This window comes from Vigna unguiculata, chromosome 11 (genome assembly GCF_004118075.2).
Source record: "Vigna unguiculata cultivar IT97K-499-35 chromosome 11, ASM411807v1, whole genome shotgun sequence".
NCBI lineage: Eukaryota > Viridiplantae > Streptophyta > Magnoliopsida > Fabales > Fabaceae > Vigna > Vigna unguiculata.
In genome coordinates, this window is record NC_040289.1 from 35,507,684 (window position 1) to 35,568,631 (window position 60,948).

Sequence of the window (60,948 nt, forward strand, 5' to 3'; positions counted from 1 at the left end):
TTAAACTATAAATCAGAATAATTAGAGAATAATTCAAAAATGGAATCTCCAACGATTAAAAATATATATATCAAGGATTATCTCTTACCATTTATTCAAGTACAAAATCAAGTCCAAATCTTAGGCCCAATCCAATTATGAAAGTATATCAATTGAGGGTCTGACATAGACAAAAGAAACACACTTGGAGAGAAAGAAATTTGATATCTTTACACTTAAAGGAAGAAGGGCATTATGACAGGAGGAGACATTCAATTTCAACATCAAACATCAGTCTAGTATTCAGTAAGCTTAGGAGTAGCTAACTCCCTCCTTCACAAGGATTGAGTGTAATGTATTCTTAATTCTATGTGAATTATTCCTTCAATCTAATTCTTTTTCATAATCTTTTATGTTTTATTCTTGTTTTAATTACATAATCTATGAATTTTCCTGAATTTTGCACATACAGATGTCTATAATGATCCGAAAGATAGTTTGAAAACTCAATTTATGATCTTTGATTGCATGTTCTAGATATGGTGCACATGTGAGATTTAAACCGAGATTCCAAACTATCTTTAATATCAATATGGACACTCGTATATGTAAAATTCAACAAAATTCATAGATTATGCAGTTAAAACAAGAATAAAACATAAGAGATTATAAAAAAAAATATATTGAAAGAAGAATTCACATAGAATTAAGAATACAATACACCCAACCCTCATGAATAAGGGAGTTAGCTACTCCTATGCATACTAAATACTAGATTGATGTTGAAATTGAATGTCTCCTTCCGTCATAATGCACTTCTACCTTCAACTTCAGTTAGAATGTCCTTCTATCTTCAAGTATAAAGATATCATATCAAGTTTCTTTTTCTCCAAGTGTGTATTTTTTTATCTATTAGTGACCCCAATTTATAGACTTTCATAATTGGATTGGGCATAAGATTTAGACTTGATTTTGTGCTTAATTATAAAAAATAATCATTTATATATATATATATATATATATATATATATATATATATATATATATATATATATATATATATATTAATCTTTGGTTCATATTTTTGAATTATTTTGATTTATAATTTGAGTAACCAACTTTGTAGATATCAGATATTGTTGATGATTTTTGACTACTCAATATTTTACTTATCGATAATCATCCAAAATCTTTAAAATTTTTATCTATTTGCAAAATACCATTCACACATTTATCTTTTCCAATTTAAATAAAACTTAAAATATCAAATAAAATCCAAAAATAAGATATAAAAATAAATAAAATAAAAACATGATAATGTAAATTATAATCACCCAAATCCTTTACTATTGCTATTAAACATTAAAAACATATTATATTTTTTAATTAGATTTTTAGTGTTTAATTTGTTGTCAATACGATGACATGGTCATTATCTTGATTTGTCTGTATTTATGTATTTGCAGATAAAGAAGAATAAGCATAATTAAATTTTAATTCTCGTCCAAATTTAAATATTTTTGATTAATTCTTTGTAAGAAAGTTTCATTATGTTGGGATTTTTAGGGCTTTTGAAAATATGAGAGATATGAGATATATGAGAGATATATGTGATATGTTATACGGAGGAACATGTTTTTGTATTTTATTGATATACTCTATATATAGAGCAAAATATAACAAATATCAAGTATAAAATATTTAGAATATCTCACTCCTAATAATAACAAATTTCTAAAACTGACACATATCTCTAAAACTGAAATATTTTCTAAAAACTAATTTAAATAAAAAAGATATTAAGTAATATTCTCAACATTCCTCCTTGCTTAATATCTGTTTATTTTATATCTTCAGATTTGATTCTCCATCTTTTGATGCTTGATTTTCTCCTCTTTTTGTGTTTGCAATATTTGTTTTTCTCCTTCTTCCATGGCATCACATCTTTCTTCAATTTGGCATCATCCTTCATATTTCTTCTTATATCAGCATCATCTTCTTTTTCTTTGTTCGGTGTGGATTTCATTGGAGTGGCATTGGACCTTTTGTGAATATTAAAATGTGAACCTCCATCTACTTTCTTCACTTGGACATCTACTTTCTTCCAAGGATATTTATTTTCTAATTTTGATCCTTCTTTCATACTCACTATATTTGTAGCAAATTCCTCCTTCATAAAATCCAGCGCAAATCTTTTGTCTTTCATGTGGACTTTAAATACCTCTATGTTGTTTGCATTTTTGATCACACATACTTTATTTTCAAAGGAGACCTTATAACCTTTCTCTAACAATTGAGCAACACTTAACAAATTCTGGGTAATCTCAGGAACATATAAGACATCAAAAATTAATTTGATACCTGAATGAGTTTTAATTGAAACTGTTCCTGTACCTTTCACAGCAAGTTGTTCTCCATTCCCAATTCTTACCTTGGAAATATTTGATTTATTCAGCTCCTTGAAAATTTCTCTATCATGAGTCATATGGTTTGTGCAACCACTATCTATAATCCAATCTTTTGAAGATTGGTTGGTTGTGACACATGATGTTGTAAAAAGTAGATCTTCCTCTGATTTATCCTCATCTGATTTATTCTCCACAATTTGAACATCTTCTTCAGAATCTTTAGATTTGCATACCTTTTCCACATGTCCCAATTGACCGCATTTGTGACATTTGACATCTGGCCTCCACCAACACCAATTGGGTTGATGACCTTTTCTCTTGCAATAGGGACAAGATGGAAAAACCTGTGTGTTGTTGTATTTGCTCCTTATATTTTTCTTGACTATGAGAGCATTATCTTCCGTGTAATTTAAATTACCTTCAACCGCCTCATGATCTTCTCTCATCAATCTTCGTTGTTCTTGTGCTTGCAAGGCATGTATCACCTCTGTAAAAGTGATTGTAGACAAATCTTTTGTGTTTTCTAAGGAAGCAATAGATGCCTCATATCTTTCCGGCACCGTCACCAGAATTTTCTCAACGAGTCTGGAATCTGAAAACTCCTTTCCCAACAATTTTATCTTGTTGGCAATACCCAACAATTTGTTTGAGTATTCTTTAATCGTCTCTGACTCTTTCATTCTTTGCATCTCAAACTCCCTTATCAAGTTCAAAACTTTCATGCCTCGAATCTTCTCGTTCCCTTCATATTCTGCTTTCAAGTATTCCCATATTTCTTTGGGAGACTTTAAAGTCATGATCCTGGTCATAATCATTTGTGAAACACCTGCGAACAAGCATGATTTTGCCTTTGCCTTTCTCGTTTTCTTTTCTTTATGCGCTTTCATTTGAGCCATGGTGGGATTTTCAGACAAGGGAACATCATCTTCCTCCACAACTTCCCATAGATCTAGCCCCTCTAGATATGTTTGCATCCTTACCGCCCATAGATCATAGCTTTCACCATCAAAGAGTGGAATAGCGACGTGCGACATATTTCCTTCCATTCTATCGGCAGTAAGAACAATGGCTCTGATACCAGTTGTTGGGATTTTTAGGGCTTTTGAAAATATGAGAGATATGAGATATATGAGAGATATATGTGATATGTTATACGGAGGAACATGTTTTTGTATTTTATTGATATACTCTATATATAGAGCAAAATATAACAAATATCAAGTATAAAATATTTAGAATATCTCACTCCTAATAATAACAAATTTCTAAAACTGACACATATCTCTAAAACTGAAATATTTTCTAAAAACTAATTTAAATAAAAAAGATATTAAGTAATATTCTCAACACATTATATATATTAAAAATCTTTATAATTCTAAGTGAGTATGTCATTTCATTTTGTTGTCAAGTAAAGTGATAAAATTGTTTGATTTTATAGTTTAAAAGAAAAAATACCACGAATCTGGATAACAATAAAAATAATATTTTTAGAACGCTATTTATCTTTATAAAAATGATATCGCTTTACTCGTGTAATATTAAAATTAAAACAGTGGTCAAATAAATAGTGTAGAAATATAAAACAATATCGATTGTTAAATATTATTACTATTTTAAAACTTCATTGTTTTTATTGTCCAAGTTTGTGATGTTACGTTTCATTTATTGTAGGAATTCAATTGACATATATAAATATTTAGATGCTCAATATAACTAAATTTTTTTATAGCAACGCGATTAAAATAATTTAAATTTATGAGAAACTTAAACTTTAATTATGTCATTTCTGATTTTCCAGTAGAAAGATATGTAAACAATGACAGTAGCCACCAGATCACTGAAGGTGTTATTGTGATAAAATTATAGCACTGACAAATAACAATTTATAAAACAATGAAAACTTATTAAACTTTGTTTATATTGCTATAACTTTATAATAATTAATTTCTTAATTGTATTAACTGGTTTTTAATGGCAAAAGAAAATCATATAATACGTATAATGTTTATATTGATATAGATATAAAATGTTTTGATTTATTTTTTTAGAATGAATGTGTAAAGAAAGAATGAGGTTGATTAATAGTGAAATAATTGAGATTGGTGGAAAAGATTCAGAAAAGAGTGGTGATGCATGTGTGGGTGCATTTTTGATGGTTGAGGTGAGATTCCAGAAAGGAAATTGATTAAGGAGCATGTTTGGGCCATTAAGGATAGCAGCTTGATGTCTAGGTCGTGTTTGTTTACCTTCGACAAAGTACTTTCCGACAACCTCGACCCATCACTTGTGGGTTAGGTTGAGATGCAACTCAGCAACCTTACTTCCTGTTCCAAACAATAACTTGCCAAGAAATGACACATTACCAACTCTGTTTTTTTTTTTTTTTCATTCATATCACTGGTCTATCTCCTTTAATATTTATGTCATCTTAAATTGCTCTTAAAAATAATTAAGTAAAAAAATTAAGTATTACAATAGATTCAATAGTCTTGTATCGTTTAGGAGTTAAGGTCAATAATAATTTAAATATCTCTTCTACTAAATATTTCTCCTATTTCAACCAAACAAATTGTTTTTTAAAAACAAAATCGTGATAGAACTTTAGTGGCTTAGATATGATAAATGAGATGTTATCTCAAAAAACTTAAAATAGAAATATTAAACATTTTTAAGAAAAAATTAATTAGTTTTTCTACTTATGATGTTTTCATTCTTTTTCAAACAACACTTATCCGATAGTCTCCTTACAAATTTCCAAAATAAAACGAAAGTAGTAGGAATATTAAGCATTTTTAAGAAAAAAAATAACAGTTTCTCCATTTATAATATTTTCATTATCTTTCAAACAATACTTATTCAATAAACTCATTACAAATGATCAAATAAAACATAAACAGGAATAAGGAGAATCTTTGAAGTGCTTCTTAAAGACAGACGGTGAAGAAGTTTTAGACTTCAAAATTGACAATATATTAAATATAATGAATGACTTTAATAATTTAATCTCAACATACTTGAAGTTGGATATTAAGCGCAGTTAAGAAAAAATTAAACACTTTCTCTGTTTATCATGTTTTCATTCTTTTTCAAACAACACTTATCCAATAGTCATATTATAAATAACTAAAATATTGCATAGATGTTAAGAATTTCTTACTTTATATATATATATATATATATATATATATATATATATATATATATATATATATATATATATATATATATATTAGAGTTGTCATGGGTTAAAACTCATGGATCAACTTGTCCCACCATGGATTCAGACTGGATTGAAATTTTTTACAAATTTTAGTATGAGTAATTTTTTAGCCGGCTCACCAAAAACCTAGTTCACCTAGATTGAACCTGTGGTGAGCTAGGTTCGCTCACAAACCCACAAACAAAGGATCACACAAGTGTTTTAATTATGTTGGATTTTGCATTTGGGTCAGGTTGGGTTGTTATTGATTTGTTTGTATTTGGAGTTTAACATCATTTTGGATTATATTGAAGTTTATTTAGATTTTAATCAAAAATTATAATTTAGTTTTTTTTTTTTTTTAACTAAATGATCCAATGAGCCAACCCGTGGTGGACTAGATCATATTCAAATTTTTTTTGGCACAATAATAAGTGAGTCGGATTGATTAAGTTTATTTACTAAGTGACCAACCAGTGGTGGATCGTACCATGTGACCAATTTTGGTAGCTCTATAATATATATATATATATATATATATATATATATATATATATATATATATATATATATATATATATATATAGTTATGTATGTATGTATATTCTTATCATATATATGACAAGTCCAACACTAATATGGTGTGCAAGTTGTATGAATTGAAAAAAATCACCTAATCCATTTAATGTGAAAAAATTACAGATGTTGTGAAAATTTATGAATGATACGATGGATGTAATAAATAAATAAAAATATTTGAATGGTTTAACTACTCATTTAGTCCATTTATTTTGTATAAAAATGTTAAGTTGGTCATTCTGTTTTTTTTTTGTCTCAATTTGAGCTTGATTTGTGAAAATTGATGTAATTTAGTCTTGATTTTTTTAAATTTACCAAGAATTTTTTCATCAAATTTGACACTAGAATTATGTGAATTACACAAACAAAACAAATCATTATTATTAAAAACTTCAATTTTGACGAAAAATCCGTAATCTGTCTAAAAAAATTTAACAGAAATGACCAAATTGCATCAATTTTTCACAAAGCAAAATCAAATTGCATCCATTTTTCACAAATAAGGACCAAATTACATTAATTTTCACAAAATCGAGATCAAATTGAGACTAAAAATATTGGAGAACCAACTTGACACATTTGGACGAAAATAGGAATCAAATGATTAATTAAACCTATTTTAATAGATAAAGTTGTTAAAATACAATTTTAGGTTAAAATTAATATAAAATGAATTTTAATTATAAGTATTACTATAATAAATTATTATTATTATTATTAGTGGCATTAATATTATTATTATTATTATAATTATCATTAATGTTATTATTATTATTATTAATTTTTTTCAATAGTTTTAATTTCACAATTAATATTATTACTATTGGAATTTAAGAAAAAGTGAAGGGTATTTAGGTAGCGAAAGTATTGAACCGTCTTTCTTTTCTCATCTCTTCATCTATGTAAGGATGGGAATATTCCATTCCCCCTCAAATTCATCCGCAAAAAATTCCTGGAAGCAAACGCGTTTCGCCCATCCTCATCCATTATCTCTAATCCTTTCTAACAGTAAATACTCATAAGCGAACATAACACTAGAGAATGATTTGTTTACATTTGGTAATGAAATAATTTGGCTTTCAACAAATTAATGTAGATTGCACACTATTCTTAAAGTATCAACAAGACAAAATAATCACATTAATTGTATATTTAGATGATATGATCACACTAAAAATAACTCATTAGAGACAATTGAGAACTAAATTTGAGATAGAAATTAAGAGAACTAAAAAATTGCTTAAGGGTTTATTACCAAATCAAAATGAGACATCATCCTTTTCTAAAAAAAAAATATACATATATCATATATTTCCCATAAAAGGTTGAACTACTAGATGGTAAGCTTACCGATGGTAAGCTTATATATACTCCAAATATTTAATAATTTTAATCAGGTGTCAACGTAAAAGGAAAATATTGCATGGTAGTTGACAAACTTATTTATTTATTTTATACATTATCCAACATAACTTATGTAGTAAAAATATACTAAATCAGATTATGTATAATTTGAGTACAAATCACATAAAAGTTATAACATAAATATTTTAATATTTGAAGTCTTCACCTAGAAAAGGCTTGATGTTAACAAAAATCACCACCTGCATATATGGTTATACGAATATCGAAATACTATTGACAAAAGCCCAACCTTGGGTTATTTCACTTCGTTGGAAATAATTTAGCCACATTAAAAAAAACAGTATTGTCATTCATTACAAAAATCGTGTATTACTGACGAACACCATTCATCGATAATAGAAACAATTTGTTAATAATTCAAGTTTATTAACAAATTATCGAAGACCAAAAACTTGTTGGTTAAATGACAGTCAATAAATTTTATCGACGAATCATGAAATCTGTCAGCTATTACCGACAATCTCAAATTCGTCGATAAATATTTATCAGTAATTACCAACGAATTCCAACCATTGATAAATATCGCAATTGCGTCTTCTTCTTCTTTCTCATCTCTCTATTCTTTTTCCTTTTTTTCTTCTTCTTCGTCATCCTCCTCCTCCTCCTCCTTCTCTTTCAACTTTGGTCGTGATAAGTTGCCTCTTCCTCCTCCTTCACTTCCTAATTCTCCTTCTTCTCCTTCTCTATTTCTTTTATTTTTTTCATTCTCACTCATTTTCTATTAATATACATATTAATTTCATTAGACTTGGCAAAAAATATATCTTTCAAACAATTCATCGATAATAGGAATCACAACTTACTAACAAAATTTATTGACGAAATGGATCGTCGAATACATTTCCAATGAAAATATTCATTGGTGATACAAATTCTAATTTACTGACGAGTCTTATCGATAGATTAATTATGTAAAAAAATATTTGTTGATAATTTAAATTTTAAAATTCATGTATGTACCAATGATTTTATTTCTATCGACAGTGGCGGATCTTGATCAAAATTTATGGGGGAGCCAAAATAATATACTTAAAATTTATATATTTAATATTACTGCTACTAATTCAATAAAATGAATATATAATTTAGTATAACTATAACTATAAAAGAAATTTCACATATCTAAAGATTATCCATCATTTTTTCATATTCTAGAACTTATCAAATAATCCAATTATAAGTACATTTTTCAGCTATTTTTTTTCCAATATAAATAACTATATTATCTACAAAATATTCATTTTTCCTTTTACTAATATGCACGTATCGATTCAAAAGTCATCACAAGCATTCCATTTCATTGTTATGCAATGAGTAACGATATTGTCCTGTTTTGATCTTCACTTTTCTTTTATCAATTTAAAAAAATGAATTTATTCTTTTATTTTTCATCAATATACCTATTTAAAAAACAAATTTAATATTAACTTTCTCTTTATCATAATCTAATCAAACATTAAGAGACATAACTACTATAAAAAATTATGATAATCAAATTTACTTAAAAATTGTCTATAAAAAATCACATAATACATTACTTACTTTTCTATATTCATAAAAAATAAATAATATACAAAATGTCATAAGATAAAAATTAGTACTAAATATTAAACAGGTATTTCATTACCAAGTTAGACAAGATAAAGTTATCTTTTTTTTTTTTTTTAAAATGGAAGAAAAGATTAAAAATGAGGATAAAAATAATGAGTTTCTGTTTAACTTGTTTTTTTTTTCTTCAGTAACAAAAAGTTAGATAAAAATAAGAGATAAGTACAACATATAAAAAACTTAGTAAACAATAAAAAGAGAAAATGAAAATTATCTTAATAATTTTTTTTATTATATTTAATTTTATATTTTACTATTTATTAACATTAAATATTATACTTTAAAAAAAATATCTAACTTAACTTTTATTAATTTTTTAATATATTATTACCTAATTTAAAAAGATAGACATAATTTAAAAATTTTAATAATATACATAATTTAAAAAAATTTAAACAAATAATTTAAAAAAATTGAAAAAAAATTCGGGGGTCGTGGCCGCCAGCTCCTAAAGAGCTCCGTCACTGGCTATCGATAAACTTCATTAATAATTATAATGGTTATCAATGTTAAAACTGAGTTTCAAAGAACAAAAGTTCATATTAAAACTGAGTTTCAAAGAACAAAAGTTCACATAACACGATAGTTTAGAGTCCAATTCAATATAATATGACTAGACATATAAAAATAAATCAACACTTTATCAAACATATTTTATAAACAAAATTCATTTAATTTTTCATTTGTTAAATCTCAAAAACCTTTGTCAAAATATTCTCACGAAATATATATGTAACAAAAACTTCTACAACTTCCTTAACAAATTAAACACTTGAAATTTTTATTCACCAAATTAAAAAATAAATTATTAACCCAAGTTATGATAAAAAAAATTATGAGATAAGATTTTCAATTAAACTAATTAAATAATAACAACAACTATATAATTATTATAATCATTATAGTTACATAATTGTTTAATTAAAGTGGTTATCATAATTTTTTGTATAAAAATAGTTATTTTTTCTCTCTCTCTATATATATATATATATATAGATCATAAGTATTATTATTTAATATCTCTGTGGAGGTTTTTTTTGTTAGACAATACACTTTTTTTAGCATATTTTGTTATATTGTGCTTTTATTTTATAAGTGCCTTTCCATCCAGTATTTTCAATGAATAATTTCTTTTGAAAAAAATAAATAGATAAATCAGAGACATATCAATGTTAAACCTTTATTTTTTCTGTGTGCAACTTTAAAAACATGTATTTACTTTTTTAACATTTATTTTTACTCTATTAATTTATTTACTAGTATATAATTTGTACATAAATTCTCTAGATGTAATTAGACAAGTGCATGTGGTTAGACTTTTAGGCATAATAGTGGTGGATATTATAGGTCTCATGATTAATTTATCATCAACCTTTCAGAATCACCCATTTATATTGAAAACCAAATTAGATATAATGAAGGATCAGCCTACAATATACAATATTTATAAGTATTATCATAAGAAGGTTATTTGATTCTTATTCTCAACTATAAGTACACTTTACATTTTAGTCCTAATTTCAATTCTACTTATTCTCAGATCCCAAAAATATTCTTTTGTCTTCTTGTTGGGGTGTTTTTGTGTTTAATCATCATTGGCCAAAAAGTTTCATGCTGCAATATAATCTCACAAACCAAAAATTTGTTCCAACTCTGATTTGTTCCAGAACATGGAAGAAGGAGAGAAAGAGATGGAGAAAAGTCATTAAATCTGATGAAATATATGAAAAATGCAATTAGTAGAAGAGAAAAATATTGACACAAAATCTCAAAATATAAAATTTATTTATGAAACTTTTTATATAATATTTAACTTTATTATTTTTATTCATTTTAATTTTTTTTAAAAGACAAGTCTATAAATCTATTTTATACTGATAATGTACAATTACTTAGTATTAACAAATGTACTTAGGGTTAATTCGAGAATCTGATAGAAGGATTTAGGAGTATTTTAATGCAAGAGGTGAGATTAGAAAGAGAAGATTAGTAGGTCCGGTTGGTCTGATTAAGATAACCTTATCAGGATTCAGTGATAATGAAAGATCTGAAAACAAATCTAAAGCTCAACTAAAATCTTTGATCTATAATTATGCCTCCTGAAACCAGTATTTAATATCGAAAAAAAAAAGATAATGAATGACTAGGAAGACTTTTTATTTATTTTTTAATTTATGTTTAATAAATATTTTTTATTTTCAAAAGCACTTGGTTGTAGGTGTAGGTGATGCCCCAATCGCAGGTCAGTGATCATGGGATACCCTTTGTCCCCTGTTAAGGACCCACAAAAAAACCTTTGCTTTTTGGAACTAAGCAACCCTAGGTCACCTTTTCATACCATACCATCCTTATAGACACACACTAATGCACCATCTACTCACCATTGTCCACCCTTCATTTTTTTTTTTTTTAAAAAGACTCATATTTATTAATATATTCTTGATGTTTGAAAGTGGATTATAAATATATTTGTTAAAAAATAAAAATAAAAATTGAATTGTTGAATTAAATTGGGAATAAGAAGAGAGAGTGTGAGAATTGAAGTAACAGTGGTCCTTTGAGACATAAACATAAAAAAGAGTGTGGGAAGACATGGACATATGATGAGGGGTACGATGAATGCGGGCGGTTAATAAGACTAAAAAAGAAAGATGGAAAAAGCTGCTCATTGAGAAGCAAAAGACAAAATCAATGGAGGAGACATTGTCCATTCATTACAGAGAAAGAGAAACAAGATAATTTATTATTAATTATTAATTATTTATCATTATTATTATGGTTGTTCCTTGTGTGTGTATTGCAGTGCAGTGAGTGACTGGAAAAAAGTGACCATCATTAGCCTCTCCAACATCCTATCCAATCCATCAATATATCTTTTTTTTTTTCTGTTACCTCATTTTTTTAGCTATATTAGATAAATAAAATAGATAATGGTATTCAAGCAATATATTACAATTTGTTAAAATTTTAAAATTTTAAAATATATTTTAAATTTGATTTCAACCTAAGATGTGAGTGAGGTTTGTGTTGTGTGCATGAAGATAAGGGACAGAGAGACAAAGGATGGATGATGGATGGCATGACATGGCATGGCATGAAAGCATGACTTTAATAAAGTGATGGAGTATTATATTATATGAGGATAGGAACAGTGATGGTACTGTGGAAAACAAAGATGTCAGTGTCTGTAGCACAATCTTAGGTTAGGTTAGGTTAGGTTATTGTGGTTTGGTTTCTTTCTTTCTTTCTTTATAAAAACCAAAAAGAGTTGAGAGAAAACCACGGGGGATTTTACTGCTTCACTTCCTCTCTGTTCCCACGTGCACCACCCCATCTTTACAAATCCTTAATTTTCGTGAAACCAACAACAATCATTACCATCACTTTCTAATTATGCATCTTCTCATTTTATTTATTTTACTACCATCACTTTTTTCTTTATTCTTCAAACAAGTTTTTAGCTTTTTACCCTTTAATTCCATTCACTTCATTTTCTTAAATACTAACCTTTTTCTTTTCTTCTTTAAAATGATAATTCCACCTGATCAATACGTTATTTTTTGAAATTATAATTTTAAAGTGTTTTGCATAAAATCAAATAAAACCATTGGGATATAATATCAAATAATTATGTCATTATAAAAAAATCTGGATTAGTAACCAATTTTAGTGACTAAAAAATGTTAGTTACTATAGTGACCAATTTAAATATTAATTTATAAAGTAAAAAATTATAATTAGTCACTAAAAAATTACTGATTATTACCATGATTTTGGCTACCAACAAAAATTGATCACTAAAAATTAGCTACCAAAATGACTTAATTTCTAAATCAGTTTCTAATTAATTAATGACCAATTTAATGACCAATTATAATTTTTTTATTTATAATAGTAACTATTTTAATAACCAATAATTTTTTATTTTTTAAATTGATATCTAAATCGGTCACTATAGTGACTAACAACTTTTGGTCATTATAATTGGTTACTAATCAAGTATTTTCTTGTAGCGTATTATTATCATTCGAGATATAAGTGCAAATTATGTTTTATAGAGATAGACTTAAAATATACTTTCTTAAAAAAAAAAGTGCAATAACATTTTAACATTAATGATGTATGTGACAAATTTAATATATATGATTAAGAATATCCAAAGTGGTTTGAGTTTTGATATACATAATATACTATTTTTCGAGAGATTTGTTATAATAATTCTATGCTTGAAATATAAACAATAATGTTCCTGATAAACATTACTTGTTAGGAATGAATGACACCGAATTGTTGAAGTGACAAACATGATGAATTTGTATAATTTGTGTGTAAATCTCTAAATGGTTTGTAATGTGAGAGATATGTTGGTAAAGATATGATTTTTTTTTATTGAAAATGAGATTATAATAAGGCTTGAACTATAATAAAATGCATTACTTGGATGCTTTAAATTGTATTCATTTAACTAGACTTGAGTGAAGTAAATTGCATGGTTTAGATATATGTAAAAGATCACAAGTGAGTCAAATTGGTTGAGGATGGTTTTATTAAAAACCTTAGTGTGTGTTTGGACGAGGCAATTCAAGAGGGTGATTCATTTATTTGAAGAATTTAAAATTCTTTGTAATGAAATGTTTTGTTTGGTTAGAGAAATTAAAAAGCATTTAAAATGCATGCATTTTTTTGAAGTATTTCAATTAGCTAAATTAGAAGAAATTCAAATACCCTAAAAAAAGTTGGAATTTGAAATTTTTCTCACTCAACCTCACAACCATGACAGGTTGGGCTGCCCATACGATCTAAACGGATCGAACCGACTTGACGACACAAACGGGTCGAGTAGGCCCAACAACCCAGACGGGTCGGGCGGGCCCAATGACCTAGACAGACCGGGTGACCCGATGACACATATGGGTCGGGCAATCTTGACAACTCAATTAGGTCCGTCAAGCTTGACAACCCACACCGTCTGGGTGGGCGGGCCTGACAACTAAGATGTGTCGAGCTGGCCCAACGACCCAGACGAACCAAAAGGTTGATGAACTTGACAGGCATGACCGGCAGGTATGGGCCGTCAGGCTTGTCTGGGTTTTCTGGCCAGCCCGACCCATTTGGGGCGTCGGGTCAGACCAATTCGGTTGGGTAGTCGGGTGGGTCATCTTGGTCCATCTGGGTCGTCGAACCCGTTTCCAAATTTATCATGAACTAAAACATAATTAAGCCTAAAATAAATATTGTAAAAATTAAATTTTATCTCACATGAAATTCAATTGTTTTTTCCAAACAAGAAATTGAAATGTAAGGTATTTTAATTTCTTTATCCAAACAAGTTATTTAAAAAGTGAAGGAAATTTAATTGCAAGCAATTCAAATGTAAAATATTTCAATTTCTAAGCATTGTTGAAATGCTCCATCCAAACACAAGGTTAGTTAAACATGTTGTCAAAGTGAATATTTTGAAAGAAAATAAATTTTTATTAGGTTAGTTGAGGTACCCTTACAAAATTAAAATATTATATAACGTAAAAAATTGTAATTTTTAATTATATAAACAATTTTTTTTGAGATATTTAAGACTAAAATAATTATTTTAAAAATTTATAAAATCAATTTATTTTAATACAAGAAAAAAATATTTATTTTTTAAACAAAAGTTATCAGTATCGATTTCACAGAATAAGAGGGAAGACAACTTAAAAAGGGGGTTTATACACATAATTTTTTTCTGAAAAAAGAAAATACCATTCTTATAGCATATATAGACAAATAAAGTACAACTAAATAATGAATTAAGCATTGTATTTAATTTTTTTATTTTCTAGAAGGCACACTAGCAAGGAACTGTGAAAACTCTTTTCTGTTTTTTTTTTTTTTAAGAAAACAACAATATAATTGGAAGTTATAATGATAGATATTATAACTGTTTTTTCTTTAGTAAAGAAATTACAAAGTGGATTTGAATACAAAAGAGGGTTTTTAAAGTAAAAGAATGTTACTTAAATGCTCAACATATCCACATGCAAAAGATTCCTTAAACTTGAACATTTCACACCACTTTTAATAATTAAAAGTCTGACTTTGACTTGAAATATAATATGTCGTGCTATCATGCATTGACACATTTAAAAAAAATATTGTGCGTGCGCTTTAATTAATGTGTAAAGCTATCATATTGTTCCAAATAAAAACTTAAATAGTTTAAAGATAAATGTTAAACATGTAATCATTTTCCAAATATAATTCTCAAAATCATCGAAAATTTCATCTTTTTAAGTAATGTTGACTTAGATTTCAAAGATTATAACAATGACACGCAAATGTACACATTAATGATAAAAAGTCATTGAAAGTTAACATATATACTGTTTCAGTACAAATATTAAATTTCACATTACTTAGAAATCGATGTCAAATATATTTTAAATATTTTTTTTCACTCTCTACCCTTCAAAATATCTTTTAAGAACAAAATTATAATGATTTAATTAATCGGATGGTACCCACTTTCATCTAAATGTGTCAGTTTGGTATCCGCTTTTAACAAAATGTCAATTAAGTCCCAACTTCTGAATAATATCGTTAAATGTATTGATATTTAAAATGATTTACAAATTGATATTTATATTAAAATTTAGTGGTAAAAGTTATGAATTAAGTTAACGACTTTAGTAATTTTTGTCTAAAAGGGACCTGATTAAAATACTTTTTCAAAAGTTGAACTAGATTGACAAATATTTAAAAACGGGTACCAAACTGACACATCTGAATGAAAGTGGACATCATCCAACTAATTAAACCAAACTATAATTTAAACTGTACTACATTTCAAAGTGAACAATACCGATAACTCACATTTTTAAACAAAGAGTGAGATATATACTTGTTGTCGGGTGGAGTTTGAAAAGCAAGAAAACAAAATGGTTTTTTTTTTTAGGTTTCATATTTGCACACCAAAAGAGAAAAATGATTTCCACTCCCTGAGTTTTCGTTCAATCTGCATGCATATCCCCACTTTTGATGTGGACCAAACCAGCTTCTTCTGAAAATTGCATGATTCTTTTTTTTTGGGAAGTAAAAACTTGTGTGGCTTTAGACAAAACTTTAGGTTATGTCAATGTCCATTTGTTTTCTATCCATTTGTACACATATATCATCAATGTATATGCGTATCTTTTCTTTAACCATGTTTCACTCAACATTAACAATGCAATAATTTCCTCAATAGCCATTGCAAATGGATCAATCTCGAATTTTATGTGGTAAAAAGAAAAGAAAAAAAAACTTCTCTTGGTTTCTTAATATATTAAGAAGAGAGTTTCTTTTTAAACGTATCCACAACATAGTAGTATGCTTATTTGTGCGATAAAGATGGAAATTATATATGTTCATCTTTTCATAGTTGTAAATTATCAAATTTTTAAATTTTTTTTGATAAAATGGATGTTAAATATTTTATAAAAACCGACTAAATATATCTTATAAATTAATTGGAAATGAAGAAGAAGAAAAAAAAAGGAGAGGAGGTAAAGAAAAAAAGAAAAAAGAAAAAAAAATCACAAGATTTATCGATATTCAAAATCTATCGAAAGTTACTAATAGATCACTACAAATGGATACTGATAAACATCAATAATTATTAATATTTACTAAAAGTCTTTTATCGACAAACTTCTGGTCATCATTGTCAATAATTTTGATTTATGAATAAAAGTTTAGATAGGTTTTATCTATCGTTAATTTTATTATATTATTTTTAAGCAAGAAAGCACGATGGAATAAAAGGGAATATTGTATACTTGTAAATGTAGATTGATACAATGAAGTCAATGATTAACACACGAAAGAATATTAATTTAAGGTTATGGTTCATGTGATCAATCATTTGAAGGTAGACAATGATACACAAAGGGTGTTAAAACCTAGTAATAAAAAATTTAGATAGTTTATACCTACACTTTTTAAATTCAAACTTTATTGTTCTCTGTGTAAAACAAAAGTGCTGGGAGCCAAACTGCAACATTTACGGAACAATTATTCCATAATATTCATATATACTATCAGTTTGATTATGAATACATTGTGGCGTAAATGAACTTTTAATGTTCCACGTATTATTATTATTATTATTATTATTATTATTATTATTATTATATAAAATTAGGGTAAACACAGACGTTATGTATTTTTTAAATATATATGATATTATATTAGTAGATGATGATATTATAATGTTATTAAGTTAATATATAAAATAAAATTATATTTATTAAAAATAAAGTGAAATATATAAGAAAATATGAGAGAATAACAGTTGATAAATGAAGAAGAAGAGAAGAAGCAGAGATAGACAATTTTATAAAAAACTTGTAAAATTGAAAATAAAATGAAATATATCAAAAAAGATGAAAGAATAACCGTTGATAAATAAAGAAGAAGAGAAGAAACACAGATAAACAGTTTTATAAAAAACTTATAAAAGTCAATTTTCAAAAATTTAATAAATAATTATATTTTAAAAAATAAAATTAATATTTTGAAATGCGAACACGAAAGAAAAAATATTTTTTATATATTGTTGTAGATATCACATACAAATCCACACTGATAAAAATATTTTCATAAAACCTCATAATTAAAGATAAACTTAGTTTTTTTAAATGATATAACATTATAAGATTTTATTCTTATAATATTATTAAATTTACTTTTATTTTCTTAAAATGATTAATTTTGATATATATATATATATATAATTTATTTTTTTCTTTTCGAAATAGTGTTATGACGGTTAGCAATAGTATTTAGAACTGTCCTAGGTAACATGGTACCGAAGAAGTATAACACATTTAGTAAATTAATAGTAATAGTACGGTTTCTCCAAAAAATTAAAACTACCAAAAATATTTAAACACTAAATTGTTTATTTTAAAAAAGTTGTAGAAATTGATTATATGAACCAATTGAAGTATGCTAAATTATTTTACCTCCTCTAGACTTAAATATAAACAAAATTAACTAATTTTACATATATTACTCTTAATTATATTTATTCCATATAATTCTAAAAGTATAAAAGATTATTTTTAAATGGAAACATTAAATAATATTTTGGAAATTGGAATTTATTTATATATTTATCCTATGAACATGGTTTAATTATACAAGTGGGGAGCAAACATTCAATAAAGGGTGAGATCGAGATAAAGCCATGGTCAAAGTAGTTTAACTCATGGTCAAACTTGAAAAAAAAATAGTTTGACAATAGAATTAAATTTTAATTTTGTATTTTTGAAATCTAATCAATGTTTTTGGACAAGACCAGATAAAGAAACCTAAAAAATATTTTTTTTAATCATAAATTTATGGCATAAAGCATGTAAATAATTTCTTAAAGGAGCCAAATTATTTCGAGCCTTTGTAATTTCACTGAAATTTAAATCTTTTTAAGTTAACTGATTATGTTGAATACTTTTCTTTAAATTCCTTTATACTACTCGTCAATAGCGGTTCATTTTTCTCAGATCATAAGTTATATTTAATTACATAAAAAAATATTTAGTTGTTATAGTACCCAAGAAAGAATTTAAGTATAAAATATAAAATTTGAGATTTGATTTTTTAAAAAAATGCATCTTTTCTTAAAAAGACTGTCCTTTTCTGTATTTTAGATTAGTAGAAAATAGACATGTTTGAAAACAATGTGAGAAAGCAAAAACCAGAGGAAACAATCGACAGAAAAAAAGGGTTCATTTCATAATCAGTTGAAGAGAAAACATACAACTAAACTAAAACTAAAAGTAATCTCATATTTTTAGGTTTGCTTGAAACAAATAGATTACAGAGGTGGTTGTGAAATTATGAAGAGGCAGTGATGAGTTAAGGTTTTTGTCTGAGTTTGTGAGAAGGAAAGAGTGAAGAATTGAGATGGGTTGTAAAGTAGTGGAAAGAAAAGTTGCGAGTACTTTGACAACTAATTTAAGAAAAACTGCATTTTTTACAGTTCCAAAGAGAGACACAACATAACCCTCTCACTTTCCTTTTATTAATGAAACCCTGTAGCTATATCTCTATTTGTCGGATATTCGTGTTACACGCCTCCAAATCATATCAAATCAACTGAAAAACCATTATTATATAGACCTAATGGTAAGTATATATATTTATTTACCTTGGTATTTCTGTTACTGTTAATCATGATATATACCTTGAAACTCAGAAACTCATTAACCCATATTGTGTGTTGAGTTGTCAGATTGTGTTTTTCTTGGAATTGTCTCTTTTTGGAGATAAAAAGAGAGTGAGAGAGAGAAAGAAACCTTGTTAATGATTGTTTGTTTATTTATCTTGTACATTAACTTATGTTGTCTAGGGGGAGGGCCTCAATCAATGATCCCCACAAGCACAGTGAAAGAAATTATGAATAAAGAAGATAAAAAATGAAGAAAAGCTAAGGCAAAGCAAAGAGGAGTGAGTGTGGGGGAGTGTGGGTTCTGTACTGTCTTAAGCCTGTCCCCCCACCCAACACACACATACACAATCTCTCTCTCTATCCCTCTCTTTCTCTCTTTTCTCTCTTTATCTCTCTATCTCTATGACTCTTAACAGTCTAAATCCAAAAGCCACTACCACATTGGCTTTTCTTGCCTTTTGTTTATGTGCTTCCTATGCAATTGTCTATGTCTGCTCCTTCTGCTCCCTCTTCTGAGTACCTGCAAATGGGGGTGGAATCATACGTTGAATTTCTTGTTATTATTTAATATTCTTCTCTCTTCCTTCTTTTCTTATCTTTAAATCCTGTCTGGGTACACCCTTCTCAACATGACTTTCTTGTTCTTTTCTGTTCATCCACTTCCACTCTCCCCTTCTTTTGCCCCCTCCTAAATATGAATTCTTTCTCATAAATTAACCTCCTTTCCCTGCTATTTATGCTATCCACTTTCTGGGGTTTCCTTTTTTCAATTCCACTTGCTCACACACTCTTTCCCTCCCTTCAAGCTCTGAATTTTTCTGCTGGGGTGTTTTGCTTGTTGCTTCTTTCTACTTTTGGCTTCCATTTTAGTCTCTCAAGAGCCTACACCACCAGGTGTTCATGGAATTTGATCTGAACCATGAAGTCACTGAGGTTGAGAAGAATGCATTCTGTGACAGGGAATGTGAGAAAGATGCTGGTGTTACTTGCTGGTCCTCTTCCACTTCTTCATCTTCTAGTTCCTCTTCAGCTCGTGTGTCCTCTTCTTACCTTGAGCTTTGGCATGCTTGTGCTGGCCCTCTCACTTCTCTTCCCAAGAAAGGAAATGTGGTGGTCTATTTTCCACAAGGTCACTTAGAACAGGTTGCCTCTTTCTCTCCTTTCACACCAATGGAGATTCCCTCTTATGATCTTCAGCCACAGATCTTTTGCAGGGTTGTCAATGTCCAGCTACTTGTGAGTGCTGAATTCTCCTCTTAGATTCACTTTGGTTGTTTACTCAATTTCATTTTCACATGTTGCCATTTACTTGCCCCTTGCATTGCCTCTATTGTTCATTTTGTTTTGCTAAATTGTTACTTCGCGGAACAGGCCAACAAGGAGAATGATGAGGTTTATACACAGGTTACTTTGCTTCCTCAGCCCGAGGTTGGTTTTCATTTGTAGTTGTTTATGTTTTGGTGTGTTTCTAACTTGTAAGGGTTGAAATTTGGTGCTTCTTCAGGGGGAACTAGTAAATTTTTTAGCTTCTTTCATTGCTTAATTAGAACAAGGAACATTTGTCTCTGAGCTTAAAATGTTAGAAATTCACATCAAGTAGTTCTGAATACACTGGATTCTTTTCAGTTGGAAGGAATGAATTCAGAGGGCAAAGAACTTGAGGAATTTGGAGCAGAAGAAGAGGGAGATGAAAGATCACCAACTAAATCAACCCCTCACATGTTCTGCAAAACACTAACTGCCTCGGATACCAGCACACATGGGGGCTTCTCTGTTCCTCGTAGAGCTGCTGAAGACTGTTTTCCTCCTTTGGTGTGGCATCTTTCACAGCACAATATTAAGCATTAACACTTACAAAAAATAAATGAAAAGTAAAATTAATCAAACTTCTTACATAAGTTAAAATACACTTTTTATGCATCTGAACTCTTGCAAAATTTAGATAACAAAGATTCTATTAGAGTGCATAAATTTGATTGTATATCCTTGATTAAGTTGGTGAACTATTCTTTTGCAGGATTATAAGCAGCAGAGGCCTTCACAAGAGCTTGTTGCCAAAGACCTGCATGGTGTGGAGTGGAAGTTTCGTCACATTTACCGAGGTAATGTAATTTGAAAAACTAGGGGTGGAGTGTGAATATGTGACTTCGTATATTGACTAATGAGGCCACATTTGATTTACTTTGAGAATCAATTTATGACACTGTAGAACACTTCCATATAAAATTTGTGGCTAAAATTAACTTGGACATACATTTAAATCATGCTCAACTGTTCAAAATACTTAGATCTAAACCAAACAGACACTAATTGGTACAAAAATTCGATGTGGTAATATGTCAGGTCAGCCAAGGCGGCATCTACTCACTACTGGCTGGAGTATTTTTGTAAGCCAAAAGAATCTTGTTTCTGGTGATGCAGTGCTCTTTCTAAGGTAATATATCTATCAATGTATCATGTGTACTGAGAAAGTTAGCTATTCCTAAAACAGTATGTGTGATGTTGTGGCTTAAAATCTCTTGCTGCACCTAAAAGTCTCACCTTCAATTATTAATTATTAATAATGGTCCTCCAATAATTTAGTAGAAGGTAATCATCAAATGCCAAAAAAAGTATGGATTTTATTAATTTTCCCTTTTTTAATTGGATAACTAATAGGTAGTTTTTTAATGTGCATTACTAATATTGTGGACCTCCATGGTACTGTGTAGTGCCAAAACTGATGGCCTTTGTTCATGAGAATCATGAATCTAAAGTTTACCAAACTTTGAAAACATGAAAAATCAATGATAATAATAATAATCTTTGAAAGCCAGATAACTCTTACTAAATGTTCTAAGTTCTAACTATCCAGTTTATGAGAAAGAAAAGTCTACCTGTCGTTTTCCTCACTGGCAAGTGCTTATGAATGATTTTGTAGGGGTGAAAATGGTGAACTTAGGTTGGGAATCAGAAGAGCTGTTCGACCTAGAAATGATCTTCCTGAATCAGTTATTGGTAGCCAGAACTGCTACCCCAATGTCCTTTCTTCCGTGGCAAATGCAGTATCCACCAAAAGCAAGTTTCATGTTTTCTACAGTCCAAGGTACTAATACTGATCGTTCATGTATTTGCTTTGTAAGATGTATGAATTTTTCACTGCAAATATTTTTTCCTTAGATTTTGATTATGAGACACTCTAATAATGCTAACTCTTGATTGCTCTGTGGCTCTTGCAATAAATTGTGTGTTTGAATTTGATATAATACAGGGCAAGTCATGCAGACTTTGTTGTTCCATATCAAAGATATGTCAAAAGCATCAAGAATCCAGTGAGCATTGGGGCAAGATTCAAAATGAGACTCGAAATGGATGAATCTCAAGAAAGAAGGTGAGCTACAACAACATAATTATAAATATTTAGTCTCATGTCTTCCTTCAAAATGGTTTTTGCGTGTGACAGTATCAACTTCCAATCTTTCAGGTGTAATAGTGGCACATTGATTGCAACTAGTGATTTGGATCCTTACAGATGGCCAAAATCAAAATGGAGGTGCTTGATGGTACATTTCGATTTTGCTTCACTGGACCCTTTTGTTTCCCTATGTTTTCCCAACTTTGCAATGAGCATATGTTCTAGTAACCTTTTTTTTTTTTTCATTAACAAGGCACTTGAAAATCCATGTTTTATCTCTTCAGATTGCAGTTTGCAGTTTTTCAAAAATACATGAAGAATCAAGGATAAGAAATATTAAGTACATATTTGTGATGGATGATTTTAATAAAATAGAATTATTTATACTATCATTGAGCTTTTAAGTATTCTTAGCATCAAACTTAATTATTGTGAAGCCACTTGGTGAATCTCAGAGAAATCTGATCCTATTTTCCCAACATTTCTACATACTGTTTGCTTGCACAGTTTTGGCGTCTAACTCTTAAATTGTTTTACATATCATCACATCGAACTATTATGAAGGTTGTATTAACAAACCACAGACAAAGCTAAGATACATTAATTGAGTGAATGAACATATGAAAATCTCTTCATTAATGTAAGCTTGTTGTGACATTCAACAGGTCAGATGGGATGAAGATATTGAGACTAATCATCAAGACCGAATATCTCCATGGGAGATTGATCCTTCTGCTCCTCTGCCCCCCTTGAGCATTCAGTCTTCCCCAAGACTGAAGAAACTGCGGACAGGTCTACAGGTTGCCTCACCTAGTCAACTCATCACTGGTATTAGTCCTTAACACTAAATTATAATGTGATTTTGTTTGGATAAACTTCCCTATAAGTATTCATAGGAAAAGAACATAAATAAAATGTATTGAGTTTTTTTCATTAGCTCTTAGAGAAGAAGTTAAATGAAAAAGAACTTTTACAAAAGTTAAGCACATAAGTTATTGGTTTTAGCTTATGAAGATATTTGGTTCATTTTACCTTCTTATTTCCTGATTCCACAAGTATTTATAGAAAAACTTATCTGAACAAGACTAAGTCTGAAATGCTTGTTATATGTTAACTTGATATATCCTATTCTAATCATCCTCTTCTTTGTTTCATTCTGCAGCACGAGGCAGTGGGTTGGTGGGATTTGAGGAGTCTGTAAGATCACCTAAGGTCTTGCAAGGTCAAGAAAATGCTGGTTTTATGTCACTCTACTACGGATGTGACACGGTAACCAAGCCGCTAGGTTTTGAGATGAGTTCTCCGAGTCATCCAAATCTTGGATCAGCTGAAGTAAGAAAGGTTACCTCTTCTGAGCTTAGTGGTGTTCACCCTTTCAGTTATGCAGGCTTTGTGGAAACTAACAGGTTTCCGAGGGTCTTGCAAGGTCAAGAAATATGTCCATTGAAATCCCTGACAGGAAAGGTTGATTTGAATCTTGGTGCTTGGGGAATGCCCAATCTGGGTTTCAATCTCCACCAAGCAACCAAACCCAATTTTCAACCTACATTGTTCCCTTATGGGGACATTCACCAAGCTGGTCAAGCTAGTTTCTTTGGCTCAAAATCCACCACTTTCCAAAGAGAGAGTGTCCCATTTAATAAACCACCATCCACTCAGGCAGGAATCATTGTAAATGAAGTTAGAAGACCAGAACTCCCAAATGAGCATAAGCTGCAGGACAATCTTTCTGCTGCTGCTGCATTAGGGGCTGCAAATATGGGGGTTCCTAATGAGAATAACGTCCAGGGAAAAGTAAATGCCTGCAAACTATTCGGGTTTTCTTTGTCTGGGGAAACCACTGCACAAAATTTACAGAACTCTGCTAAAAGGAGCTGCACAAAGGTGAGGGATGATGATAACAAAATTGTGTTATGATATACCTTTTTCTGTCAAGTTTTACCCACGTATATAACATACACTAAATGAAGGTTCACAAGCAAGGCAGCTTAGTTGGAAGAGCTATTGATCTTTCAAGACTGAGCAGCTACAATGATCTGCTGAGTGAACTAGAGAGACTATTTGGCATGGAAGGCCTTCTAAAAGATCCTGATAATGGATGGAGGATCCTCTACACTGATAGTGAGAATGACATAATGGTTGTGGGGGATGATCCATGGCAGTGAGTATTCTTTTCCAGGACTCAAATCAACACTTTAAAAAAAGCTGCTTTTTTCCACCTTTTAATCAGTTATCAATGATCACATCACCTGTTTCAATATGTGTCTCTTGTATTCTATTCTATGTAAGCTATCTATTGTCAAATCATAAAATAGTTCTCATGTTTCCTATGGCTGCAGTGAGTTTTGTGATGTGGTGACCAAGATCCATATATATACCCAAGAAGAGGTGGAAAAGATGACAATTGGGATGATCAGCGATGACACTCATAGCTGTTTGGAAGAGGCACCAATCATTACGGAGGCTTCAAAGTCTTCCTCTGTGGGTCAGCCAGATTATTCTCCAACAGCAGTTAGAGTCTAAGTTTCAGGGTTTTCTTAGACATTTATTGTGCTGGTCCTGTCTCTGTACAAGATTAATCTACATATGTTTTTATGATGTGTTTGGTTACTACCATTTGAGCTTGTAGGCCCAGCAAAAATTGCATGGTCAGCGCTAGAAAGACTGACAATTAAGTGCACTGAAAGTAGCTAAATAAGGGCCAGTCTTGCATCATAAAATAAGCCATTATGGCTTGAGTTACGTACTCTGGAATAATGGTGATGGTGATGGTTTCCAAATCTTCCACCATGGTTGCGTACACTGTTGGGAACCTCTTTGAGGTGTGATTCGGTTTGAAGATCCTAAACGTGGCCGTAGAACATTGCAAAACATAATTTGGTAAAAGCTTGAAAAGACACTCTAGATATGCATCAATTAATATAATTTTTCATGTGAAGCACATGAAGAAATTACGCAATAAAAACCACGTTATTCAATATCAAACACATTACTGTAGGCATCAAATTAAGAATGTTAGACCTGTTGTTTATTTTTTTTATCCCACCATTGTTTTAGCATTATTTTCCAAGGAACGTTAGAATTCTGATTTTAAATTTAGTTTAGTCATATAAGTAGTAAGTGCGAGACAAAAAAAGCAACGCATCTTTCTACTTTTGGAACATGGTAGGCAACACGACCAAATATTTCAATTTTTTATAACAATATATCTAATTATTATTAAGATAACCAAATCAAGTTGTAAAGCGTGAATTGTTGGTTCTCTTGTCTGAATATTTTAGTTTGACATCACATGAAATAGTTGGTAACATCGTTGTGAAGAACTTCAAAGCACACAAAAATATAACATGGAAAAATTTATTCCTTGGACCAATGATCATTTCTCGTTATTATAAATAATTCTTGTTTGATGAATGAAACATTCATATAGTTTCATCCACATCCCAAGGGATCAGCACTATTCAAGACTATTCAAGATCCAAAAGATTAGAATCGTGTAAGGTGCAAGGAACTGTAGCATGCTATTGCTCCTTGAAAAGCTCACGTCCAATAATCATTCTTCTGATCTCACTAGTTCCTGCTCCAATCTCGTAGAGTTTGGCATCTCTCAGAAGACGACCAGTAGGATACTCATTCACGTAGCCATTCCCACCTAAACACTGTATAGCCTGCACATTTGGTGGGGTAAACACTGAAAAATGATAAAAGAATAACAACAGCAACTATAACTGATGCAAGCAACTTATTTACCTGCAAAGCAACCTGGGTTGCTCTTTCAGCAGCACAAAGTATGGCTCCAGCACAATCCTGATGATAGCATAATGAACAAGAAAACAACCATGGTGAGAAACTGTTAAATGATTTGGATATTATGGAGTAATATGAAATGTTTAGAGAAATATTTAATTGTTTGGTTCTCCCTCTCCCCATTAGTAGTTAGCTTTCAAACTATGTTAATCCTTTCTTGAAATATGGAAAATATGGATGTAGTTCCATAAACAAAAAATAAATAAAATAATGAAGCTTAATAGAACTAATTTAACCAGATAAGATATGTGGATGCACCTTTGGGTCAACCTTTCCATTGTCACAGTCTCGAGCTACAGAATACACATAAGACCTGAAATGAAGAATGTTATTATCTACGGCTATGCAAACTTAGTTAGTGAAAAGAACACCATGACATTGGAATTTTCTACCTTGAGGACTGTAATGCAGTATACATGTCAGCAATTTTCCCCTGTAACCAAGGTTCAATCGATAAAGTGATTAGCTAAGATTCATGTATTCAAAAAATCCATATGCAGGATAATTACAAAATATATGTTGTTCATAAGAAACCTGTATAAACTGAAACTCCCCGATGGGACGACCAAACTGCTCTCTCTGTCGAACATAAGGAAGAACAACATCAAGACATGACTGCATAATACCCAGAGGACCAGCTGCCAAAACAAGTCTCTCCAGATCCAGCCCAGACATCATGACATATACTCCTGAAACACAGAATAAGTGGTAATGGCTGACACTTGACAATCAAAAAATAACACAATGTTTTTCTTTCTAACATCTTTTTCTACCCAAACAAGCCTGCTTGAGCAACATAAAAGTTATTTCACTTTAAAGATAATGAAGATTACAATAGCAATACCTTTTCCCTCTTTCCCAAGAACATTTTCTTCTGGAACAAAGCAATTCTCAAAGACAAGCTCACATCTGCCCCCAGAATCTCATTTTGTCAGTAAAAGTAAGGGAAAAGGATTAGGAATGGAATATACAGATGAAATTTCCCACAAGACATGCATACATACGTATCACTTCCTCGCATCCCAAGTTTGTCCAATTTCTGGGCAGTACTGAATCTGTAGTCAAACAGAAACAATGTTAGATTTTTCCCATTCATCTTGACTTTCCACACTAATCAAAGGATCTATCACTAAAGGGAGGCCTGATCCCTTCAACCATGTGAGAATTTCTGTCTTCTCATACATTGTTTGCACGTTATTTATGAGTGATCATGAGATTCATGACACTTTCTTTCTGCATCATTTTCAGAAAAGGAATTTTGCAAGCTGTAGACACACTTGGGGATCAAATTTGAACTATCTGATGCTAAAAGGATCCGGTACTTTTTATTCGCATTACTTCTAAACCCATGGCAAGTCACCGTAAATGAGTCTACTGATGAATGTACATGAGAGAAACTTGGTTTAAGGTATAATTTAAAAACCATTACTCTGAGAAGCATAACTTGTCAAAAGGTGAAATCATAGCTTAAAATCACGACGTCACATTATCTTTTTTCTGGCCACAACATGCAGTCATATTATTGCCTATGAATTAACGAAAACACAGAGGTCTGTCCACTTAATATTTTATAACTTGTTGTCAAGGTTTAGAGCAATTACCCAGACATTCCCTTCTCGATAATGAATGCAGTAATGCCTTTTGACCCAGCAGTTATGTCTGTTTTAGCATAGACAACCTGATTCAATTAAACACAATCAAATATGTGCTATACATTTTCAGCATGTGTCTGAATTATATTAAGATCTAGTTTTATGTTAACACAATCAATGTTTCTTCATATATAGGTAAAGAAACTAATCGAAAACACAAAAATTGATTTTCTTAGATCCAGTGGATAAATAGAAAATATGCCACCCACATTAAATATAAGTTCCGAAGGTGTACTTGGAATCCAGGCCTTATGATAACATACTTAGCTTAGCATTTTCTTCCTTACTTTTTTATACATTCATAGTGTAATAAGGTCATCAGAACATTTTTGCAGTAACGGAAGAAGTGATTGAGTATGGATTAAGAAAATAGAATGGGATTCAAGAGAATCAATCTGCAGAAGATTATAATAGAATCTATTTATCTTCTGTGGGGTTGATAGAAAGCAACCAAAGCAAAGAACAAGAATTTTCAATGATTTTTATCAAATTACTAGAAGCATATTATCTAGTGCAAAAAGAAAGTGTTGTCAATCGCCTTCGGAAAAAAAGTGTTTGGATTATATCCAGGCTAGACAAGACAACTGTGATGGTGTTAGGAATCAACACTATTTTCAGAGAAAACAAAGAAAAGTAACTTCTCTAATTTAACCAATCATACAACAAAATATACAAAACTCAATTGTCTGAAAAACTGCTCCCCTTCCCCTCTAAACTTCCAATTGGGGGTAATTAGCAGCAATATGAGAATATTTGGACACAATGAAATTAAGGATGGATTTACATTAGGGTTCAGCTTTGAACTATTACTTGTTTAATCTAGTCGCAAATGTACTCACCAAAAATAGAAAAAAATTATGTGTTACAAATATACGAGAGATATATGCATTACAAATATGACAGAAATGATTTTCTAGTAAAATATATAGAAAAATGTAACACAAGATTTTTGAAGTTTATGGGATTAATACTACTAACATGATGGGAAAATTAATCAATATGTCACACATGATTCATGTTCGAAAGTTAAAATAAAAGAGTACCAAGGATTATTTGTGATCACAACTCACAATACTTGCCAAGCTCAGAAGGAAGTTTTATCAAACCATCATACAACCGACTATACTCTATGGTACTGAAAGAAAGATTTTAAAAGGACAACATTAGAGAAAACGAGGAGGGGCAGAAATTATAATGTTAAGGTGGACGTGTGGCCACACAAGAAAGGACATAATATAGTATTGCATAAAAGGAGATATTGAAATGGCACATATTGAGGAGAAGATGATAGAAAATCAGTTTATGTGGTTTGATTATGTCCAGAGAAGGTCATTGGTGGCACAGGTGAGGTGTAGATTGCATTGCTTTTATCCCTATGAAAAAGAGTAGAGGGAGACTAAGAAAGACATTGAAAGAAATTATTAAAAAGAAACACATGATGAATAGTATACTAGAGAATTTGGTTTTTGACCATGCCCCATGACATTGTGTGTTTCATGTGGCTGACATTACCTAATGGTGCAATGAAAACTTAAGGCATATTGGGTGTTTGACTATTATTTTGCAATCAGGTCCTCAAATCATGATAATGTTATGCTGTCACATGGAAAAATAGTCCATTGAAAATGACAAATTAAAGAAACACTGACGTATTACTTTTCCCAAGTCAAAATTTAACACAAACAAGGTCACAATTCAAAGAGCATAGGAAAATGAAATGAATTTTAAAGAATCATACTAATGTTTCAGCAACTGGCCCATTAGTACACCACATCTTGTTCCCATTAAGTACATAGCCTCCATCTACACGATCAGCCTTGCATTTCATGCTGACAACATCAGACCCAGCTGCAGAAAAAATCATTCACTTTGCAAAGTCCTTGGAGTATCTAAAATTGAAAGAGTAGTTCAAGTTCGCATATCTTACAATTGGGCTCACTCATTGCCAAAGCTCCCACGTGATCCCCAGAAATAAGCTTCAAATTTGAAGAGAGAAAAACAGATTAGTCTTTAAATAGATAGAAAAATAGATGCAGAAAAGTTGAGGAACACTATTATTTAGCACAAGATGTGGGAGGAAAGTTAGAGCATTTTGGCTGACAAAGTCAATCCTTCACACATCATCAGCAAGAGGGCAAGGCAGCAAACGTTCCACTGAAAATAAATAAGATTAAATTGAAAAGAACTAGAACCTTTGGTAAATATTTCTCTTTCTGAGCAGGACTTCCATTTCTCACCTGAACAAAACAGAAGGTGTCAATCCTGAAGACGCATTGGAAGATCATAAAGCATATAACGAAAAAGACTTAAGTTCTCTTCAATCACCAGCTGATTCACACACAAGTTTGAATGAGCACCATAAGAAAGACCAACTGATGCCGAAGCACGGCTAATCTCTTCCATTGCTATACAGTGGTACAAGTAACCTAGACCAAGCCCTCCATATTCCTCTGCAAATAAGCAGAAATAGAACAGAAAATGAGGCCCCGTCCATGTGACTATGTTCATAGAATAATACAGAAGTTATGCGCATCAGAATGAATTGTTCTTTGTTAGAATTTATTATCTTCACAATTGTATCACACAGTATATATACAGGGAAAATAACAACTGTCAAATGATAGCAGATCACACCAACAGCTTGCAAAACTGAAAAGGGAGATTTTCACATGGAAAATGAAAGCAATGGAGCTAGAAAAAGAAATACCTGGAGCAGTAATCCCAAGGAGATTGAATTCCCCCATGCTTTTCCATAAGTTCACCTCCTAAAATTACATCAAAATGCAATCAAAACATGCAAAATATTATGGTGTTCACTGACATGATAAAAATAGATTCTCATACAAACCTTAGGGAAATAATTTGTGTGGTCTATTTTTGAAGCATGAGGGGCAATATTTTCCGTTGCAAACTGAGAAACACTTTCTTTAAACTGCATCATTCGATAAAACCTTCCAATCATTACAAACAGGCATACTTTAAGTTTTAAGAAGCTACTACACAGAATCATCTTAATCAATTCAAACATTGTTTAAAATGTTTTGAAACAGAAAGCAACTTTTAGAAAAACTCTCAAGATTTTCCACCCACTTTGCAAAACCAAATGAATAATGCCGTGTTTGGTTACCCGTTGGGAAGCTGTCGCACCATTACAAAGGAAAAAACTCTTTGCATTGGATCCAACATATGATAAGCTTTCTTCCAGTGGAAAACCAAAACACATAATTTGTTGTTAGTACAAACCAAACAATTTGATGAAACTAGGGGTTTTGGGGGTAAGACTCCTCAACGAATCCTTTCCCAGATAATAGCACATGCCAGGGCCAGGCCAGAGCCATCCACATTCAGTTCTCAAACATGTGTCCACCACAACTGTCTCTCCTACGCAAGATACATAGATGCTCCCTCCCCCAAAATAGTTTCCACTAAAAACTAGTTTATTCTTCTTAAGCAATTGATCATACAATCATTTACATCAAGAGTCCAATTTTCTTGGAACGAGTAATAAAAAACCCAACCCAGATTTAAAGTAACCCAGATGAAAAGGTCAAACATTTTCACTAAGTTCTTAAAGAAACCCCGAAAAAGAAGAACCTGTATCTGAGTTTCATCGAAGAGTAACGATGTGGAAAAGGCAGCAGAGTGAGGTTGAGGTTTGCTTCTGAAAACAGCAGAAAAAAAGGACCTTGCGGTGACGATCCTATGCATGGTAGCTGCAACAATGATGGGTCAATGTTGGAAAATGGAAATGAAAATGAAAATGGATCAATGAACCTTTCTTGCCATCATGCGTACGTGTATGCACATGGCTATATAATGACTTTTGGTGCTAAGTGAAAAGCATTACCCTAAATATAAATAAATTATTGAAGAAATACCATATTAGTGGCAGATTCAGATAAGGATGAAGATGGTAGCCTCCGTGGATCATCTTCACGCTAACAATGAGATGATAGTTATCTCGTCACCAAACATTTCCCAGAATAGTAAGTATCTCCTTCATTGTCAAAAAAAATTTGAATTTTTAATTCCTATGTTATCTTCTAACTAACATGAAAACAAAATAAATAAAACAAGATCAAAACAAAATTATTCAAAAAAAAAAATTACTTTAGGTCGCCTCATTCTAACAAGTTTGCTGAAAAGTTAAAGTTTCTTATGGTAAAAAGTATATACAGAACAAACTTAATCGATCATTAAATCAAAAAAATAAGTATAACTAAGTAACCATGTAGGTGATAATATATTAAAATGGACAATGTTTTATTAATATACTTCTTTAAAATAGTGTGTGTCAGAATGAATAATTCATTGCAAAAAGATTTCTCTGTAGAGTTAAATGACAATCTATACTATTCTTCTTTTTCTAGAACTCTGTCCAAGATTAATTAAATGACACATCTATAATATTCTCTCTTTTTTTTTTTTTTTCTAGAACTCTGTCGAAGATATGCTCATAAGATCATTAAACAAAACAGATCAATTCAAACTTTAATTTTGACAAGTTACTCAAAAAGTCATGAAATAATAATGATGACAAAATATCAAAGGCTTATAATAAGATCGCGCATAACTCTAATAAAGAATTATAAAAACTAAAAGATGAGTTGTCTGAAAAATCAATAAAAGTAAGATGAAAGATGAAAATGTCTACTTGAAGGTCAAACAATCTTAGAAATACATCTTCTCAACAAATAAATGTTGTTAAAGGTGTATTTAATATGTTCATTTTCTCTTGTGCAACTTAATAATAATTTATATTATTACATACAAATATTCACTCTCTTAATATATATATATATATATATATATATATATATATATATATATATATATATTTCATTTTTAATAAATAATTACTTTTTAAAACATAAAATAATTATTTTACTAATTTTATATTTTGAGCGAATTTTTATATATATTTTTTCAATTTGACAATTACTTTTAAATTAAATTGTAAAACAATTATTTGTAATTAAAATTTTCTATAATAAAAAAATCTATTTAAAATTATTTTTATTTATTTTTATAATTATAATCTTTTATTATTTTCTGTTATTATTTAAAAAAAAGTAAACATACAAATCTTTATTAGTGTAAATAAAAAAAATTATTTAGACTATATATATAATTGGGAAATTTAAAAATAATAAAAACAAACTTGAAAAAAATAATTATGTGACCTAAACTATTAAAATGTACTTTTTTAAACAAAAGAGATGGAGGGAGGGAAGAAGAAGAACTGAGTTTGTATTTGCAATTTTTGTATGAAGTGCGAAGCTTAAACCCCAAACCAAAACCCTAACGAGGTTGGTTCCCCATTTCCATGGCTTCTGCACCCAAATCCAAGTTCAGTGTCTATCAAAACCCTTCCTTTTCCGCGGTTCTCACTTCCAACAGTCTTCAACCTTCCAAATTCACCATCCTCTCCATCCTCTCCTTCTTTTCCGCTTCCGCATTCGCCTTTCTCGCTATCATATTCAGGTGCACACTCACACTTTCTTCTTCACGCGATTAACTACCCACTCTATATAACATTATTCACACATTGCAGGGAAAACTGCTTCATCGACATTTTGAGCTTCAGAACTTTTTCCCCTTTCACAGCTTGTAAGTGCTCAACCTCAATTTTGTTTGTTGCATTTTTTTTTAACTAGGGTAATTTGTGATTTTTGGTCCGTTTATTGAACTTCAGATTGGCTTGCCAAGACTCTACAAGCTTTAGTGGGTTTTATCTTGATTGGAACTTTTTCTGCACTCCTCAAAGTTGTGTTTCTACGTAGGGCTAGGTATGCTGGAGGTGTAGTTGCAGTTAAGCCTGTGTCTGATTCTAGCAATGGTAATAGAACTGACATTTTGCTAACCAAACATCAACTAGGACTTTTAGGAGTGAGGCAGAAGGTTGATTTGGCTCAACCTGATTCTGCCAAGAAGCCTCCCAAGTCTAAACCCCAATTGCCTTCTTCAGATTTGCTTGTTCCCCTTCATCAGCCCATTCCCAGCCCTACTCGGGGTTCTTCATCTCGCATTGATGTGGATGGTTCAAATTCTAACAGGGGTGCTGCTACTCGTTCTATTGGTACTCCCTCTAGGTCTCCAGGATCAGCATCGTTGTATCTTGCACCGGGTTTGGTTTCGCCGCCAAGGGGTCCAAATGGAGTGGATTATGTGGTTTCCAGTCCTTGGTCTAACAAGAGAGCCTCCTCTGCTAGTAAGATAACGTCAGAGGAAAAGCTGGAGAAATTCCTAGCTGAAGTGGATGAAAGGATCAATGAGTCTGCTGGAAAGATGTCTACGCCACCACCTACAGTTCCTGGTTTTGGGATAGTGAGCCCTAATACAGTTACAGGCTCATCTAATACCTCTGGAACTACAAGACTTGTGCCTCTGAGGCCTGTGAGGATGTCTCCTGGATCTCAAAAGTTTAATACTCCCCCTAAGAAGGGTGAGGGTGAATTTCCTTCACCAATGTCTATGGAAGAATCTATCCAAGCTTTTGAACATCTTGGCATCTATCCACAAATTGAACAGTGGCATGACCAACTCAGGCAATGGTTTTCTTCAGTTCTGCTCAATCCTTTGCTCAACAAGATCGAGACTAGCCACATTCAGGTTCAATTTATTCTTCATTTCTTCTTGTGTTCTTATCATGGTTAAACAATCAGAAAAGTGTTGTTTGTGAAACTCAATATATGTGTCAATACTTTTCAATTACAAAGTATGTTTGAGCTAAAATATTCATGGAGTGTTTATGGACCTCTCATTTGTGTGTTCCAATAAATGGTGTAGAACTGGTTTTGGAGAATTAATTATTGGTTAATCTACTTTCCTGATTGTGTTCATGTAAATATATTGTTAGAAAGGCTCTTGTTTGGTTAATTATTAAAAATTACTTATGATTTGATATGTTATTACCAAGAAAAAGGAGTATAAAGTATATTATTTGACTAATGTGGATTATGGTTATTAATATGTACCACAAAAAGGTTGAACATTCCACAAGTTTTATCTTTTTCTGAAATTTAAGTTCTCAATCTTAGGAGGATGAAATAATATTTGGGTGAGCCATCCAAACCAAAAAAACAGTTTAAAACTAATTTTGGCATTGTATACGAACAAGCTCTTGTAAATTTATGCTAGAAGCCCATGACATCTAACATGATTGGAACATCAACCAAGTTAATTTATTCCCCCTGGGTCTAAGATTTTCACATTCATAGGTTATGCAAGCTGCTGCTAAACTTGGTATTTCTATCACAATTAGTCAAGTGGGCAATGATATGCTGTCTACTCCTGCTACTTTGCCAACAATTGACAAGAGTCAAGACTGGCAATCTGCGCTGTCTCTCAATGAAGATGGACTTCTTCATCAGTTACATTCTACACTAGTGCTGGCAATAGATTCTTCCAAATGTATGTTGCTTCACATTTGTCAATTGAATGTGATTTTTGGTCCAAATTTGATTATATATGCTGATAGCTTCTGAGCTCTTACAAATTTCTACTGGTTTATATTTGCAAACAGCCAAGTCGTTTGTATCTAATATACAGCAGTCCCCACAGCAGACTTCTTTAGTTCCTATCATGCAGGAGTGTGTGGATGCTATCACTGAACACCAAAGGCTTCAAGCCTTGGTTAAAGGAGAGTGGGTTAAAGGTTTGCTTCCTCAAAGCAGTGTTCGTGCTGATTACACTGTGCAGAGGATCCGAGGTAGACAGAACTATGGATATATTGATTTTATTAGAGAGTAACCTTCCTTAAATTTCCTGTATAAATCGAAGCAGAACATCATTAGTCTAAGATTGGTTTTATGGCCAGCAGCATACACCAATATAACCTAACTTTAGTTACCCTGTCTTAATTTTCAGAGCTTGCGGAAGGAACCTGCTTGAAGAATTATGAGTATCTTGGAAGTGGGGAGGTTTATGATAAAAAGAATAAAAAGTGGACACTTGAGCTACCTTCTGATTCTCACTTGCTGTTGTATCTGTTCTGTGCTTTCCTAGAACATCCAAAGTGGATGTTACATGTGGATGCTTTGTCTTATGCTGGAGCTCAGTCTAGCAAAAACCCATTATTCTTGGGTGTCCTTCCCCCTAAGGAAAGGTTTCCAGAGAAATACATTGCTGTAGTGTCTACTGTCCCTTCTGTACTGCACCCTGGAGCATGTATTCTGGCAGTTGGAAAACAGGGTCCCCCAATTTTTGCCTTGTACTGGGATAAGAAACTGCAATTTTCTCTTCAGGTCAGTAATGCCTACTGTTGAGCCTTATTTTATACTATTGTTATTTAACCCTCAATACTGTTTTTTTCAATACATATTTATACTTTGTGAACCACTGAACATGATTATCCGATGGATACCAGCACTACGTTAATTTTTATATTGGTTTGCTAACAGCTCTGTATTTATATGTCAGGGAAGAACCGCACTTTGGGATTCCATTTTGCTTCTGTGCCATAAGATTAAAGTTGGGTATGGAGGTGTTATCAGGGGCATGCATCTAGGCGCTTCAGCTTTAAGCATTCTCCCAGTTATGGAAGCAGAATCCGAAGATTAAGTTCTGTACGACAAACCAGTCCCTTCTATCAACATTCCACACGCTGACTTAAACTTCTGCAACAAATTGCATTTCTTGAAGTCAGACTTTGCAGGAAAGAATACACTGGAGGTGAATTCCTTCTGATCGAGTGTTGATTTAACATTATGCTGCATCCTGTATTCTAGATGCCTTTACATTGACCAGCTAATTTCACTGTATCTTTGGGATATTGCACTGTCAAAAAGAAATTAACAATCTTTGTATACCTATCCTCCCCAAATGCAGTTCGCTCAATACTTAATATTATTACTTAGGGTAAAACATGTGATCTGGTTGATAAAACTAAAACAAAAAGCAACTACACATTAACATTTTTTTTATATTGATCAATTAAATGCTTTTACCATCTAAAACCTTGTTTATTTACACTAACACAAGTTGATTGTTATTTCCATTATATCTTAAATATTTAGAAACTTAAAGACTCTGTACAATTACATCGTGTACTTGACAAGCAAAAGCTTTCCGATTCTGGTGTCACATCCATTTTATTTCCAATTTTCACGCACAACACTCTCAAATCATGCGTGAGACTTTTTGATCTTGCTAGTGTGACGTGATAAAGTGGGTAACAACCAGCAATAAATGAGCAATGTAATGGTGGCCACAACCACTTCAGTGTCTATTATCACAATCCATTATCATAACATCCATCAGTTAGACCAGCTTAAAAAATAGTTTTCAGTGATACCTTTCGTCTCCCTTTTCAATAAAGCAAATGACAATCAAATTTAATTCAATGTGTATGAAATAGTTCACATCAATTATGTGTATAAATAAAATTTGTTAACTTGTCTTTAACGAAAATTTTTAGCTTATCCCTTTTAGTATACTTTTTCTATAAAAATATTAGTACAGTTCAACGGATTTAAGTGTATTAAAATATTATAGATTTGTTACCAATTTAATCCATTATAATAATAGTAACACAAAAAAAATCAATATCATGATGAATTTTCTACATTAATAATTTTTTATCAGTACGACAAAGTATATTATCGACTAAAAATAACCGTAAAGCTTATACTCCTGAAAAATAAATAGGAGATTAATAAGTAATACAATAAACATTTATTTAAATTCGTAAAATTATTTGATTTTATATTTGTTATATATATATATATATATATATATATATATATATATATATATAAACATGTTCCTCCTTTTATAACATGTCTCTTATATTTGTTATATATCTTATAATTTTTATATAACATAATATTTCATAATTTAATTATATTATATGACTTCTAATATTTTATATTATAATGACTTTTAAAATTTCATAAGTCCACATTTCAATTAAGTCTGCATATCAACAAATGTTTCCTATACAACATTTCTTTTTTCGCATTGTATATTCACTTTCAATTAATGTTAGCGTATGATTTTCTACAAAAATACCAATATAAAGTATTTCCTTTCCATTAATATCATTAACTTAATTTTCTTAGATTTAATTCAGAATTCTAAAACATAAAAAACGAGAATTCACCATTAATTACTAAACCAGTCGTGAAATCCGATTTTCATTTAAAGGAAAGGTAGTATTACAAAATTGATTGCGCCTTACTTAAACTACTCTCGATTTATAAGGCAAATAAATAACAATACAAGATCACTAACACTCCTAAATAATTATAGCCTCTAACTGTTACTACTAATTCTATTGAAGTATCAGGCACTCAAATGAGGTGAACTAGAACCACTGGCTGTTGGCTTGAGAATAATCTCCACTGGAAAATAACTGTAACTGCATAACTTAAAAAATGGACGCTATGGAAGCAATGAAGATAAGATGCAACAATTGTTAGAACCTATAGGGCCCCACATCACAATGCAATGGTTGATCATCTCCTTGGCTTTGATAGTTTCTTTTGTTTCTTATATTGTTCATATAGCTGCAGCGATGATGCAGTCCTGTCCAGCTCTTTTCTCAACCTTTCATTTTCCTTGATGTCATGATGAACCATAAAATGGGAAATAAGTTTCCTCTGCAACTCATTGTCATCAAATGAGCTCTTAACAGTTGTAGAACCAATGGAAAGTGATGCAGCAGGGCCATTTGTTCGTCTCTTGTTCTTTAATTTTATACTGCCACTTTGTTGTGTGAAACATAATTCTTGGTCCAGAGACATTTCCTTAAAAGCTAGTTGAGGAGAGGACTTTGATAAAAGGACCTGGTTATGTGCAGTACTCATGCTTGAAATGCCTGAGGCCAATGTCGATATAGATGGATGATAATGGCTGGACAAAATATTGAGTTCCCAAAGTACCGAGGCAAGGGCACCACTTAAATTGGGATCTGTGGAATATGGTAGATATTTCTGCATACCAAGAATGAGACAATCCATAAAAACAGACATAAAAAGGTACTCCAAACTTTAATGTTTTGCAATGAAATTCACAAGTTTTGCATTTTTTTCATAGACCCTTCTACTTAAAATTCATATCCAGTTACTTTCAAAAAGAATAAGGAAGCATGCTCCCTTATTTCCCCTTTCCCTTATAATTATATCATGCTCTTGTCATTTCATTATCACTAATCTCAAAACGAAAGATCTTAGGCTTTGTATGTCAGGATTTTGAACTAATGCATTGTATTGTTACTCAATTAGCTATTCCACAATCCAAAAAAGTAATTGTAGTGCACTTTACTGTCATAGATCAGAAGGTAATTTAATAACTAGTAAGATACTGAAAGGAAATACAGGAACGACCAAATGCATTTAACCTAGCAGATGCAAATGTAACCAGATATGTAACAAAAAAGATTGCCTATTTACGCAACATATATTCTGACAAATCCTTAACCCTAAACATGCATTTAAAAGAGAATACCACCAATGGAGGACTTCCCTGTTTTGCGATAGTCAGTATAATTTCATTATTTCTTTTATTATTCTTAAAATGTGGATTTAGGCTTAACTGTGATGTTTATACCAACTTATTTGTTTAAATCATATTTCTAGACAATGTAAGATCTTAAACACATTCCTCACATTGAGGGTTGGACATCTTGAGCATAGGACTACATCATAGACCTAACAAACTTAGTTAGGATAAACATTAATATCATCTTAGAATGAGTTTAAGTTTATATCAACTCCAAAAACCAACTTGTAAAATAAGATTTGCTTTCAATTAGAGACTCTATTTTAGTTATACCTAGGGATATCAACGAAGCACCTGCTAGATAAATATTCGTCCCGTACCTGTATTCATATTCGTCGAGTATCCAATTTGCAGGTACTCGCATAATTTTTTAATATCCACGGATACCCGTGAGTATTTACAAAAAAATAAAATATTTAACAACATATTTTAATCGTAAATTCAAATAAAATACAATACATAACATTCATAAATTTTAAACAAAGTCCAAATAACCTAATTAAATGGGTTGAATGACAGTTTACAAAGAAATGAAATTTTTTTAAAGCTAATTAATAAAAAATAACTCATTCAAAATCAATATATTAATATTTTAATCAAGTTTTTTTAATTTTTTTTAACTTAAATTAAAGTATAGCGGGTACGGGTATCCACGGGTATAGATAGTATACTATAATACCTGTACACGCTCCATTAACACACGGGTATTAAAAATATATGTATCCGTTACCCACGGATATCCATTTACAATATCTATTTCCTACCCATTATGGGTTTTATTTGCGGATACCCACGGGTACGAATTTTTTTTACATCCTTATTATACCTCTAGATGATTCAGATCTACAATAACTATAACTCCTTAAAAGATATCATAACATCTGCACTCTTATTGACCACCCCCTTCTCCATATTTAATTAAATTTCTCAAGCTATAAAAAAAGAGGAGAAAAAATGAAGCAAAGATTCTGCACTTGATGCAAAAAGATAACAATGACAGAAGCTTACAGGAATTGTGCCAGAAACAGAGCCTCCTCCAATGTCATTTTCCAACAAATTTCTGCACTTGACATTCTTCTGAAGGAGATGCTTTACTGTGACCAAGGCTGAAATGGGTTCAAAGGAAAACTAAATACATAAGTAAGTTTCTCTTTTCCAAATATTTCCTGTTTCTTATTACCAAAAGGTAGTAGTGAATATGAAATTGGAGGAATAAGAAGGATGGAGCATACCAGCCATGGAATCTGCTGATCCAACAGACAGTGAAAATGTTGCTAATCGTTTTATAAATGCAGCAGTCTTTTGCATGTCATGATGCTTATCATCGCACAACATTATCTTCAAAGCTTCTGCCAACACCTCTCCTTGATCTCTGTTTCATAAATATAAAGCAGGAACAGGAACAAGTTAAAAAATAAAAATTAAACTGAAAAATTTGCTAATGAGGTGCATTTCCTTGTACACACATTAAAAAGATCAAACAAGGAACAAAAATATGAAACGCATAAAACAAAAATTCAACAGTATGTTTCCATTCCATGCTTTCATTGGATGCACATGTGTGTGTCCGCATCAAGCACATATGGAATAAGATCAGTTTTCCTACAAAAGTATATATCAAAAGAACTAACTGATTCTAAAAGCACAAGAAGTTAGGTGAAAGCATGTTAGTAATTTTTATTTCCATTTCTCTAATACATTCATTCATGACAAGGGGCCCCGGGGCTCTAGGTGCCAATATCATTTTAGTTACAACATTTTCTTTAGGTGTCAATATATGCAAGCAAACTCTACCTTGGGCTAAAACTATAATTTAATTAGAAAAATGAGGGAAGATAAGACTGAATTCCTAGCCATACGGAAATGAAAAGTCTGATACCTACATCTTCTGAAAGCTTAAGGTAGCCAGGACCCACAGGATGTATTGTTCTCCAATTTGTTAACGTAGATACTAAAATTAAGTCTTAAAAAGTAGACTCTAAATCTAATTCACTTTCACAAAATCGGATTTCTAACACATTCTCCTCATACCCTCATACCAAAGAATGTACATCGGTGTAGCAATAAATATTTAAGGATGGTTTTGATAGCAAAACTAATTGCAAGCGATAAGATAAGTTCAACAAATCACGCTATAATAGATTCCGATACTATCTCAATAAGTGAATTTTAAACATAATCTCACAAAATATAATTTTTAAAGTGAGGTCAACACTCACTTATATGCTATAATTTTGTCAAATCTTTAGTCAATGTAAGATATCCAAACATATACTAACTAATGAACGTAAACTAGCATGAAAGACAACACACAAGAACAAATACACGAATATCAAACCAACAGAAATGACCTATCCTGCATGTCTGGTTGATTTTCAGCAACAGAAAACACTGGATATTGGGAAAACAAATTGGAAAAAAAGGAAAATGCTGACTTCAGGATATTGTATTTTAAAACAAACCTTCCTGGCCTGTATTCAAGAACAAGATTGTAAAGATGGATAAAGAAGTCCTGTAAATCAACATTCAGGGCATCAAGATTGTTCCTCATCACTTTAAAAGCAACAATGCAGCATTGGAGACGTTCCGATACAGTCAAACATTTAGAAGACTTGTCAGAAGTGTTGCCTGAATTGCTACTTCCAGAAGCAAGTACTTTCAGATGGTTCATTAGATCACCCATGAAATCAAGGTCAATCAGATGTGAGAATTTTGCCAGTCCTTTCAGACAAGGAGCAAGTAAAGGGAGGGGTTCCACTGCAGCAGATAATGCCCCAGCGTTAGCTTCAGGCCTGAGAAAAGAAGTGAGGGAAAATTATCGAACCATCGTGACTGAAAGTGATTAATTATTATTCAAAACTTACTTAATGATACACAAACAAGCATTAATCAAGAAATAGACACAAGAAAATATAAAAAAATAAATAAAGTAGCTATTTCATCGAAAACAGAGTTTTATAGAAACAAGAAAACCAATATTTCCCCATGATATAGTAATACACGCAATATAAAACACACCTGGCACCGATGGACTGCATTGTATGCTTCAAAATACGAAAGTATGTCTCAAAGACAGCAGAGAGTGTTTCAGTTTGCATCTGTTTCCTCTCCATAACATCCGGGGCAAAGGATGCAGCCTTGTAATCAGCTTCAACCTCCTCTCTCGTCTTAGAAATCAATTCTTGCCTACTTTTCTTTCTATCATTCTCCGTCAACTGATTTGATGCCTCAGAGTGTTTCCTTTTCTTACTTTTCTTATCTTTTAATTTCTGATCCTCTTCTGTCTTTCCAGACTTCAAGAGATCCTCATTAAATGAAAGGGACAAGAAAACCTGAAAAGGTATTGCAAAAAAGAAACATTACTTAACAGCTCTATCAAACATTCCACAAAAAATAAAATAAAATAGATTTCACCAAAGTAGCAACAGGACACAACTTGTTTTGTGCCCTTTAAAAGAAAAAACCTTTTTTTTATTAAAACATGTCTAAAATGGTAGAAACTGATTTTACCACAAAAGAGTGAAGTGGAAACTGTCTAGAGAAACAGAAAATTGATGAAGTATAGATTTCAAACAAAAGATACAATTATCGAGGGGGTGGGTCATACATCAACAGAATCTGGGTGCATTTGGCAGTTGTAAGCTTTAACATAATCGGCAATCAATCGAACTGCCTCAACAGTCACTTCACCCCCATGTTTACCCTCATTTGTAAAGAGTGATTTAATCGTGGAACAACAAAGTTTCCTGTTGAAAAGAAACAAGAAATTTCAACTACGTAAATAGCAATAACTAGCAAGTGTCATGAAAAAAAAATCAGTACCCATATTAAGCACAAAATAATTCATAACCCACAAATTACTGTCTTCCAAAAAGATTCAGGGGTCAACGTTAAAAACAGAAGCTAAGTAAACAGTACATTATGTCTTTCTACAACTGGAGAAACTGAAATTAGAAATATGCCTGAATTTCTGATTCAGCTTCCAGGGAGAAGTGAATGATGTCACAACATAGAATCATGGAATGAAACAAGATATTTCATTATGCAACTTGGCAACAAGTTCCTGTGGTAAAAGTTCATAACTGACTACATGCCTCAAGCAGTTATTATTCTTCACAATAGTTGTTTAACTCAACAAAAACACAATGATGTTATGCTAAAGCATCGAATGCAACTTCATAAATAATAACATTCTACAACTCTTTTTGACAAGGTAGGGTTTCCAAAACTATTCTGTATACTCCCCACTCCAAACCACCTCAATCACAAGAAATTAATTTGAACACACTAACAAAGGACTCAAAGGAACTTCCATTGAGAAAGAAAATGCATTTTCTTTACATTTATAAATTCCAATGACCAGTAAATCACAGACAATTTTTATGTATACCAAAGAAGGCAGTCCCAGCATTTTAAATTTTAATCCAACAAGAACCCAATTACCATAGACTTTTGGTCTAATCACCGAAATGCCAGCATACACAGTTTCCATTTCTGATGAATAAGAATAACATTTACAAAATTAATTTCATGTTTTCCATGGCAAATTCCATAAAATTCAGGAGAAAGCTTATCATAATGAAGAATCATCAACAACAAATATACAATAGAACCTTATAGCCTCATCAGTAGAGCCTATGTTTCTGATAGTAGCCTCCAACAAACTTTCACGAAAGTTGAAATGGGGATTTGCATCAAGCAAAGAACAAATACAACGAACTGCTACATGTTGAAATAAAGGCTTCTTCTCTAAGATTACCAGCCTTTGCAAATATGCCTGACAACATGACAAAAAAAATACATCTTAGAAGAATAAAGATCAACAAAGTTCATATTTTGTAACAACTGCAAACAATATATCTTAAAAAAAATTGACCAATGAAGTAGATTCAAGAAAAAAGGTAACAACCACCATCAAAAGCACAGGCACTGAAAATCATATATATGAACAGTATAACTATGATTTAGTTAAATAAAGGAATCTTAGTATTTGCAAAACATTTTAGCATGAATGTCAACCTTGTATGCTGAAAGAAGAGTAGACTCATAATAACGCATCTTTCTAACAGTCTTTGAAACCTTCATCTCTAATTCCTTTTCAGTAGGAAGCCTGATCCGATAACTGTCACATTTCATGTATTAACATGAAAGTTCAAACATTAAAAGTAGGATTAAAGTTGATTCAGAGCCAAAATAATCATAATATCGTTACATATAAATTGTGCATTATAATATATAAACTATCAGGAAATACCCAGGGACAATATCTTTGAAAACTGCCAAGAGGGATAGAAGTCCAAGCTTAACAATGGTATGGTCGTCATCTTTAGATAATTGCACCATCTCTTTCAGTAATTTAATGTTGGACTCTGGATCTGTAAGCAAGGCATTCCCTAATTCTGCAAGTTTACACTTCTTGCTTTCAAATGTCTGCTCAGCTGTAAGATCTTCCTTTACCTCAGCCTGAACAAAGTTAAGACAATATATCAAAAAATTTGCACAATATCTAGTTCAATAATTTTTAGCCTTGTAAAAGGTGTAGGCAGTTTCAACATAATATATGATATTTACAATTAATATTAAAATACAGTTAATAGGTGAACTTCTCTGGAATGTGGATCCTATTAAATAAGAATCATAAAACACACTTTACTTAGTGAGACATACATGAAAGTAAATTAACATTAGTGTGCTGCTGGTATCATTTCTGTTTTTAATGGATATCATTTCTCTAAATCATACAAGTGGATAGCGTTATGAGCATATAATATAACAGTATAACAGTTGAAAGATATGGAACATATCAAAGATAAATATGCATAGAAAGGTAAATTGCACACAAAAAGATAAATACATAAAAGTTAGCATTATATTAACTTAAAAGTTCAATTAGCTGACAACTTGTCAGAGGACATGAGGATGCCGGATGCAAGTTAGCATTATATTAACATTATACTAATGTGTGACACATTATTCATCAGAACATTCAAAATGTGAATATTGCATGGAATCAATTAAGACAAAATTTACTTTTGTTGTCATTCCATTTGTATTTTTTTTTTCACAAAGCATTCCATTTGAAAATTGTTACGGTATCAGATGTGAAAAAGAAAAGGAGCTTTGAGAAACCATAAAAAAACTAGAATGGTTTTTAATTTGATTGGATAATACCAGCACTGCTGCATGTGGTGTCTCCTCCACTTCTGCTTTAGCCATTTCTTTCCCTTGTTTTTTGGCCTCTTTCTTCATTTTCTTAAGTTTGGCTCTCTTTTCAGCCTTAGTTAGCTTCACCATACCTTCATCCATATTGGTATCCTCTGCAGTTCCCTCTTCACTAAGATCATTTTCTGATACGGTCTTTGAAGCTGCAGAATTGTTGTGAGAACCCAAGCACTTGGTAAAAGATCTAAAAAAAAGTAACATATTGAGATAGCAATGCATATCTTGAACACTAGATACCTGTCCGGTAATGGAGTTTTCCATCCAATGTCTTGATTGGAAGAGCATCAACACGATCAACCTGCAAACCAGTTTCTTCTTTTTCTTTCTTGAGAGCATTTTTCTGCATGCGTTTCTCATAAAGTTTCTCCAATGCATCGTCTTTGGCATCAGCAACCCGCGTAACATGCCTAAGGATGTGAGAATGTCATTTCATAAGTAACATTATCATATAAAATTCACCACAACATACATTGACATGAGGTGATATGTTTTCACTTTCTATAGAATCATAGCAAACTAGTATGGGGTACCAGCAGGCCCAGATATTCTGGACCCACCAGAGTTATCTGAGGTGGAATACTGAAGAAGGAAAGAGTTAGCTATAATGATAGAAGAGTAGAATTTGAGTAGTAGCTTTTTATTAGGCAGAGAAATAGTTTCTCACATGAGCTCCTGCTCTGGGATTACAGGGTTCTCTTCTGTAATAGTTTTATTTTCTATCTATAGTACAAATTTCTACCTGTATTGCATTGGGCTCCTATCACAAGACTAAACAGTTACAATAAGAAGACATTTCCACACTAGACAGGTAACAGTTGCACGCTTACCCTAAAAATTCAAATAGCAGGGTCAAGTCTGTCAGAGTACAAGAACTGATCAAAAATTGTTCTAAAGCAAAGAAGTAGGAAAAGTTCTTGTTACTCTAAAGCTTATTGCTATGGAAATTTTTGAAGGATAAGTCCGCAAAAATTTTCTATCTTGATAAACGGCGAGATAAAATATTTCAGATATTTCCCCAAATTATGCACCTAATCAGTCAAAGCAGACAACAAACAAAAGGTTTCAGAGGCAAACTGTGCAAATTTATAAGTTTCCCTATTTATAAATCATGACAAAAGCTTGAAACTTTCGCTAACCATTTACAAAAAAAAATGTAGCATAGGCAAGTAAGGGCGCCATAAAATGTTATGAAAACGAGAGAACAGAGAATTGAAAGAAAGAGTCGAACTTGGTGATTGAATGGGTGTCCAAGGTGGAGAGCAAGGAGGCATAGTTGCGATTCTCTTTGATGAATTGGAGGTCTTCATCGGAAACCTCAACCTCGTCGTCTGGAATCTCCGGCGGAAGCTCCGGTGGAAGAACGACTTTCTGCTTCTTCTTTCCCATGAATCAGTTAAGTTCGTGCAGCGTGGTAGGACTTCAGGTGGTTTGTGCTTAAGGACTCGGGTGAGAAGGAGAAGGAGAAGAAGCGGCCGTAATGGTCGAGCAAGAAGAAATTGCACGCGGCTGGTGTGTTTGTGTAACACTAAGCTATCATTAACCCTGATGCAGATTTTCTTTAAAACTTCAATATTTAGTCAACTAAAGAATAACTAGAACGATATTATGTTTAAAAAATGTGTATTATTTTTTATAATAATAAAATCAATATTATTATAAAAGTAAATTTAAATAAATTATGCAACTTATTATAGGTAATTTTATTTTTAGATATTCATTTTATTATAATTAGTTATTTTAGTTTAAAATAATAGTTAAATTTTAAAAAATGTTAAATTTAAAAAAGAAATCACTTAAACAATAAAATTGATAAAATAAGTATTTTGATTTAAAAATATTTAAAGAATAAAATTAAAAACAAGATATATACATAAAAAATCTCTATATAATAGCAAATCATATATATTCTCCTTTTAATTTTGGTCTAATTTATTCTTGCGATAGCCTATCGTTTGCTCGTACAGTTTTTTTCATTGATATCTATTTTCTTTGAAAGATATAATCAGTTTTTATTTTATTTTATTAGAGTAATATTAATATTACTTATATGTTCTAATAATATCCAAGTGATTTTATTTATATTCAAACTACAATAGAATTGGATAAACTTAGATACAGTTGTGCGAGATTTATTTTAATGATAATAATATTATAGAATAAGTTATAATATTAATCTCATTTTTATAAATACAACAACCCTACATTTTATAAATGCAACTTATTATAGGTAATTTTCTTTTTAGATAATCATTTTATTATAATTATCTATTTTAGTTTAAAATAATAGTTAAATTTAAAAAAATGTTAAATTTAAAAAAGAAATCACTTAAACTTATTGATAAAATAATTATTTTGATTTAAAAATATTTAAAGAATAAAATTTAAAACAAGATATATACATAAAAAATCTCTATATAATAGCAAATCATATATATTCTCCTTTTAATTTTGGTCTAATTTATTCTTGTGATAGCCTATCGTTTGCTCGTACATTTCTTTTCATTGATATCTATTTTCTTTAAAAGATATAATCAGTTTTTTATTTTATTTTATTAGAGTAATATTAATATTACTTATATGTTCTAATAATATCCATGTAATCTTATTTATATTCAAACTACAATAGAATTGGATAAACTTAGATACAGTTGTGCGAGATTTATTTTAATGATAATAATATTATAGAATAAGTTATAATATTAATCTCATTTTTATAAATACAACAACCCTACATTTTATAAATGCAACTTATTATAGGTAATTTTTTCTTTTTAGATAATCATTTTATTATAATTATCTATTTTAGTTTAAAATAATAGTTAAATTTAAAAAAATGTTAAATTTAAAAAAAGAAATCACTTAAACTTATTGATAAAATAATTATTTTGATTTAAAAATATTTAAAGAATAAAATTTAAAACAAGATATATACATAAAAAATCTCTATATAATAGCAAATCATATATATTCTCCTTTTAATTTTGGTCTAATTTATTCTTGTGATAGCCTATCGTTTGCTCGTACATTTCTTTTCATTGATATCTATTTTCTTTAAAAGATATAATCAGTTTTTTATTTTATTTTATTAGAGTAATATTAATATTACTTATATGTTCTAATAATATCCATGTAATCTTATTTATATTCAAACTAAAATAGAATTGGATGAACTTAGATACAGTTGTGCGAGATTTATTTTAATGCTAATAATATTATAGAATAAGTTATAATATTAATCTCATTTTTATAAATACAACAACCCTACATTTTATATATAATTATTCTCGTTCATATAGTTGATTAATATTAATACTAGTAATCAAATTAGTTTGACGATTTTCTGTAGACGAAAAAATACTACTCAAAAATCATATTAAGAGGTCCAACCCTCCTATAATTTATTTACAAAAATTCGATATTCTTTTTTCCTTTCCTACATCTCTCTTACCGTCGTGTGCACAACAAATGTTCTCAATTAGATATAAGATAGATATTATAAGAAACCTTAAACGGATACAGAACATTCCTAAGTCAAAACATTTTCTAGATATAATTTTTTTTAACTTTCAATCACATCCATGCAATTAATTACATCCGAGGGCTGAAAAGGAAAGATGAAGGAGAGGTTCCTTGTCCTTCTTTCTCCTATCAATCTCGTGCAAACAAAACACGTAGTCAGGCGTAGGCAGGCAGGGAGGCACCTCTGATGACTAAATATGTTAAAATAAATAAATAAATATCAACGTCAAGATGTGATGAGGAATGATAACACCATAACATTCTAGAAAAATGACCAACTTAAGAGAAACAATATCTTTGATTTAACTGTTGGATCTGATATGGCTAAATCATTTACAGGTTATTGCTCTCCGCAGAGACAAAAATGCTGATATAATGTCCCACCAAATTTCAAAGTTTAAACTACCATATTCGAATGATCAACTATACAATAAAAGCAGCAGTATACCTCCAGCACACCCTCTTCGAAAAATGATGGGAATAATAGCTCCAGCTTGGCCTACCAACATAAGACAATTTAGATACCAAGCACAAAGAATCATTACGACCAACATCCTTGTCGATGGGGTGGGTGCAAACATTTTGGGAGGGTAACTTGTAGCTCTGTTCCACCAGAGATGCCTTAGACCACATATATGTATTAACTGCCATTTCATGAGGACCAAAAATGCCTCTCAACTTTCTTCAGTTAATAAATACGAAATCTGGTTTTAAGAAGAGTACCTAAAGTTTTTGAGACACAAGGTCTGACTTTTACTCTGAATCTGAATCAATAGAAAGGTACAAGCGACGTCTTTGGCGAGGAAATGAGAAAGGACTATCTGACCTTTGCCTACTTGGCCTGTCAGTTCTAACATCATTCATTCCAAGGAGTAAAGAAGCTGCATAGAGAGGAATAACTAATCAAGAAAAGTACCGGAAAAATAAAAAATGTCAAAACTGCATTAATAGTCACTATCTCAGAAGTAAAAATGCAATTATCTGATAGGGAGCAGAAAAGGGGAACCGAACACAATGAGGAAAGTGAGGAAAGATGAGGAAGATGCAAAATGCATGAAAGATATGAGGAACACTAACCTCCTCAACTTTGTTTAGAGGTTAACATCCTTAGTACTATCTAGTAATAGAAGTAACAATTTAAACTTTCCATCTGTTAAGCAAATTATGAGCATTTGACTGATTTTAGGAGTAGAGTTCTAAAAAAATCATTTTTCTGTCACAAGGATATGATGCAGCAGCAGATTAACACAGCCGTATAATGTATCTTGGCAAATCCACAACTAAACATTTGAAGGTTTCTAACCATTTAACAGAAGGTATAGCAGTGCTCGATGCAAAGAAACTGAATACCCAGCTCCCAATCCTCCTTCATAGCCCCTCAAACAAACTTGATATGAAGCTTAGGAATGTACTAAAAATCACGCATGAAAGAATTAAACCCACCATCTCAAAAGACTAACTATATAATATATTTCCATCTACGATTGAGACAAAAAGATAGCAGAGGCATGCAGGTGTCCATAAAAGAAAAACCAATAAAATTTTAAGAATGCATATATTTCCACAATATATTGTAAATGTAAATGCTTATTTTATTTGCCTAAAGATGTTTGAGAAACTATTATATTTCAAATATATACGCTTACTATCTGGTAAATTTCAAAACCGTCAACCATTTTGTTCTTTTAAGTATTACTAGGATGTGCAATAAATATTCTTGTCCCAGACCTTAAATTTCTCAAGGCTAAATGCTGTGTTTTCTAACGGAATTTATATTATCAAATTATTTGATAATTTGTTATGACAAAATGTCACATTAATCTATAATCCAATATATCTTTGATGGTATATTACATATATAACAAGGAACAGGGACACTTTTTATTTTATAAAAAAACTATTTATTTCTTTTACTTTTACTGATTTAAGAAACATGGTCAATGACGCATCAAAAAAGAATATGCCCCCAATTCTGCTTCATTAATATTTGTTACTAAAAAAAGTAATAAATATTCTGATTCAGTAAGGTTAGAGAAACGAACCAGTATCATCCAAAGTATTCGTTCCAACTTCTCTGGTTGGGATTTGATGTCTAGAATTCAATCCATTTTGAGTAGAAGCATCACCATTGTTACCACCAGCACCACCTCCAAGACTTAGGGATATCCAATCCTCCTCAGTGCAGACACCGTTAGCCACATTTGCCTGATCTCTCAATTCATTCTGCATGGATGAATCTGCTGGTCTAGTGGGGAGAAAAATTTGAAGTGAGGGATCATCACCACCAAATGCTAATGGATTGTCCACCAAACCACCATTCAAATCAGCATCCAACCGACCAGCAGAGGAATCTTGCAAGATACCACCAGATCCCAAAGCAGTATCAGGCGCTAATGCATAACCATTTAGTGATGAAGAGCAATTCACAGGACCATGTTGCAGATGGACCAATGCATCTGACACATCTGCATCAGATCCAAATAGTTGAAATCCAGGACCAGCCTGCCTTCCAGAAGGCATAGACCACAGGGAAGACATCCCAAAATCATCATCATTGGGAAAGAGTCCTAAGCATGAATTTCCACCAAGATTATGATCATCAGCGTACGAATCAACCATTACAGGTGGCTGTACAGAATAACCATCTGTAGCATCATTTTGATTGTTCCTATACGCAATTGGAGGAGATACCAAGAGATCATTATCTTCTTCAGAATCACTAAGAACAATAACTTCTGCACCACCCACCTGAGCTGAAGTGCCATGTCCAGTATAGTCATACGTTAAATCAACATTATTGAGACACAGAGAATCCATTTCAACTCCATTTGCAGTGGAATAGTCAATATGCCCGCCACCACCCTGATTTACACTAGGATCATCACCATCCCGGCCACTTCCAGTAGCACTGCTGCTCATCGGAATAACAACCTGTTCGGGATTTCCAAAAATCGCTTTCAATTTATTACCAGAAGATGTGTTTGTGCCCTGAGGTTTACTGACTTCCCAATCTCCATTGCGATTCTTCCTGATGCCAAGTTTTAAACCAGTTGGAGTGTCAAAAACACCTTCCTGTTTGACCTGCTTCAATGCCAATGTATCCACTCTCTTCAAATCTCCATCAGCTGAAACGCATGGGGATCCATCAGGAAGATGCCACTGCGCTAGACTCCCTAATTCCTGGCGTTCACTTTCACCCTTTGTCTTCACACGCCAAGAACCATCAGGCTTCACCTCAACCTCAGTAGTTTCTTCACCACAATTTAGCATCTGTGCCACCAAATCAAATTAAATAATGGCTACATATTTTGTCAAATAGAAAATTATGAACATTAGAAACTATTATTAATTTTTTAAATAACTACCATAGAAGTGATGCGATTGAAATAAGGGTCAATGATGATATTCTCCAAAGCATAGTTTTTGAGACATACAGGACATTGCCACTGTAGAAAAAATTCAGTTCATCAGAAGATAAAAAATCAGAGGGGAGTAGACAAATCATACAACATTTGGAATCTTGCCTTCCTTGATCGTTGATTCATTTCCACGAAAACTTCAAGGTCAAAGCAACCCATGTGTATACAAGGTTTGAATCTTCCAGCAATCTTCATTCTTGAACCACTCATCTAAAATTTCGCCAAAATATAGAAAAACTGTTAGTAGGACTTCATGAGTTGCCAAAATAACCCATCTATTAATGAAAGCCATACAGGACAACGAAGGTTGACACTGAAAGTATCTGAAACCACTTCCAAATCACTGTCACTATCAGCATCACCATCTGCGTTTCCACCCCCAACACAACGACACACCCGCGCAAGAGCGTCTTCAAATAGCTCACCATCGGACTCCTTTGGAATTAAGTTTAGGATCTACAAAACAAAGCCTCAAATATTGAACAAGTTTGCAACAGTAGCAAAAGGGAAGCAGTTTTGCGTAAAACATATTCACAACAAAGTAGGAACTAAAATCCAACACCAACATCTAAATACAGACTGTTGGTTGGCTCAAAAGTTGTCAATCAGACTTCCAGTCTGTGTTAGTAACCAATGAACTGAGAGTTAAACCAGACACAACACAAAAAAATAAAACCAGCAAACTAGGTCAAAACACATACCAGATCTATTTATTAGTAATATTTATCAATATGAAAAAATTCAGCATTCTTTTATTTTAAAAAAAATTCTCACAAGCCAGACAATTTGAAACAAAAAGAACGCCCAAGAAACGAGAAAAAAACTTCAAATATTTTAACTTGCTTTAGAATAGAAGCAACACTTCTTGAGGTTTTCTATAACATCTACCTAGGTTAAGTATGTTTAGGTGCTATTCAAAATTGACAAGAAAGATAACCATAAACCTACCTAGTTTTGTCATGTTTTAAGTTTTAAGAAATCAACTAAAAGGGACCAACATTTGAAACTCAGGCCCAATATCAGACAAGGAGATACTTCAATCTTTATTATTCCAATATCACAAGGCTAAATTAAGAAACCAACAACACTTCAAAATATTTAGCTTATATATTTATCAAGCTTAGAATGCAATCTACCTGCTGTATGCTGCGCCTTCTAACAATACGAACCCCTAAACAAAAAATGCGAGCATCGCATCCTGTTAACGAAATCTTATTAATTCCGTCTTTTGTGTATGGCGTGATCTGACAAATGAGAAATACAATAAGATATTGAATAAATCAAAAACAAACAGTATATGAACTTTTGTGTGGCAAATTTAAATAATTATACGATTCACAACTACAAATAACACCAAACATACAATTGGACCATCATCCCGGCCATTAGCTCCAAGCAACTGTGAACCAGGTCTGTTAGTTGCTCGAACAGGAACACCTGTACAAATAAAAGTCAAACCAATCGAAATAGATTTCACTACAAGGGTTTTACTTTAAAAGCTCTGTTTCCAGGTGAATAATATTCCGTGAAAATTAAAACCAGACTGCCAACATGAAACCAAATTCATTAATAGTAGGGATAGCACGACTTCAAACATACCATTGACCTGCAGGTCTGTATATTGCGGCCATTGCATCCTGAATGGAACCTTGTCATTTAGGAGCATACACCAAGCCTACTTGTCATTTTTTTCAATAAATAAGTAAAAGCATTGCACAGAAGGATATCCATTAACCCACCATGAACTGAAAATCCAAACCAACCTCAACATCAAATTCCGGTTTGGAAACCAAATCTTTGTCTGCTCTAGTAAGCTGAAATGTTCTTTCCACACTCTGCACAGGGTTGGTCCTGAACAATTTAAATAGGAATATGGTTAAGCCAGTCAAGCAGAAAGCCACATTGAAAATTATATTTTAAGCATAGACTAGATAATTATTTCACAGGGTCACTAGTTTTTGTATTGGAAAGAAAATGAAGTTTATTAGATTAGCACCACCTAATAAAAACTTAGACAAACATGGAGATACAAAAAGAAGAAAAACAAAAGGAGAAAGTCTTCACTTCTTAAACTATGTTTGGTTTCAGTTTAAGGTGCTCCGAACTCAGTTAGGAGAGGAGAGTGAACTGAATTATGTGACATGTGTGATTACACTCAAAAGTGCAATTGCACTTTGAAATTTTGCCTGAAAACTCAATATCAGTTTGCAAGACATGGTGGAAATTGCACTTTAGTCCAAACATGCACTTAATAATAATAGGTTACTTTCCTGAGTAATTCAACTACAGAACAGTATAATCAATTGTGGAATATGGTGAAAGGCCAAAATTCAACAATATAAACATACCATTGCAACCTATGGTGGCACTAAAGCAGACCTTCCTTCAAAGTTGCCTATGTCACTTTAAACAAAACTCAACAGCTAAAGAATTTTAATTAACAAAACATACACAGTAGACTGCCTCAACATTACAACCCCTACAAATAGCATAACATGACTCTGTATGTAAATCATCTAAAGAAAGCAAAGAACTTATCAAGTCAAGGAACTTGCACTTGTGCTAAAAAATTAGAAATTGACACGCCACTCCAAACAAAAAGAAGCAAGCATTCAAGCCTGAATGATGAGCATCTTATTCCCTTACATGCTAGTTAAGCAACAAAAGGTACATCTAAATCCCAAGACATTCCGTTAGTAAGATCAAGAACTCAATTACATCATGTCTAATACCCACACAATGTACTCACCCATCAGTTGGATTACTGGTTGTTGTTAACTTCACAGGAAGTAAAGGGTGTGCCACTGCAACCCAAAATCTGCAACAGAGAACAGCAGAAGGAGCAAAGTTAACTGGCAAAAAAAAACAGAAAAATACTAAATAATAGAATGCACAGACTATCCCTGACAATAATGACAGAATATAACAAGATAAAATAAAGGAAGAACATCCAATAAACAGAACAGAAGAATTAAATAGCCAGTTCACAGAGCCAACAAAGTATCGTAACTGAAAAATTGTAAATCATAAGCAAATAATATCAACCACAAACAAACTCTTAACACTAAATTAAAAATAAAAAAGTTAAGACAAGGGAAACCTTTGAAACAAATCATTATTTCGCATCTAGCTGCCAGATAAAACAAAAAGAAAATTTGACTTACGGGTCAGCACGAGTGAGCCGACATAGTTCACAATAAAACTTATCAGGAACTGGTGGGATGCCTTCTGTAGGTTTATCTGGAATAATAACGCAACTGATGTGTTGCCACACTTGGCATCTTGGATCATCACACTGCAATATGACAAGAAAATGGAATTTCAAAATAACCATATGTAAGCAAAAGAATGGATATCTAATGAAAAGTGCACCAGATCATCAAATTGGCTAAATAAATCGTATCTGTTGTGGATGCATACAATTCTTTAGATCATAAAGAAAGAAGAAACATATTTAATGGTACACCTTGACCAAATCCTCTGTTTCCAATCTACTTCCACATAAACAGCGAATCTTTGTATCTGGCTGGAAGGAATCATCAATTTCACCTTTCACCTTTATACTACTACTATCCGATGCCCCCTGTCCCTTAGATGCTAGATCAGTGGCCCCAGATATCTGCATTTTCCTGCAAAAAAGGAAATAAACAAATGTTAATAAAATAAAAGTTAACAAAACAAGAGACAAGATAATTACAGCAAATATGGAGCACTATAACTAGCTTCAACCAGACCTAATAGTAAGTTACCAGATCATTTATGTGAGCTCAGCCAAGTGTGACTGCATGCATCAGAAGCGTACTAAAGCTAGAAAATAACATAATACAGAGTTTCGTTTCTAACACTGACCTATAGGTATCATCAACTAATTTTGCCACCTGTTCCTTTCCACCAGCATTCTTCTTAGCCCACATTTTTGAAACTGGGAAGAGCAAAAACAAATTGCTTAACTAAAAGTGGAAAGAGGAAGGATCACATGAAAATGTATTCTATGTATAAAAATCACAATTAAATCAGGTGCACAAGAATTCAAATGCATTATGATTCACTGAATTATACCACAAAGTGGCCCATAACTCCCAGAAAATACGCAATCCAGCTTTAAATACAAATGCTACAGGTGAAATAAATAAAATTTGGGGTTCATATACAAGCTCGGGGTAAAACAAGCAGCTCGAATTTATCAATAAAAAGGGAGTTAATATAGGAGCAAATTAAACAACTCTTAACAGTTTTATACCCTAATATACAACATAAAATGTATTTTTCAATGATATGTTATATTCTTTTAACTTGATATTAAATTTTCAATATTAAATTGTTTTATTCAATTATTATACTTTTTATTTTCAAATTTTGTTTATATATACATACACACACACACACATACAGCTCATATATGTGTAATAGTTCCCCTTTACAAAAACCAAGTTGCATGCCGACTCAGTATGATAGTAAGAACTATGGTGCTCTCTCTCTCTCTCATATATATATATATATATATATATATATATATATATATATATATATATATATATATATATATATATATATATATATATATATATATATATATATATATATATATATATATAATACTTGTACCGACATTTGAAACAATAATATACTTTATTAGTCTTTAAAACTTTTGCAGAAACCCCTCTCTATGCTATCAAGAGCTGCTTTTCTTACAAGGGGCCTGAATTCTCTAATGGAAACTCAACCTTTAGTTCCAGAACCTTCTGCCAGAGATACTTCTTTGATGGTACCACTACCCTGAATCCACACAGTCTTATTCTGCACAATCCACTTTATGCATCATTCTCCATTGAGCTTGATGATAAAATTTTCTTGCTACCGAAACAGCAGGTAAAAAGCAGAGTACCAAATCGTATCATCTTTGTAGCTTTGAAGTTATCCCTCTGATTCCAACTAAGTTTTTATCAGAAACTGATTGAGAGCTCAACATTGTCTCGGCACACTACCAACAATTAGTGAAATTCAAGATCAAATGTTCTTTTCTTGGCTTCTTTCATCTTTTTCTGAATCAATTATCACTCAAATAATTGGTTGCAAACACTCGTGTGGAGTGTGGGAAAATTGATAATTACTTTCAGAAAATTTGCTAGCAAAAGCCATGCAACTATGAACCGAACTGTGTACCACCAAGAAATCACATAAATCTATCAATCTCTGAATACCTACTTAAGACCAAAGCAGTTGTGGAGTCACTTCTAGCTGTTGTCAATCTTGACTCTTATCAATAACACATTTGTACAGTCCTTGCTGGTCTTCCACAGGAATATAATTCCTTCATCGCAATGATTCATAGCTCTGCTTCGAACGGTATATTATTCTTTTAAATGATCCTTTGTCAATTGAAATGTCAAGTCTCTTTTACTTGTGCAAGAAGCTCAATCTGAGAAGTTCAGTCAGGAGTTTCCCTCTGCTACTATAACTCGGAATATTGCATAGGCCTCCTCTATAGACCCCAACTTACCCTTCTGAGCATATATAAATGTCACTATTACATAATATATAGTTATTGAGAATTAATAGTCTTATAATTTTAAAATATTCTTAAATATTTGAAGAGTACTCAATGGTTAAATAAAAGTATACAGTATGATTATTCACAAAAAACCCTCCACAATTGTAGGACTGTTCCGGATGGAGAGTGACCCAATTTGGGTTGCAGGTCCAACACCCATTTCTCCACCATCAGCAGCCACATCGTAATCCACTATCTTTCAGAAAAATAAAAACGTGTCCAAATCCTACTACAGCCCCAAACTTAGGAAGAAAACACTCTTTGCGTAGAGTTTGCCAAACCAGAAGTTGAGATCACCTCTGCCTCACAGGAAGTTACTGACGTCAGTCCAACCAGAAAACAAAAAAGAAATTCATGCCTCCACTTCTGTGGCAAAAATGACCACAAAACATGTGGCTACCATCAAAACAGTTCATTGGGAGTGTCAGGATGCCACTTCCGCTACACTGTAATCACAGCACTATTGTGTGTGATTAACAACTAGATTCAATGCATATTTCTAAGAGCATATATTGTGTAACTTTTAAATGTACAGGCACAATCACAACCCAAACAAACATTGTGAAGATAGACTAACTAAACGTATAAGATAGAATTAGACCCAAAGGTTGAGTTGTGTGTGTCTGTGCATGTGTATAATTTTACCTTGTTCATCTGAGAGTACAGATAATATTCGATCAACAAGATCCTACAAAAAGAAACACCGGCATCATTACATAATACCAAAACTCCAAGACAGCGATCTAAATCCAGAAATTAAAAGGAAATAATACACGGAGACCAACCTAAAATACTAAAACAACAATGTAAAAGCATAAAGGATTCATCACAGAAAAAAACTCAGAAATAAAAACAGTAGACATGGTACTATTTTTATTATCTCACCTGCTTCTTCCCCTGCTTTGAAAGGTGCAACTGAGTGAGCACATCTTTGAGCTCTTTAATACGAAAATAGTTCAATTTTTCCTACAGGAGATTCAATTGATCAGAAAAGTATAATTGCATAACTCAATATTAACACAACATAGAACCCAATACTCAAATAAAAACACACAAAAAAAGAACCAAATATATCACTGAAGTTTGCAGAGGTAATGCAAATGAACCTCTAGTATATCTATATGCCAACTATACATAGTACATGACAAAAACTGAATACCTAAAGATTATCCAACCATGGAATTACATTGCCCACAAATTATTCAATAATAATCAATCACAGCATAAATAATATCAAATCAGAATACTAAGCAGTTAAAATCACAGGAAAATAATACCAGTCACAGAATAAGTAAATAATACATTACCAAACCTATAAAGAACAAAAAAAAAAATACAAATCCAACAATTGAACAAGGCACAGTTATGCAGTGAAAAGTCCTCCATTATCCGTGCAAACAAAGTCAGTTTCCAAAACAAACAATTCTCTCGTATTTAATCTCTAAACCTCTCGAACTTCTCTGATCACCAAAAGAAATCAAAATTATAATCTGCATCAATGATTTATTGATAAGTACAAAGCAAAGTGAATTTGCAATCCCATGCACAATCAGCTAGTTCCAAAGGAATTGTAGTGAAAGGAAAGTGATCAATTGTACTATCTACACATCAATCCAGAAAGTGTGTTAGAGTCCATAAAGTGAAAAAGTAAGAGATGCGTGGTACACCTTAACGCTGGGTACCAAATCCATGGCGTCAAACCGAATAATTTGGTGGAAAGAGAATCAGGAGAATCACGAAACGAAGAATCGACGACGAAGCTAACACATAGCGGCCCCAACAGCACTCGGTCTGCTAAAATCAAATTAAGAAAATAAGAATTAACAGAATTAGACAATTAGGGAAGTGTCGAAATTGGAAATGAAAGAGAGATAGATTGTTGGAAGGAGGAAGCGAGGAATAGGAATCACTGACCATAGAAACGAGGGTTGGGGATGGCGATTAGGGTTTGGAAGAGAGGGAGGTTAACACCGACTTTCTTTGTGTTGCACACGGTTTGTGTTGTGTGGCGTTGTGTTGGGGGTGGGTGGTTTGCTTTGCGTGTTCTTTTGACCGAGGAGACTCCAAACAAAACCAGAACCAATCTCTTTCTCTCTCTCCACTTACAAAATTCGGACCCATTGCGGATTATCCAATTCAGTTTTTGCTGCAACATGTCCGGGTTCGGGTTGGGTGTGCTCACGTGCACAGGAAGCATATGTCGACCACATATCCGAAATAAATAATAATAATAAATATTGAGTAAGGTGAACACATCAATGAACTTCCAACTAAATAGGCGCTCTAGAATCATCCAAAATTTTAAGTTTTTTTTTTTTTTTATCGTGACTTTCTCCTAAATTTTGTATAAATTAAAATCGCTTTTAAGAATTAGTATTTTAGGTTGAATTTTATTTTCAAAATAAATTAACTTAGAGTTCTGTTTTATTTGTGTACTCTCAATCTTGAGTTGACCATTGACTCACCTAACCAATGCTTAATCATCCTCTGAC

The 60,948-nt window shown here is 31.7% G+C and overlaps 5 protein-coding genes across 13 annotated transcripts; 2 read left to right on the forward strand and 3 right to left on the reverse strand.

The window, feature by feature from the left end:
• The first annotated feature begins 19,658 nt into the window (after positions 1–19,658).
• On the forward strand, positions 19,659–25,571 carry LOC114169890 (auxin response factor 4). The gene is made up of 12 exons (XM_028055269.1): positions 19,659–20,626; positions 20,762–20,818; positions 21,017–21,202; positions 21,408–21,492; positions 21,734–21,824; positions 22,311–22,475; positions 22,641–22,760; positions 22,854–22,932; positions 23,450–23,612; positions 23,947–24,668; positions 24,755–24,945; positions 25,124–25,571. Exons 1-12 carry the CDS (start codon positions 20,291–20,293, stop codon positions 25,305–25,307), a joined length of 2,379 nt encoding a protein of 792 aa, XP_027911070.1. The 5' UTR covers positions 19,659–20,290; the 3' UTR covers positions 25,308–25,571.
• Positions 25,572–26,127: 556 nt separating this feature from the next.
• Positions 26,128–32,230, reverse strand: LOC114169891 (isovaleryl-CoA dehydrogenase, mitochondrial). Of its 3 annotated transcripts, XM_028055271.1 has the most exons (16): positions 32,122–32,230; positions 31,838–31,956; positions 31,092–31,175; positions 30,951–31,008; positions 30,569–30,693; positions 30,436–30,480; positions 30,171–30,219; positions 29,982–30,091; positions 28,193–28,269; positions 27,596–27,646; positions 27,436–27,500; positions 27,126–27,280; positions 26,984–27,024; positions 26,850–26,904; positions 26,535–26,591; positions 26,128–26,452 (listed from the first exon to the last, which is right to left on the reverse strand). In XM_028055271.1, the coding sequence occupies exons 2-16, from the start codon at positions 31,949–31,951 to the stop codon at positions 26,306–26,308; spliced, it is 1,233 nt and encodes a 410-aa protein (XP_027911072.1). In that variant the 5' UTR covers positions 31,952–31,956; positions 32,122–32,230; the 3' UTR covers positions 26,128–26,305. The 3 variants fall into 3 exon arrangements, with proteins under 3 accessions (XP_027911072.1, XP_027911071.1, XP_027911074.1); XM_028055270.1 differs by lacking the exon at positions 32,122–32,230 and having other exon boundaries at positions 31,838–32,041; XM_028055273.1 differs by lacking the exons at positions 31,838–31,956; positions 32,122–32,230 and adding an exon at positions 31,371–31,784.
• A 1,224-nt stretch (positions 32,231–33,454) lies between these two features.
• LOC114168246 lies at positions 33,455–37,050 on the forward strand. The gene is made up of 7 exons (XM_028052997.1): positions 33,455–33,727; positions 33,798–33,853; positions 33,939–34,855; positions 35,464–35,656; positions 35,769–35,954; positions 36,113–36,489; positions 36,665–37,050. Exons 1-7 carry the CDS (start codon positions 33,570–33,572, stop codon positions 36,803–36,805), a joined length of 2,028 nt encoding a protein of 675 aa, XP_027908798.1. The 5' UTR covers positions 33,455–33,569; the 3' UTR covers positions 36,806–37,050.
• A 1,350-nt stretch (positions 37,051–38,400) lies between these two features.
• On the reverse strand, positions 38,401–47,516 carry LOC114169492 (nucleolar complex protein 3 homolog). Its single transcript, XM_028054665.1, has 12 exons — positions 47,196–47,516; positions 46,205–46,374; positions 45,917–46,110; positions 45,000–45,208; positions 44,765–44,867; positions 44,359–44,522; positions 43,353–43,491; positions 42,764–43,077; positions 42,208–42,537; positions 40,978–41,117; positions 40,754–40,851; positions 38,401–39,177 (listed from the first exon to the last, which is right to left on the reverse strand). Exons 1-12 carry the CDS (start codon positions 47,351–47,353, stop codon positions 38,701–38,703), a joined length of 2,496 nt encoding a protein of 831 aa, XP_027910466.1. The 5' UTR covers positions 47,354–47,516; the 3' UTR covers positions 38,401–38,700.
• A 1,978-nt stretch (positions 47,517–49,494) lies between these two features.
• Positions 49,495–60,544, reverse strand: LOC114170739 (E3 SUMO-protein ligase SIZ1). Of its 7 annotated transcripts, none has more exons than XR_003601131.1 (19): positions 60,371–60,543; positions 60,124–60,247; positions 59,342–59,422; positions 59,102–59,144; positions 56,755–56,827; positions 56,372–56,534; positions 56,070–56,200; positions 55,655–55,723; positions 54,669–54,756; positions 54,505–54,580; positions 54,269–54,342; positions 54,042–54,149; positions 53,200–53,361; positions 53,011–53,115; positions 52,852–52,932; positions 51,529–52,756; positions 50,210–50,367; positions 49,935–50,130; positions 49,495–49,677 (listed from the first exon to the last, which is right to left on the reverse strand). XR_003601131.1 is itself a non-coding variant. In XM_028056288.1 (18 exons), the coding sequence occupies exons 2-17, from the start codon at positions 60,145–60,147 to the stop codon at positions 50,240–50,242; spliced, it is 2,634 nt and encodes an 877-aa protein (XP_027912089.1). In that variant the 5' UTR covers positions 60,148–60,247; positions 60,371–60,543; the 3' UTR covers positions 49,721–50,130; positions 50,210–50,239. The 7 variants fall into 7 exon arrangements, 3 of the variants coding, with proteins under 3 accessions (XP_027912089.1, XP_027912088.1, XP_027912090.1); XR_003601133.1 differs by lacking the exon at positions 49,495–49,677 and adding an exon at positions 50,790–50,897 and having other exon boundaries at positions 49,721–50,130; positions 60,371–60,544; XR_003601130.1 differs by having other exon boundaries at positions 49,935–50,367.
• Between the last annotated feature and the right edge of the window lie 404 nt (positions 60,545–60,948).

Coding starts and splice junctions, on each gene's coding strand:
- LOC114169492 (XM_028054665.1), bottom strand. CDS start 47,353: ATGGGAAAGAAGAAGCAGAAAGTCGTTCTTCCACCGGAGCTTCCGCCG. Junction 46,375..47,195: donor GACACCCATTCAATCACCAA/GTTCGACTCTTT, acceptor TCACATCCTTAG/GCATGTTACGCGGGTTGCTG. Junction 39,178..40,753: donor CTGTTTCTGGCACAATTCCT/GTAAGCTTCTGT, acceptor CTTGGTATGCAG/AAATATCTACCATATTCCAC.
- LOC114169890 (XM_028055269.1), top strand. CDS start 20,291: ATGGAATTTGATCTGAACCATGAAGTCACTGAGGTTGAGAAGAATGCA. Junction 20,627..20,761: donor TTGTCAATGTCCAGCTACTT/GTGAGTGCTGAA, acceptor TTCGCGGAACAG/GCCAACAAGGAGAATGATGA. Junction 23,613..23,946: donor ACCTAGTCAACTCATCACTG/GTATTAGTCCTT, acceptor TTCATTCTGCAG/CACGAGGCAGTGGGTTGGTG.
- LOC114170739 (XM_028056288.1), bottom strand. CDS start 60,147: ATGGATTTGGTACCCAGCGTTAAG. Junction 54,343..54,504: donor TACAGACCTGCAGGTCAATG/GTATGTTTGAAG, acceptor TTATTTGTACAG/GTGTTCCTGTTCGAGCAACT. Junction 53,116..53,199: donor GTGTCAACCTTCGTTGTCCT/GTATGGCTTTCA, acceptor GCGAAATTTTAG/ATGAGTGGTTCAAGAATGAA.
- LOC114169891 (XM_028055271.1), bottom strand. CDS start 31,951: ATGCATAGGATCGTCACCGCAAGGTCCTTTTTTTCTGCTGTTTTCAGA. Junction 27,281..27,435: donor TCTTGGGAAAGAGGGAAAAG/GTATTGCTATTG, acceptor TCTGTGTTTCAG/GAGTATATGTCATGATGTCT. Junction 26,592..26,849: donor ATGGAAAGGTTGACCCAAAG/GTGCATCCACAT, acceptor TGCTATCATCAG/GATTGTGCTGGAGCCATACT.
- LOC114168246 (XM_028052997.1), top strand. CDS start 33,570: ATGGCTTCTGCACCCAAATCCAAGTTCAGTGTCTATCAAAACCCTTCC. Junction 33,728..33,797: donor TTTCTCGCTATCATATTCAG/GTGCACACTCAC, acceptor CACACATTGCAG/GGAAAACTGCTTCATCGACA. Junction 35,955..36,112: donor CACTGTGCAGAGGATCCGAG/GTAGACAGAACT, acceptor CTTAATTTTCAG/AGCTTGCGGAAGGAACCTGC.